The sequence below is a fragment of the Siphateles boraxobius genome, unplaced genomic scaffold, assembly GCF_051911475.1.
Source record: "Siphateles boraxobius isolate OS27281-9 unplaced genomic scaffold, OSU_SipBor_1 35, whole genome shotgun sequence".
Lineage (NCBI taxonomy): Eukaryota > Metazoa > Chordata > Actinopteri > Cypriniformes > Leuciscidae > Siphateles > Siphateles boraxobius.
Window position 1 is genome coordinate 14,895,275 of NW_027508975.1, and position 60,981 is coordinate 14,956,255.

General features: G+C 39.0%; 5 protein-coding genes across 7 annotated transcripts; 4 read left to right on the forward strand and 1 right to left on the reverse strand.

The window, feature by feature from the left end:
* The first annotated feature begins 1,656 nt into the window (after nt 1-1,656).
* On the forward strand, nt 1,657-3,520 carry LOC143702555 (perforin-1-like). The gene is made up of 2 exons (XM_077196521.1): nt 1,657-2,177; nt 2,302-3,520. Exons 1-2 carry the CDS (start codon nt 1,657-1,659, stop codon nt 3,506-3,508), a joined length of 1,728 nt encoding a protein of 575 aa, XP_077052636.1. The 3' UTR covers nt 3,509-3,520.
* A 1,293-nt stretch (nt 3,521-4,813) lies between these two features.
* On the forward strand, nt 4,814-17,854 carry thap7 (THAP domain containing 7). Of its 3 annotated transcripts, none has more exons than XM_077196518.1 (5): nt 4,830-4,880; nt 12,952-13,031; nt 13,498-13,653; nt 13,788-13,916; nt 16,097-17,854. In XM_077196518.1, the coding sequence occupies exons 2-5, from the start codon at nt 12,952-12,954 to the stop codon at nt 17,649-17,651; spliced, it is 1,920 nt and encodes a 639-aa protein (XP_077052633.1). In that variant the 5' UTR covers nt 4,830-4,880; the 3' UTR covers nt 17,652-17,854. The 3 variants fall into 3 exon arrangements, with proteins under 3 accessions (XP_077052634.1, XP_077052633.1, XP_077052632.1); XM_077196517.1 differs by lacking the exon at nt 4,830-4,880 and adding an exon at nt 12,091-12,189; XM_077196519.1 differs by lacking the exon at nt 12,952-13,031 and having other exon boundaries at nt 4,814-4,880.
* On the forward strand, nt 8,347-10,764 carry LOC143702554 (perforin-1-like). Its single transcript, XM_077196520.1, has 3 exons — nt 8,347-8,582; nt 8,758-9,278; nt 9,403-10,764. The coding sequence occupies exons 1-3, from the start codon at nt 8,580-8,582 to the stop codon at nt 10,607-10,609; spliced, it is 1,731 nt and encodes a 576-aa protein (XP_077052635.1). The 5' UTR covers nt 8,347-8,579; the 3' UTR covers nt 10,610-10,764.
* Nucleotides 17,855-19,856: 2,002 nt separating the features above from the next.
* Nucleotides 19,857-21,925, forward strand: LOC143702559 (ras-related and estrogen-regulated growth inhibitor-like protein). The gene is made up of 4 exons (XM_077196525.1): nt 19,857-20,034; nt 20,117-20,170; nt 20,273-20,349; nt 20,679-21,925. The coding sequence occupies exons 1-4, from the start codon at nt 19,920-19,922 to the stop codon at nt 21,093-21,095; spliced, it is 663 nt and encodes a 220-aa protein (XP_077052640.1). The 5' UTR covers nt 19,857-19,919; the 3' UTR covers nt 21,096-21,925.
* Nucleotides 21,926-54,221: 32,296 nt separating this feature from the next.
* Nucleotides 54,222-59,914, reverse strand: pex11b (peroxisomal biogenesis factor 11 beta). The gene is made up of 4 exons (XM_077196531.1): nt 59,639-59,914; nt 56,652-56,767; nt 55,580-55,781; nt 54,222-55,071 (listed from the first exon to the last, which is right to left on the reverse strand). The coding sequence occupies exons 1-4, from the start codon at nt 59,692-59,694 to the stop codon at nt 54,654-54,656; spliced, it is 792 nt and encodes a 263-aa protein (XP_077052646.1). The 5' UTR covers nt 59,695-59,914; the 3' UTR covers nt 54,222-54,653.
* Between the last annotated feature and the right edge of the window lie 1,067 nt (nt 59,915-60,981).

A 60,981-nucleotide genomic window follows, 5' to 3' on the forward strand; every position in this document is an offset into this window, starting at 1 on the left:
TTTCTATGGTTTTCTTTGCTGCTCCGAATTTGCAATCATATCTAAATATCGACACAACTATCCACCCTACAATTTCAGATTTACAGATCGTAGATAACGAAACGTTATCTTTCTTCATTAAACAAAGCAGAACAGATATTCCCGTCTCCCAGCCCCCTCCCGTTGGATGCTGCAAGAGCCCTCCTGGTCAAACGGTCAAGCTTGAAACTTTACAAATACCTTCTCGTGCCCTTCACTTTTTTGGGGGATTAATTTCACATAATTTTACGATTGCTGTCCTTCACAAATACCTTCTTTACAAATACCTTCTCGTGCCCTTCACTTTTTTGGGGGATTAATTTCACATAATTTTACGATTGCTGTAAAGTTTATTTGTAAAGCGCTTATCAGGCTTTTTTGGGGAATACTCTGGGTTTGGGCTGAATTCCGAGCTCGAAGCCCTCCCCCCGGACAGCACGCCAAACACACAAAATATCTCAGAGTCTTAACACAAGTCTGAATCTGATTCAGCATGAGCACACACCCCATTACAGTGGGAACTCTACATCATCTTCACTTCCAGAGTGTAACAGCCCTCTCTCCGATGCAGCGATTGACATCTATTCCTCCCCTGGTTGCCGTGACAACCCGAGCTGTCAGCCAGCAGCTCTACGGCACACGGCACGCTGAGCCTCAAGCCTTTGCGAGAAAGGTTTGAATAACATCTTGAAAAAGACAGTGTCAAACCGTGTATAGGACGATAGTGCAAGCCTGCTGTGAGCACTCACATTCTCATTGAAGTCGCAACATTCTGATCGGTGAAAACAGCTGTTTTGCTCTTTTTTTTTTTTACTGCTCGTGTGTCCCACTGTGTCATGAAAAAATGCCCGGTTCGCCCGTGACTAAAACCGCATTTTCTAAATGTATTCTGTTTTCTTTGCTTTTCTGTAAAATTTAAAATTCTAATAAAAATACTTTTTTTTATCGGTTGAGAAATGTAAACGTTATTGCAGATTTTGTCCAGAAAAACTCCCCATTTACTTGCATTTGTTTAAAGAGCGGCCTTGCCCGGATCAATATGATGGACTCCTTGATGTGTCACAGCAACGGTCCAAAGCGGCCAATGAGGCGTCTATGCTGTGGTCAAGCGGACATAATAAATAAGAAGGAAGATACACAAGAAACAGGTGAGCAGAATTAAAAACACAAGGCATAAAGGAGTGTAGCAAAGGGAAACAAGGAGGGGAGACAAGCAGAGCACTTATGGTCAACACAGAGGCCTTGCAGGGCGGAACCCTGAGACTCTGGGCATCACTGCATATTATTTACACTACAAAACTTTGACACCTACGACCTATGACACTATGACACCTACGACTACACAAGAATCATATAAAATGAGCAGTTAGAGAGACAACATATTTCAGATTCATTTGATCAGCTCACCCGTGAATTTAATGGTAAAGAAAACTGAAACATTTATCACATAAATAATATTACAATTTAGAAAAAAACAACATTATTATTGTTTTACATATGTTTTTGTAATTTGTTTATAATGTTAAATAATAGCGAAATTGATAATATGATCATTTTTATGAGGAAATTATCATTATGTAAAATTCGACACCAATATTGATTTGATAGAAATGTTGACATTTTTTTATTTCACTACAGATGATGGGACAGTTCCCGATTTGCCTTGTTGTTTTCTGGGCATTGCTTCTAATGACCATTTCTGGACAGGATGACAAAGGTGCATCAGAAGAGTGTGAGGATGCTCCCTTTGTTCCAGGGTACAATCTTGCTGGAGAGGGATTTGATGTTGTGACCATGGAGCGAAAAGGATCTTACGTGATTGACATGGAGAAATGGGATTTAGGAAACGGCACTTGTAAATTGCGCAAGAACAATTACATGAATGGAATAAAACAGAAGCTACCAGCTGCAGTTGTGTTCTGGAGGACCTTGCCAAAGTGTTCAATGAAAGTCTCCAGTCAGATCTTTGAATCAAGTGAAGCACTGGTCAATGATTCATCATCAGCACTCTCGGTCGGCTGGAAAGTTGGTTTAGATGTGAAGGCTGTTGGAGCTGCAGTTGGATTCACTCATTCCAGGGAAGCGAAATTTGGAATGAAAAAATCAAAAGAAGACAAATACAGTTTCACCAAACATGAAGTTTCATGCAGCTTTTACAGGTGAGAGAGCTGGGTTGATTTTCCTCATAGAATGACTTTGAAAAAAAAACAAAAAAACCTTTAATTGTAAATTGCTCCCTCTTTGATCCCACTGAATTCAAACATATTAACTGTTTCTTTACAGATATCGTCTAGGTAAAAAGCATCATCTTCATGCAGTGTTTCTTGAAGCAATCAAATCACTCCCTGCGTCCTACGATCCAGACGCCTACCACAACCTGATCACCACATATGGCACTCACTTTACAACAGGTGTCAAGTTAGGGGGGCAAATGAAAGCCATAACAGCCATCAAAACCTGTCAGGCAGCAGTGAGTGGGCTTACAGAAACTGCTGTGAAAGACTGTTTGGATGTTGAAGCCTCTGGTTCATACAAAAAAGCAACTGTGAAGGAAGAGAGACATTTTTGTAAAGAACTGAAAAAGAAGATGGGCACAAATCAAAAGTTTAGCAGCATGTTCAATGAGCGTCAGACAGAGATTATCGGAGGAAACATAAATGGAGAAGATCTGCTTTTTGCTGGTTCATCACACCCAAATTCCCTTAAGAACTGGCTTGAGTCTTTGAAGAGCCTCCCTGACATTGTGCACTACTCTCTGAAACCCCTCCATTTCTTACTGAGTACTAAACACCCTGCCAGGAAAGGACTGAAGAGAGCTGTTGAAGAATACATAATTAAAAATGCCCTCATGAAGGTTTGCTCAGAGCCTTGCAAGATTGGTAACAAGTGCAGTGCAAGAGACCGATGTGCTTGTGTTTGTGTAAGTAGTCGAATTATAAAGTCTAACTGCTGTCCATCTGAAAAAGGACTTGCCACCCTAAAAGTCTACAACCTCAGAGCCAAAGGTCTGTACGGAGATGTGAGTTCACAAACAGATGGTGCTGTATCAGTTAAATATGGCACACAATTCAAGCGCACTGAGACTATTGATAATAATGATAATCCACGTTGGCGAAAAAAAATTAAGTTTGGTCCTATTAAGATTAGCATGGCCAATAGACTAATCTTTGAAGTGTTTGATGCAGACAGCTACTGGAACAGCGACCTCCTTGGTAAATGCTCTTTTAAACTTAGAAGTGGAGTTGTGAGTGACGTTTGTGTTTTTAAATATGGCACCTTCTTTTTTACCTATGAAGTGAAATGTGCTCCCAGTTTAAATGGCCCACAGTGTAATGAACACAAACCTTCTCCAATGGCTGCCCCTCTGGCTGACATTTTCAGCTCAAGAAATGGTGTTCTGGTTAAAGACATGCCCAGGCTTGAATTACCTCGCAATAACTCAAATAAGTTCAACTTCAAGAGTACTTATGGGAAACTATTTATGCTGTGACCTGCTTTTGAATCCATCCTTTATGCATAAAAAAATTGTCTTAATAGCCTAACAGCACTCATCTGCGATAGAAAATAAGTGTATTAGTATCATTTGCTTAGTTCTTTTTCTATTGCTTGTCTTTCTTTTTTCTCTCTGTTTATGCAATAAAAATCATTTTTAAAGACAGATCTGTGTGTATGTGTTCTTTTGGGTTTATTATTATTAGACTTGCAAAATGTAATAGGAGCAGTGCACTTATTACAGACAGTGCTGGTCCTTCCCCCCAAATTTTTTTTTTAATACTTTGTACTACACAGTCATATTTTATTATCACGGTTCACATTTGCTGGCAGAGAGAAATATGTTGAGTGTGAATACAGCTCTTGAATATATCTCCAGCATACATCTCTTACTATTTGTGCCATATAAATATATGGGAGTTTGCTAGTATGCTATTTTGAATTCAGCCATAGACTTTTTTTCACTGTCGGTTGCAATAAGTTCTAATATACCTCAGTATGATCACTCACATGACACCTCAGGTGATGGCTCAAAAAATGTTGGAACTGTACATGCAAAGATGACAACTTTAAGCTTGTGTATGTCTATTGCTAACTATTATTGTTATGGAATTGAAATGCTAAATAGCTCTCTCCATATATTTTACATAAAGGCATGCAAGTTATACTTATTTATACTCATTAGTTACTGTAGTGTATATATACTCAACTAAAGTATATTTAGGATCTAAATTGTGCTTCTTTAATCACTAAACTTTAGCTTCATCCATCACATCTCTTATTCATCAAAAATGCACACAAAAAAACTGAAATACTATTCAATTAATATTTTTGCTTATGCCCATGTATTAAAACTGCAGGATTTCCTGTGTATTTCTAAGTAGGCCTATTGATGTGATACATTTAAGTGTCTGTGGTTTGTAAGTATGATTCTGAGCTTCGGCGTTTCACACATCAGCTGAGCTGAAGTGCTTTCAGTAACCTCTCTGTATCACCTCTCTGTATCACCTCTCTGTATCACACCACTTTAAGGGGGAGGGGGGATTTCAAACGGCATTTGTTTCAAAATTGTGACAGAAACACAAGGATTTATTCTTAATTGTTGTGGTTAATGCACGCATAGTTAGCCCATTTCTGTATTTCCTAAAGAATATTTTTTAAAAATTACAAATTAACATGCCAATAAGAAAATCACATAAATTGGTTTGTTTAGTGACTGACGTTATAATACCAGTATCAGCGTTGTCCCCTTCCAAAGGCAACGTCAGAGTAATACTTAGCTATGATTTGCTGCTGCAGAAAGGCGGGTCTAATCTACAGCGCCTAGGAAGAAGAAGACGGCCATCTGCGTGAGGTCACAGGCCTTTGTGGTGAATTTAAAGGATGATCTAAAAGACAGAAATTGCTGAGAATATTCTTTGCTAGAAAAGCAGACCGCATTTTTATTCAGTAGTCTGGGTTTATATTGTTTTCAAATGAGCAACATGTCAGCTGCTGACTTAAGTATCGGCTGTTTTAGCAGCATGCTATGTTATTACCTTAAGACGACACTGCAGTCTCAAACACATCACATACGTGAGCTGACATCAAGTCACATCGATACGGGCACCGATAGCCGGCTGCTTAAAAAACTACTACAACAGAATAGTTTACGATATGGGGCCTTTTACCACCATATGAACTGGCATGCAATTTTAAGTAATTCAAAACAGGAAAACGTGTTAATTCTGAAAATCTAAAAAAAATAACTGATGAATATGATGCATGCAGAATTGAATTTTTAATTTATGTAGTTTTTCCTTATTCATTCATTAATTATTATTATTATTATTATTATTATTATTGTTATTATTATTATTACTATTGTTGGTGTTATCTTTATTATTAAAATTATGTTCATTTCGTTTTATATTATTTTTAACTTGTATTCTGATTTTGTTTGTTTTATGTTTTTTCTCTCTTTCCATTTAACTGCATCTTATTGACAGGTGGTAGTAACATTTAAAAAGTTATATCTGATCTCATTTAATTAAATCTAATCTAATTTAATTAGATAATTTAAAGCCATTATGTAAATGTGTGTGATCTAAAAAAGTTAGATTTTTTTAGATCACAAACATTTGACTGCTCTGCTGTAGGTTGCAAGTCAAAAGACACAAAAGACGTCCGGAAATCTGGAATCACTTTTCACAGGTGCATAGAAATGTTCCAAATCAGCAGTGGCCATGTTGAAAAACTGACTTAGCCTATATGTATTATTTGCATTCAGACCTTTTTCTTACTGCTGTTCATTAATTTAACAGAACAGACCTGTGACCAAGTTGGGAACTTAGACTGTAAAAAAAGATGGACGACGCCCCTTCGCTCTCTTCCACTGGCGAGAAGTGAAGCCGCCATTGTCCCGATATGGCGCTGACATCTTGGGACTTGAGTCTGCGCAGTTGCGATTTCGGGACCAGACATGCGCAGTAGTGAGCAGGAAGTAAGCCGCGAAATCAACGTCCCGCCCTCACTCTCGCTGAATCAATCACAAGTACACGCCTCAGCTGCAGAACAACCCATTATGTCGGTGTGAAATAATTAATTACAGAAATTTAGATATTAAATTTAAAGCTCAATGTGCTCAGTCCTCCAAAGATCCCGAAAAAAAGTCTGTTGTTGCTTCAGTGACTACTTTGCTCAGAGAACCTGTCAATCACAGCTGTCAATCATGTACGCCACAGCGCTGTTTTTATATCATCAAATAACTAACTAAAAACAAACTTATTTTAAAAACGAAAACTTGAAATTACATCAGCGTGATAAAAACTACAGTAAATTCAAGAAACTATCTTTGGAAAAAAGATATGTGAAGTGTAATTTAATTGTTTAGTTGGTCTCACGTCCCATTGAATAACATGGGGAGGCGGGGTTTATGAGCTATACTAGGACCAGTCACCGGGGGGCGATCAAGATGCTTTGGCTTCACTTTTCAGGGCTTGTGCGGCACGCTTGGTTGGGAACCACTTAAAAATGACAATTAGAATAGAAAGTGTATGTGATCTACAGTGTAATAGTTTGAGAACTGCCATGCCCGAATCAAAATATGCAACACTTTGGTCAACTCAAGAGAAACTATATAATTAATATCTGCCTCCAAGTGATCAGTTCACTGAACTACATGGGATTGTTGATAATAATTTGCATGGTCTCAACTTATTGTCCATATTCTCTGCCCAGAATGTATGTCAGTCGAGTGTGGATTGCATCAATTTGCTTCTGATCTTCAAAGTACAACGGCACAGGCGCTGTCTTGGTGGAACACTTTTGGAAAAAGTGTCATGCCACTTTGATTTCTTTTGGCCACGGATGATGGACTGTGCAGAGAAAATTGAAAATTACATTAAAATCATGTATGTCTCTGTCGTTTATTTACTAGACAAGCTATTGGTTTGGAATGCAGGTAAAAAAAGAGATGGGTGTTTATAGTTTATACAAGTTTAGAGAGAGAGAGAGAGATTTTCATTTCCTAAAGTAGCTAAAGCAAACAAACACCCTTATGAGATGCAAGTTAAAGCGTCTGTAACTTGGTACAAAACTTGGTACAGACAGAGTATGATTAAAAAAAACACACACATTAAGTGCACATACCCAACATTTTAGTCCAGATCAGTAAGCTATTTTAAGATAAATGTATATTAAGATATAAATTAGATAATTAGATCATCTCATTTATAAGAAACAACTCAAACCAGAGTCTACAATCAAACCATATGGGAAAAGTTTTTAATATGGGTATTATCATGTATGACGTTGGAAATAATCAGAATATTTAAGTGAGTGTGCAGTTCAACTTTTACACACACACATATATATATATATATATATATATATATATATATATATATATATATATATATATATATATCCTATTATAAATGTGTATTTTGTGTGTTCACACCAAAACAAATCCAATATCTACTGTAACGTTGCCCCAGAAACCATGTGGAGTATGCTTTAATGTAAGGAGTAAACAGGTTCTTACCAGAAGAGGCCATCTCACGCAAGCTAAAGACAGGCAACAAAAGAAAATTAAAAAGAAGATAAATTTTGAAAGTGAGTAGAGAAGACTAGGGGCAGCTAAACATACACTTGGTTAGCTAAATTTGAGCCAGACAGAACATCAACCTGACAGTCAAGAACTTTTTGTCTCTCGAAATATATTATAGACCCATCCATTGATATATAGAAATGAATTGATATCTATCTACACTAGCTTTATCTAGCAAATCGTTTCTAAATAATAAATGTTCCATCATTGCTAAACAACAATAACTAAGATTATTTAACATAGGGCCTACCTCAATTCGTGTCGTTGTACAGCCTCCCCCTACTGGACGAATAAGGGACAACAGGGGCGTAAAACTGTCTGGGGCGTATATTTACCGGCTCCAGGTCTGCTCCTGTAGTTTGAAGACTCACGGCGAACTGCTGCGTACATAGCGCTGCACAGGAAACTCCGCCTACCACTTCATCTCCGCCAAATGCTTCCGCCCAAAAATGTTTTTAATTTATATATATATATATATATATATATATATATATATATATATATATATATATATATATATATATTGTATTATTATTGTAAATGGCAATAGTGTATAAGTGTATTGTTATCTATTATACTATTTATAATAATAAAAATTCTTCTAATTATTTACAATTATCAGAGAGGGGCACAATACATTTTGAGACAAAAGGGGCATGGGCTTGAGCCCCCCGGCCCCCATGTGCACGCCACTGCAACTATGTACATTATATGTATATAGTCAAGCCAACATAATAAATAAGAAGGAAGATACTCAAGGAACAGGTGAGTCCAATTACCAAAAGAAGGCATAAGGACTAAATAAGGAGTGTAGCAAAGGGAAAAAAGGAGGTGAGACAAGAAAAAGGAAAAGGCCTTCCAGGGCGGAACCTGCATATTATTTATAATACAAACCTTTGACACACAAGACCACAGGCATCATATAAAATGGGCTGACAACATATTTCAGATTCATTTGATCAGCTCACCTGTGAATTTAATGGTAAAGAAAACTGAAAACACATTATGATTTAAAAGAAAAAAAATATTATTGTTTTATATTTTTGTAATATGTTTTTTTTTTGTAATATGTATATGATACATTTTATGATGACATTATCATTATGTAAAATATACTAATTTGACAGAAATGTTGACATTTTCTTATCTCACTACAGATGATGGGGCAGTTCCAGATTTACCTTGTTGTTTTCTGGGCATTGCTTCTCATGACCATTTCTGGACAGGATGACAAAGGTGCATCAAAAGAGTGTGAGGATGCTCCCTTTGTTCCAGGGTACAATCTTGCTGGAGAGGGATTTGATGTTGTGACCATGGAGCGAAAAGGATCTTACGTGATTGACATGGAGAAATGGGATTTAGGAAACGGCACTTGTAAATTGCGCAAGAACAATTACATGAATGGAATAAAACAGAAGCTACCAGCTGCAGTTGTGTTCTGGAGGACCTTGCCAAAGTGTTCAATGAAAGTCTCCAGTCAGATCTTTGAATCAAGTGAAGCACTGGTCAATGATTCATCATCAGCACTCTCGGTCGGCTGGAAAGTTGGTTTAGATGTGAAGGCTGTTGGAGCTGCAGTTGGAAGCACTCATTCCAGGGAAGCGAAATTTGGAATGACAAAATCAAAAGAAGACAAATACAGTTTCACCAAACATGAAGTTTCATGCAGCTTTTACAGGTGAGAGAGCTGGGTTGATTTTCCTCTAAGAATGACTTTGACAAAAACAAAAAGAAACCTTTACTTGTAAATTGCTCCCTCTTTGATCCCAATGAATTCAAACATATTAACTGTTTCTTTACAGATATCGTCTAGGTAAAAAGCATCATCTTCATGCAGAGTTTCTTGAAGCAATCAAATCACTCCCTGCGTCCTACGATCCAGACGCCTACCACAACCTGATCACCACATATGGCACTCACTTTACCACAGGTGTCAAGTTAGGGGGGCAAATGAAAGCCATAACAGCCATCAAAACCTGTCAGGCAGCAGTGAGTGGGCTTACAGAAACTGCTGTGAAAGACTGTTTGGATGTTGAAGCCTCTGGTTCATACAGTGTAGTAACTGTGAAGGTAGAGAGCCATTTTTGTAAAGAACTGAAAAAGAAGATGGGCACAAATCAAAAGTTTAGCAGCATGTTCAATGAGCGTCAGACAGAGATTATCGGAGGAAACATAAATGGAGAAGATCTGCTTTTTGCTGGTTCATCACACCCAAATTCCCTTAAGAACTGGCTTGAGTCTTTGAAGAGCCTCCCTGACATTGTGCACTACTCTCTGAAACCCCTCCATTTCTTACTGAGTACTAAACACCCTGCCAGGAAAGGACTGAAGAGAGCTGTTGAAGAATACATAATTAAAAATGCCCTCATGAAGGTTTGCTCAGAGCCTTGCAAGATTGGTAACAAGTGTAGTGCAAGAGACCGATGTGCTTGTGTTTGTGAAAGTAGTAAAATTATCAAGTCTAACTGCTGTCCATCTGAAAAAGGACTTGCCACCCTAAAAGTCTACAACCTCAGAGCCAAAGGTCTGTATGGAGATGTGAGTTCTAAAACAGATGGTGCTGTATCAGTTAAATATGGCACACAATTCAAGCGCACTGAGCCTATTAATAATAATGATAATCCACGTTGGCCAGAAAATTTTGAGTTTGGTGCTATTAAGATTAGCATGGCCAATAGACTAATCTTTGAAGTGTTTGATGCAGACAGCTACTGGAACAGCGACCTCCTTGGTAAATGCTCTTTTAAACTTAGAAGTGGAGTTGTGAGTGACGTTTGTGTTTTTAAATATGGCACCTTCTTTTTTACTTATGAAGTGAAATGTGCTCCCAGTCTAAATGGCCCACAGTGTAATGAACACAAACCTTCTCCAATGGCTGCCCCTCTGGCTGACATTTTCAGCTCAAGGAATGGTGTTCTGGTTAAAGACATGCCCAGGCTTGAATTAGCTCGCAATAACTCAAATAAGTTCAACTTCAAGAGTACTTATGGGAAACTATTTATGCTATGACCTGAATCCATCCTTTATGCATAAAAAATAGTCTTAATAGCCTAACAGCACTCATCTGCGATAGAAAATAAGTGTATTAGTATCCTTTGCTTAGTTCTTTTTCTATTGCTTGTCTTTCTTTTTTCTCAGTGTTTTTGCATTAAAAATCATTTTTAAAGACAGATCTGTGTGTTTGTGTTCTTTTGGGTTCATTATTATTAGACTTGCAAAATGTAATAGGAACAGTGCACTTATTACAGACAGTGCTGGTCCTTCCCCCAATTTTTTTTAATACTTTGTACTACACAGTCATATTTTATTATCACGGTTCACATTTGTAGGCAGAGATAAATAGGTTGAATTTGAATGCAGCTCTTGAATATATCTCCAGCATACATCTCTTACTATTTGAGCATTCATCTCTTACTATTTGTGCCATATAAATATATGGGAGTTTGCTAGTATGCTATTTTGAATTCAGCCATAGACTTTTTTTCACTGTCGGTTGGGATAAGTTCTAATATACCTCAGTATGATCACTCACATGACACCTCAGGTAATGGCTCAAAAAATGTTGGAACTGTACATGCAAAGATGACAACTTTCAGCTTGTGTATGTCTATTGCTAACTATTATTGTGATGGAATTGAAATGCAAACAAATAGCTCTCTCCAGATATTTTACATATAGGCAACTGAACTAGAATACAAGTTATACTTATTAAATCTTCAGCCATTTGCAAAATGTTATATTTAAATAAATTAATCAAGGACAGTTATGTGGACTAGTCAGTAATGTGGAAGGGCTGGCGCCTTACATCAAGCAAATAATCTTCTGGATGCATGTGCTTTATGTTCTTCCTTTGGTTAACAATAATCACAAATATTAGTAATAAATTATGCTACACAATGAAGTTTAAGTCTCATCAGTTACTTTAGTGTATATACACTCAACTGAAGTATATTTAGGACCTAAATTGTGCTCCTTAAATCACTAAACGTTAGCTTCATCCATCAAATCTCTTATTCATCAACAATGCAAGAAAAACTGAAATACTATTCAATTAATATTTTTGCTTATTCCCATTTATTAAAACTGCCGGATTTCCTGTTTATTTCTAAGTAGGCCTGTTGATGTGATACATTTAAGTGTCTGTGGTTTGTAAGTATGATTCTGAGCTTCGGCGTTTCACACATCAGCTGAGCTGAAATGCTTTCAGTAACCTCTCTGTATCACCTCTCTGTATCACACCACTTTAAGGGGGAGGGGGGATTTCAAACGGCATTTGTTTCAAAATTGTGACAGAAACACAAGGATTTATTCTTAATTGTTGTTGTTGTTAATGCACGCACAGTTAGCCCATTTCTGTATTTCCTAAAGAATATTTTAAAACAATTCCAAATTAACATGCCAATAAGAAAATCACATAAATTGGTTTGTTTAGTGACTGACGTTATAATACCAGTATCAGCGTTGTCCCCTTCCAAAGGCAACGTCAGAGTAATACTTAGCTATGATTTGCTGCTGCAGAAAGGCGGGTCTAATCTACAGCGCCTAGGAAGAAGAAGACGGCCATCTGCGTGAGGTCACAGGCCTTTGGGGTGAGTTTAAAGGATGACCTTAAAGACAGAAATTGCTGAGAATATTCTTTGCTTGAAAAGCATGCCGCATTTTTATTCAGTAGTCTGGGTTTATATTGTTTTCAAATGAGCAACATGTCAGCTGCTGACTTAAGTATCGGCTGTTTTAGCAGCATGCTATGTTATTACCTTAAGACGACACTGCAGCCTCAAACACATCACATAACGTTACGTGAGCTGACATCAAGTCACATCGATACGGGCGATCGGTCGCCAATAGCCGGCTGCTTAAAAAACTACTACAACAGAATAGTTTACGATATGGGGCCTTTTACCACCTCATGAACTGGCATGCAATTTTAAGTAATTCAAAACAGGAAAACGTGTTAATTCTGAAAATCTAAAATAAATAACTGATGAATATGATGCATGCAGAATTGAAATTTTAATTTATGTAGTTTTTCCTTATTCATTCATTAATTTATTATTATTATTATTATTACTACTACTATTTTTGGTGTTATCTTTATTATTATAATTATGTTCATTACGTTTTATATTATTTTTAACTTGTATTCTGATTTTGTTTGTTTTATGTTTTTTCTCTCTTTCCATTTAACTGCATCTTATTGACAGGTGGTAGTAACATTTAAAAAGTTCTATCTGATCTCATTTAATTAAATCTAATCTAATTTAATGAGATAATTAAAAGCCATTATGTAAATGTGTGTGATTTAAAAAAAGTTAAAAGGAATAAATCATCGTTTTTTCATTGTTGCCCAGATGCCCAGACACTGCTCTGCTGTAGGTTGCAAGTCAAGAGACACAAAAGACGTCCGGAAATCTGGAATCACTTTTCACAGGTGCATAGAAATGTTCCAAATCAGTAGTGGCCATGTTGAAAAACTGACTTACCCTATATTTATTATTTGCATTCAGACCTTTTTCTTACTGCTGTTCATTAATCTAACAGAACAGATCTGTGACCAACAAGTTGGGAACCACTTAAAAATGACCATCAGAATAGAAAGTGTATGTGATCTACAGTGTAATAGTTTGAGAACTGCCATGCCGAATCAAAATATGCAACATTTTGGTCAGCTCAAGAGAAACTATAATGATTAATATCTGCCTCCTAGTGATCAGTTCACTGAACTACATGGGTTTGTTAATAACAATTTGCATTAGTCTCAACTTATTGTCCATATTCTTGTTTTGTCTGTTAAAAAAGAGTGTAAAAGAATATAATATGTCTCTGCTGCAGTTGCTCAATGGGGTAATTAAATTATCTTAACTTGTCAATATTATTTATGATGTTACATTTTCCAGGTTGCCAAAGAAGGGAAACCCTCGCCGCACAACTTGGATTAACAACTCTCATCGCAAAGGCCCTGAGGGAAAAGGCCAGTGGGACCCCCAGAGTGGTTTCATCTATTTCTGTTCTAAACACTTCTCCCCTGATAGCTTTGAACTCTCTGGAGTCAGGTCTGCTGCTTATCAGACTCGTAACTTTTCATAGAAGCAATGACCAAAAAAACTTTACGTTTAATTCTGCTGTTAAAATACAATATATTAGAAGATTAGAGAATAATGTTGATACCTCCTTTTTTTTTTTTTAGTGGCTATCGCCGACTGAAGGATGATGCGATTCCAACTGTATTTGAAATTCAGCCTCATGAAAGAGGAACTGCTGGGAAATGTGCAACAAAACGGAGAGGCAGACCTCGAAATGTGGATAAACATATCAGGTATCTTACCTAAAGCTGAAAAAAATCACCTCTTATTATTGTGCTATAGTTAACTCTGACCCTATGTATGACGTAGGATGTTGGATTAGCGTAAGCTTAGGTGAGAGTAGACGCCTCTCGGTTGTTCAAACAAATAGGGCTGTGCAACAAACTCAAGCTCTGACATTTCAGTTAAGAAATTCTCCTTTTAGATTTCTAATTCGTGACTGGTGTTTTGTTTTGTCGATACATCACACTACCGGAAGCCAGTGATTATAGTTTTTAAAGTTATAAATATGGATAATTTTTTTACAAAAAAGCAAGTTTTTAATATGTACTGCAATACAAGTACTTGATTTTAACTGTAATGTGTTATTCGATATTAAATGTACTAAATTGCAACTTCATCATTACAAACATGTAGTTAAAAAAAAACAGTAATATTGTTAAATATTATGACAAATTAAAATAACTGTTTTCTATTTTAATATTTTTTTAAATGTAATTTATTCCTTTGATCAAAGCTGAATTTTCAGCATCATTACTCCAGTCTTCAGTGTCACATGATCCTTCAGAAATCATTCTAATATGCGGATTTGATGCTCAGAAAACATTCATTATTATTATCAATGTTGAAAACAGTTTTCTTTTTTTTTCAGGATTCTTTGATGAATAGAAAGTTCACTAAGAGAATAGAAAGTTCAAAAGACAATAGAATTATCAAATTACATCTAAAGCTGTACTTAAAGGGATACTTCAGCTCTGGGAAGATGAATGTGTATTTAATAGTGATCATTTATATAGTAGAAATGTGAAATTATTTTTGAAATTGAAGCATTCTAGAGTGAGAAAAGGCAGAAAATGTATTTTTTACTCATGTGGCTGAAAGACAACAACTCCCAGAATGCACTTGCTTTGCTCCCTAACCACGCCTACCGGTTACAGGCGGCAGTATCCGAAAAAAAATTCCACACATTCTCTAGGCTAATACATACTCTAGTAACAGTAAAGGTTTATAAAAAGAACCACAACCAATGTGAGTTATAACTTTTAATTAAAAATATAAAGAATATTAACACTTTTACACTCAAAGCTCTTCCAGAGCTTCAGCTGTTTCCTTATTCACAATATTGCCCGTCAGGAGGCTGGATATGTTCGTCTTATATCCTGGACAACACAGGTGGACAAAACAAGACGATTGCCTTTACTATGTCCCTCGCCTTGCAGGACCCATTCCATAAAGTGACGGTAGGCTGTTAGGCGTCGGCGATATTTTCTACAAAACAGTAACGTTAAGCACAACGTTAGCAATCCGAACTATTTGCACATACAGTATGCTAGCATAGTAAATATAACAACAACAGCTCAGCTGACTACGCGTGAAGAACATTGTGATAATGCCGAGAGTCCAAACTCCAAAAGTCCAAACTCTGTTCATTACGTCTTAGTAAAAAAAAGAAAAACAAACCAAATACTCACTTTACACTAAGCCGTCCATTTGTCCCTGCGGGCTTTGGCTGGCGTTTCCAATTTCGTCCAGAAGAAAATGACATCACTGAAATTCGCGACAGCAATAGGACTCTCTATCTGTTTCCATAGGCGCACAGCGAGAGCACTGACACCACCAGTCCGCCCCAGCTGGAGTCTGGCCGGGCTCGAGTCAGGTCTTGCTCCCCTGCTGCAGCAGCTGCTCCGGCCGCCTCTTGTTCCTCCATCTCCCGAAACTGTTCGTCGCTGTATTGCGGCTCGTACAGGTAGCCGCGAGCATCAGATTCGCGCAACAGATCTTCGAAATCCCCTTCTGCTATTTCAACTTCAAAACTCGTAAATCGTGATTAGACTACTATACAAACTTTCTACACAGAGCAAGAGCCTGTTAGCTTAGCTTCAACAGAAAGATGGCTGACACTATCTTTACTTTCTGTGAGTGAGATCCCGCCCCATATGGGCTTGGTGAAAACATGCGGAACTAGCTACTAGTACTGGCTGTAGTTTTAAGCCTCTGGCCCAAAAATCCTCCGATGACGCAAAATGATGATTTTTGCGTCATCGGAGGATTTTTCCCAGACTAAAAATACATAAATCTCTCATATCAGGGGGATATGAGGGGGGGAAGCACGGTAATTCAAAAATACTACTGGTTTTCTACTGATGCAAAGCTTAATGCTAAATCCTGAAGTATCCCTTTAATTTTTTTTCAGTGTCAAGAACTCCAATGATAATGAAGGATCAGAAAGCCATGAGATCTTCAACAATGAGACTGTGGGGCAAAAAGTAGCAGATGATGAGTGTGAAAAAGGTGAAGGGGAGGATAAGCATGGGCAGCCTCCTTCTCAGCCTTCATCTGAAGCTCCTCAGACTTCTGAAGAGACATTATTAGATGAACAACCTCCTGACCCCTCTTCTGCTCAACCTTCTCCACGTCCACCTTCTCCATCCTGCTACATGAAGCGTCTCCCCCCGCCTCCTGGCTTTTACTTACCGAAAGAGCACAACTACGCTCAGTTGTGCCCTCTAGTGTGGCGAAAGCGCTACGACAAAGCAATCGACAGCTTGGAAAAAGCATTGCGTCTTCTGAGTGCCGCCCGCCGGCGGGAGAACCGCCTACGCCATGCACTGCTGCGCCACAGAGAGAACCGACTTAGGAGTACCCTGTCTCGCTCACGAGACGGGGTGAAAGGGAAGGAGGCCCGAGGAGGTAGGTTTTCAAGCTGGGCTGCTCAAAAGGGACAAGGGACGAAGGTGGAGAGAGGTTGCAATCTTGAGGGATTGGAGGAGAGTGCAAATGAAGGCGCAACTGATGAAATAGATCTTCTCGCCGAGGGATGGAACGGACAGGGACAGACGAGGGGGAAAGTCACAGCGGAAGAAGAAGAAGGGTGCTGTTTTTATTGCGGAAGGGACAATGAAGGAAACAAAATAAGTGGGTACAAAGATTCAACTGTAGGACCTGATGAGGTTCAAGGATCTCAGGCAAGACATAAACCTAAGAGAATCCAGGAAGTCAAAAGGAAAGCAAAGGTGCTTAAAGAAGAAATGTCAGAGAACTCTAGGACTGATGTGGCACCTGTGGAGCAACAGAGCTACTACTTATATTACTGTGAGAGTACAGAGAATGAGGACACAATGCAGATGGTCACCATGGAATTGCAACCGCATCAATTGAACACAGAAGAGGAAGCATCTCTTGAGCTCCACGATAATACAGAAGCGATCCAGGAACTCGCTCTACTTCATCCACAGACTGACATGCACACTGCGCCTAGACCTATTCAATACTCGGCAACAATACAGGAAACTTCTTCACCATTCCAGCTACAGCAAATCCAAGTGCTTCAGCCGCATCAACAACTGCTTCTCCCTGACCCCGGCACAAAGGATAAGAGCGAAACGGAAATCGAGCAGGGAGAGGGACAGCAGTTTTTCTGGGTACAGGAAAAGACTGATGATCATGTCCTACTGATGCCAGTTGTTACTGAAACAGGGGAAAGGAACAGAGTCGACATTGAGGCTGTGATTGAGACTGTGCAGCCTCAGGCCATATTGGATAGATTTCAGTCAAAGGCCAATGAAGAAAGGGATGGAGTGACTGTGAAGTGTGATTCCATGATACTGACATCTACGGGGTGGGAAAACGGACAGCTCACACACCAGTCGGACCTGAGGCACACAGCAGTGGGGGGAGATGTCAGAGAGAGACTGAAGGAACATTTAGAGGGGTTTCAGCTTCAGCTTAGCAGCGAGTATATTGACTGATACGTCTCTGTTGTTATATTACTATCTAATGGTTTTATTCTCCACTTACAGAACAGGCACAGACTGTTCAGTTGACTTTGGCTAAGATGTATGAGAGACATAAGAATCATTTTCATATTTTGTCAGAATATTGATTAATAGATATTTAATACATTGGTATTTTAATTGGAAAGTCATAATTCAATAAAAATCTTTCTCTTCTACAATGTGTATGTTGGGCAATGTTTAGTAATTGGATTCAATAATACAGATAAATAATTTTTTCCTGACATTAGCTAGACTGTGTTCAAAAAGGCCAAAATTACTGTTAAAAGCTAAAAGAACTTGGGAACTAATTTGAAGTTTGAAGTTTTCAAGTTTGAAACCTACTCCATTATTATTCCCTGTCAATAATGTATACATTCATACCCATGAACACCCATTATGTAGTAGGTTTTGAAACAATTGTTTGTTCCCTCAACTATAATGATCAAGTTTTGCTTTCATAAAGAATAGGAAAAATAAATGCAATTTTTTACTTTCTGTTTGTCAAAACATCCTGAAAAAAAATTATCCAAAAGCACCAAATCAGCAGCAAATTGGAATAATATTTCACAATATTAATGTTCTTTTTTTTGATAAATGCAGCATTGGTGAGCATGACAGACTTGAATCTTATCAACCCTAAACTTTTGAATGGTAATGTAAATATTTTTCATTGCCACTGTGACCTTTGGCCTATAATAAGACAGACTTCATTTTCAGGTTAGTGATTGAAGTAAAAAGCCTACAAAATTTTGTTCTTCAATTCACAAAGCAAGAGAGGGGCTGGTTTGACTTATGCAATTTAAAAAAAAATATCATTTTGTAACAACAGAAGATCCATTTACAATTTACAACCCTCTGCCAACATCAAGTCAACATCTCAGCACCCAGCTTTAAAATTGAAACACTCCATTATATTATTATCACCCCAGCAAAAAAATGCAGAAAATCTCAGTTAAACAGTATTAGGCTGTAGTCCAAACAATCTGATGACATATAATAGGCCTTTTTTTAGTTGAGTTGGTTGATGTGGAGTAGGCTTAATTCTGTTTTCTTCAGAATTCTGTGAATACTGTCCATCCACAGTTGCTGAATAAAGGAGATAAAGCATGTCTATTTCACTGAAGGCACATAGTGCATGAGGACATAGTGACCGTAAGGTCAATTTAAATGTAACAATGGACAATATTACCATAATGGCCCCTATTACCATAATGTGAATTTCCTCTCATCAAAACTCACTTGCAGTATAGGATACCTTCAATGTATTTTAGACCAATTTAGATTTAGTATGATCTTAAATTCATCCATTTGTTCTGCTGCAGCCATTTCTAAAATTTGCTTGATTCCATGTCATTTGTTAATGTGACCACCAGGAGGCCTACTATACCCAGTATCGTGCTTCTAACTGTAGTAGACATTTTCGCATATACCACTTGGCGTCGCTCTTTAATAATTATCAGAGTATGTTGTTAAATGGACAGAGTTTGCAGATAAACGATGACAGAATTCATAGTATGCTTACAGCAATGAGGTTAAGAGCAGGATCTGAACAATATAATTTAAAGAAAATCGTCATTTATCGGTTAATGAAGGCCATGGCAGCTGGACACTTCTCAAGGCAAGCATGGAGAACTGCTCATTGTCGTGAAAAAGCGTTTGCCATGGCAGATCAAAAAAGGCTATATGTCTGTGTTGTATTGCTAATTTAATGTAGTCGTAATTAGTTGCTAAAGATCATCTAATTTAGAAGCATTTGCAATTCATAGCCCTTCACTGGATTGGTGTCATGCCTTGACAAGCCTCCAGTGCTACTTACAATGTTGCTGAAATATGATGAACCCTGATTTCATAATAATCATTTATGTTATTCACCAATCAATGTAGCCTATTATTGTTTATATTAAAAAATAAAATAAAAATAAAAACTTGCTGTCCCCTTCATGCATATTTCATAGTTTTTTCATATTTTCACAATGGTACATTCGATAAAAATGTCTATTTGGCTTTTTATTTATCTTAAATACTGATATTATAAAAATAATGTTTTCCTGTGCGTAGAGAAAATGTATTCTACCAAATTATAGCCAAAAACAACAGACGCTCTTCGCTCTGATTGGTCAGTCAAGAGACGTAGCCCCGCCCAGGCATATTGAGCCTATTTAAACACGCTTTCTAGTGCGCTTCGTTACGCTCAACACCTGCACACTGTAGGACTCTATCGACTGCCTGTACTACCTACCAATGGTTGTTCAAGTGAAATCACGCATTCGCTACAGTAGCAAATCCATGGAAGGCAACCAGCAGAAAGTGGAGGCCAACATTTTGTTACTTGGAGCTGAGAACGTTGGAAAATCTGGTAAGTTCTGCAGCAACCTTGCCGTTCCTTAATTTACAGTCTGAATTACAGCTCTAACAACCGCTATGTTTATTCTTCACAGCCCTCACCGTGCGCTTTCTAACGAGGCGGTTCATTGGAGAATATGGAGATATAGGTAAACAGATTACTGATTATAACTCTCTTGTCTTGATCCCCATTGTAATTTGCTGTAAAACACTCTTCGTTTTGCTTAACTTTTTTTCTTTTCCTTTTACAGAATCAATATACAGCCATACTGACAAGATCGAAGGGCGTGATATTTGTTTCAACATATGGGACTCGCTTTGCAACCAGGTAAGCATCTTTTTGCCAATTCCAAAGAATGATTGAAAGTTTTTTGCACGGCAGTAGTATGGCAAGGCATTTTAACATTTTATTCCTTAAAAATATCTACTATACATCTGGTTATACATTTTATTAAATAAATCAATTGCAACTATCAGTTGGGATGTATGTGTACTAGCATCTAAAATAAAATTAGCCTAATAAATTACTAATTAGACTAGTCGCTTTTGGGCATAGTAACTAAGAAAGTAACTATTGAATAGTTGCTGGTAAAGCTGAAATCCATACCATCAACAATGATAAGTGATTAGAATTAATGGATAAAAATCTTGTTTCAGAATGGAGAGGAGTCAGGATACATTAGCGACAGACAGCTGCAGTGGACGGATGGCTATATCCTTGTTTACAGCATCTGTGACCGCGCCAGCTTCAATGTGGTGCGGCAACAAGTGCAGTGCATACGACAAGCCAAGCAAAAACTGGCCAGCACAGCTCAGATCATCATTGTGGGGAATAAGAGAGACCTCCAGCACCGACGTACAGTGTCAAGTGAAGAGGGCCGGCTGCTGGCACTCTCGGCGGACTGTGGGTTTTTTGAGGTCTCCGCTGCTGAGACGTACCACGGAGTGCTGATGGTGTTTCACGAACTGTTTGAGCTCATCCGAGAGGCAAGGGCACTCAAGAAGGGCACCGCAGGCTTCAAGGGTATCGTGAGGAGCATGTCGGCCGTATTTGGAAGGAAGCGGACTGAATAGTTTAACATTTCCCCTTTAAAGCGGTGGAAGAATCATGGATAATCCCTTTATGAAATCCATATTGGAACAAAGACTGATTATTGATCTCAACTGGATTTTTGCAAGTTGACAATCTTGGGGGCCGTTCACACTGTGTTCCGTCTGTGCTGTTTTTGGTTGGCCTATGTATGGACAGACATCTTTGGCCATTATGTTGCTGTTTTTTTGGGGGGGGGGTTTGTCACCTCACACCATGAGCATCACTTAAGGCGCATGTCAAGTTAAAAGTAGTTCAACACAAAAAATTCTCTAGACCCCTCATGTTTGTTTCGTTTTGTATTTGAATGAAGAAACGTGTCTTGTGTGAAAGGCCCCAAATTCCTGAATGTTCAAGTTAGATGAGATATAAGAATAGTATTAGGTCTCATTGCTCACTCTGGGTTTTTTATATATCTATATATATATGACAGTTCTCTCCTTGTATCGTTTTTACTGTAGCTAATAAGTGCAATTGTTGGCTCAATGCTTCTTAGCCCCTATGCAATTAAATGAGACGGGTTGTAAAATGTGGCCTCCATCACACGATACATAAATATTGTGACAATGTAGCTTTTTTGTGTTAATTTTTTTTTTACAGTCATATAAATTGAATGAAATATTTCAAAATGATGCCCACTTTTACCATGGTTTGATCCTTAACTGTTTTGAGTATAATGTATTTTTAAAGTCCTATCAGTTTCATTCAATGCATTGGTGTCGCTAACTGTCAAACAAACAGATGATTGCATACATTGCAAGTGTAAAACCATATGCTAATATTGTTTTATAATAAAACATGACAAATATTTGAATTATGTTGCGTTTTTTTGGTATAATTAAAACACAATGTGCTGTTTTCATTAAATAAGTATGTGATAATGCATCTTGCCAAATGTAATACCAATAGCAGTAATGCAGCCTTTAGAATCTGCAGTTTGCTTGTCTTAAACTGGCGATTATCCTCGTTGCTTCCAGCTAATAACTCTGATTCTAGTCACTATTCAGACTATTGACAATTACATCCTTAATATATTATTTCAAGATTGTGGTGCTAGACAATGTCTGTGCTCAATGGATAATCGGCACTTCACAAATATTTCAGATGTACCTGGATTCACTGGTATCCACAAAGTTGGCAAGCAAAAATCCTGGAAAAGGACCTTGTGATTGAAATGTGTTAAGAACCGAATTGTTAACAGGGAGCACTTAGTAGACTAAATAAGGACTGACACTCAATCTGTTTGCAAAGACCAGATAATATCAGTTTTATTCATATTAATTTTTACGCTTACTACAGCTGACCTTGTGTCCACTGTATTTTTCTCGCCAATTCTTTTGTAAGATCAAGATCATCACACATAAAATTAGGATTAAAGAAATTAAATTACAAAAATTAAATTACACTGAAAACTGAAATCGAACAACTCAACTGTTACCTCGCACCCTTTCAGTCTTAAAACCTAAACACGAATAAGTTACCATGCTCAGTCAATCTTAATCTTAGTTCTGTGAAGTCACTTCCTCTTGTCACCTTAGAACTTTTGTAAAACTACCAATTTTTCCCTTGTGTAAATAAAGAGGTAATCTTCCTGGCCCTATAATGGAAGTAAAGCTGTTGTGTCCCATGTTCAGACACCTGAGTATCACATGTTCATTCATTCACATGTAAGCAACCTCAGAGCAGATCATATCACATGAAGGCCCCTTGCTGGCAGTTATGTGGGAATCTGTACATGACTTTACTGTTACTACAAAAAATATGACTAATCAACACATGATACGCATTGGTAATGACACCAAAAATTGGTGCAATGAAAATGTGTATCATATATACCAGACTGTGGCCAATGTATTGACTCTTAAATGTGTGTGTGTGTGTGTGTGTGTGTGTGTGTGTGTGTGTGTGTGTGTGTGTGTGTGTGTGTGTGTGTGTGTGTGTGTGTGTGTGTGTGTGTGTGTGTGTGTGTGTGTGTGTGTGTGTGTGTGTGTGTGTGTGTGTGTGTGTGCCTAAAGCATACATTTTCCACATTTCAAAGGCTTCGAGGAGGCAAAAAGAACCAATTTGCATGTCCACGCTTAAGAAAAAACAATTTGTAAAAGTGAATGATAGTATGACTATATATCTATTGAAGAAAAGGCAAAAGAAAGAAAATGGAAAATAAAGGGATTGAGAAAGAGATAGGGCCAGCTGGGTCTTTCTGATATTGCCCCCCTCTAGCCATGTGGGCTCTTTGCGGGGGAGCTGACTGAGACTGTGAAAGCTGTTGCTATGAGCACCACAATAACCCGCGTCAGTGATAATGACATCACTAACACAGACGTGTCTCCGTCCATAGTACGCCTCAGTGACACACCAGCCTGAATTCCTCCTAAAACCATGTGTACGCTAACGTTTACACACAAGCATACGCATGAATATTCACACTGTGCCATGGGGCATCATTTTCTGGCATATTTTATCATGCTTTCACAGCAGAGGCAACAATAAGAGGGTCTTTCTCAGGAAATGTAGGCATTTTTTTACATTTCCTCATTTCATTTGAAAAGGTTACCCCTGAGGTTTCAGGAAATCACATTTTCCCACCTAAAGCAAAAGTGCCAGGGCTGTTAGCAACATAAACATTGGGAGTCCACATCTGGGGCTTTTTTTCCCATCAGCATTATTAAAATATTATATCTGATTCAACATACAGTATGTGGCAAGAAATTAAAATCCATCCTATCTTTAAATGCATATTATAGATTATTATATTATTATAAACAATTCATCCATGTATATGTTTCCTTTAATAAAAAAAAACCTTGTAATGTTTAATCAAAATGTCATTATGTCACCATGTCCCTGTGTTCGCAAACCTGGTCTCGAGAGTGAGCTAGAATCAGCCAGACGTCAAGATAGTTCAGGATGCAAACCCTGTGTTGCCGGAGTGGCACAAGGGCTGCCTTGACGACTTTCATGAAGACGCGAGGTGACATAGCTAATCCGAATGGGAGAACTGTGTACTGGTATGCCTGGCCCCCGAAAGCAAACCATAGAAACGGTCTGTATCGAGGAACTATGGAGACATGAAAGTTTGGTCCTTCAGGTCGATGAACAGTGGACGAACACGTTTGAAAATGTGTTTGGCTGTCAACATCTTGAATGGAAGTCTGTGAAGGGTTCGGTTCAAAACACCCAGGTCCAGGATTGGTCATAACCCACCGGTTTTCTTGGCTACAATGAAGTAGGGGCTGTAGAAGCCGGACTTCATTACGGCTGGAGGGGCGGTCTCGATCGCACCTTTCGCCAGTAGGGTGGCGACCTCTGCACGCATGACAGGGGTATTGCCACCCACCATGGTATAGCGGAATCCCCGGAAGCGGGGAGGAGACCGTGCGAACTGAATCACATAGCCGAGCTTGATGGTTCTCGAGAGCCAGCAGGACAGGTTGGGAAGCTCTAGCCAGGCTCCCAAGAACTGAACCAGCCGGGTCATGCGAACCACAGACATACCCTCGATGGGGCAGCGAGCAATGACCGGCACGGATGTGGGAGGTGGAGCGCCCCAGTGTGTGGGCACGGTCATATGCCACGTCCTGACAGAGCAGACCAGGGAAGGATGAGCGTTCCGCGGGGTTCTGCTCTGACAGGGGTCTGGCGACGGAGGGGGACGAGAGTGGCGAGGCGGAACGTTGCACACTGCCATCCGCGGCCTCTGGGAGCTCAGAGATGGGGGTGTCAGTTCTTTCTTAAACCACATTAGCGCGCTGCCGGCCATGAGACCAGCATCGTGGTAAGGAGAACAAAAGATTCACCCCCGGCCCGGGGGAAGGAGTGGCCCTGCTACCACCTCCTGGAAAGAACTGCAGCCCATCTCTGAGCAGGAGGGTGCCCTAGGCGGCGAGCAGACTGAGGCAGCTGAGCCAGCGGCTGGGTAGTGGCAGCAGGTTTCGCCAGAGCTGTCTCTACTGCACCACAGCTGTGGACATCACCTGACCCAGGGAATGTGCGGTCACCTTCGTCGCCCGGAGGGGGCGGCACGCAGCTCTTCCATTAACCCCGGATCAGCTCTACCCTTGTCCATGTCCCTGAGCATCCGGGCCAGGACGACCATGACATGCGGCTTGCCCCGCGGCTCTGTAAGATTTCGCCACCAGGGTAGACGAAAACCTACAGGCTTTGGAGGGGTGCATAGGATCACATGACAGGTAGAAGCGCTCTGAGGACACAACTGCATCACAACAGAGCGCTCCACCGGAGGGACCCCAGTGTACCCTTTAGCCTCGGCCACATCGAGGGAAGAGAAGGTGGAGGAGGCCACTGTACGATCACGGGAAGACAATGGTGATTTCCTGGACCTCGTGACTTCCTCATGCTCTTCCGGGAAGAAAGTTATTGGGGCTGTCAGCATTTGCCGCCCCCAAAAACCAATCATCCAGCTGCGAGCGCTCGGGCCAGAATGGAGGATTCCATTCCAGCCCGATGCTCGCGGCTGCCCGAGAAAGCATGGCTGTCAATTCCGGATCAGACTCGGGCAATGCTGGCACACCCGAAGGCGGCAGCACAGCCGAGTCTTCATCTCTGAAAGACTCCAGCCCACCTTGTGATGCGGCGATCGACATCATCTCATCATCTGGAGCACCAAATGAGTTGTGGAGCGGGTCCGAAGACCGGGTCCGAAGGTTTGTTCCACACCGTAACCCTCAGGTCACCCTGGCCACCAGTCAAAGTATCGCCTCTCGCGGAGGGGATAGAATGGGGTGTGGCAGAGGGGAATCCACTTCCACAGAGGTCATTGAGTCTTGACCGAAGCACCGCAATGGTCAGGTTCCCGCAATGAGAACATGAGTCATCCACAAACGCTGCCTTAGCGTGATCTAAGCCCAAACACGCATGGCAGCGATTGATCACACTCAGAAGTGCACGGGCGAGACATCTTTAAAAAGACGTGCCACTCGCAAGCTTTTTGAGAGAGGAAAAAGCTCAGCAGAGTTATGAAACGCCCAGGGAGAAGCACACACAGTGTTGGGAGATCACTGTACTGATCAGCAGAAGGCAATGTGATATCGCTGGAACGCGCTGTTGCACCAACACACTGGAGAGCCGCTGGTCTCATAGTATCGAAGATCTCAGATGGCTTGCAGAGGAGTGTGTAGAAGCTCTTGGTTCCAAAGCTCGTTTTTGTAGAACTCGAAGGTGATAGGCTTCTAAGCAAACCCCCCATTTTGTCAGTCACTGACGTAACTCGGAGTGACTGAACGAAAGGGAACACAATTATTTCAGCCTCATCCCAGTGTGTTTGGAATTCACATTCTTAGCATGAAAATACATAACAGAGTAAATGCTGATGGTATTAGCCTTTTAATAAATCACACATTATTGTAACCCATGAATTTTCTTATTCAAAACTTTTTTCGCCAACCGTCTTTCTACCACGAACAAGGACATGGAAGCAAGGATGCAAGTAAACTCTATTTATTATAAGGAACACTCCAAGTCAGAATACACAAGACAACTGGTGACGCAGGGACAAGATGATCAGGCGTCCGGATGAAGAGTGGTGAGGTGATGAGTGCAGAGTGGTGAAGTAATCCAAAGCCGGGTGGTAATCCAGTGAAACAAAGACAGGAACAGGACATGAACTGAAACGCCGACAGGACCGGGACCAACATACACGTGGGACATCACACAACGATCTGACAAGGAGTGGAGAATACGGTGAGATTAAATAGGCGAGTGAATGGGCTGCAGCTGGTGAGTAGAGTACGATCAGCTGGAGCGCTGATCAGCTGAATGGAGTGGCAACGCCCACTCACACACACCCACACAGATAACAACAGAAACACGAGACAAGAAGGAAACAGTGAATTCATAAACCGTGACACTTACAGTGTTTTGGAGTTGAATGTAATGGGGTTGAAGATCTAATAATAGACAAATTTCATCTTACTACACCATATTATTGACAGTCACGATTACTGTGCTTTATTCTAAGAACAATAATTTTCTGGAAAAAAAGTTCACTATGATGTTTTTTAATAAAATTATTGTTGAGCTCGATAAGACAAATTTATGTGAAAAACATTGTAAGAGAAATGTATGTCTAAAACATTGTTTTACTTTCATAGCCTGTGTTAATGTTTTGGCATTTAAACTGATAAAATCTCTGAAATCTCTCTCTCTAACGTAGAAAAGCCCTGATATCAAGGCCATGTCTGCATCCTCATTTCCCCGTATGCGAGATTACAACATCTCAAGGTTCCGGACCATGGAGGCAGGGGAACAATGAAGATGTCTCTTCAACTCTATCTGTCTGTCTCTCTCTCTCACTTTGTCCTTTTGATGCTCTCCCTAATTTCATTTTAAGAGATAAAGAGTGCCTTCTGGCTTTTGGTGGTCTAGTACCTCAGCGCACGGTGAAGTGTGTGAGGTGAGTCAGGGACAAGAGAGATTGCGGGAACAGACAGGCTCTGAACACAGCGTACATGTGGGATCCTGTACGTACGGATGAAGAACACAGAGTCAAGGGCTCTTCAGGAAGGAAGAGTGTTTGAATCAAGCACAACTGCTACTGTGTAATGTAGAGTAGGAGCTTGTCACCATTTATCTGAGGAAGATTCAGGGTGTGTACACACTTGTAGTTATCTTGGCTCTTTTGGTCCGGACCAAAAAGTGTATTATTAACACCAAACCTAAAGATACCTAACAAAAAAATCGTTTTTATGACATTTATTTTGCAACAGAATTTACCAAACATCCAAAACAATGCTGTGTGCTGGGCTAAATGCGCTTGTTGTTTGTGTGTAAATATGATAGTATGGCTTGTAAAATATGACTTATAAAATGTGTAAAGGAGTCAAAACAGCACTAGGAATTCCTCCGTTGCACAAACGAAGATCTGCTGCAAGAAGATGGCGCCTGTACCGAACTGTAATGAGCAACATCTATGACAAGATAAACCAGGTATTCTTGAGTATTCTGTCCTTTTTAGGGTCGCATCTTGTGACATCATGCTCTGTTGTTCGTTTTTTTAGATGTCTTCCCTCCGTGTTGCGTTCATATTTCAGTAAAACCGCACCAGAGTTTGCTTGGAAACTTACTAAGACCCCCTGAAAAGGTGGGACTCTGTCCGCTTGTTTAGTGTATGCCAGGGTTTAGATGACAGCGTTCACACTTATTCAAATGAACCGCACTAAGTGAGCAGTCGCAGCAGAGTGTGTTTTAATCGAACCAAACCTGTCATGTGAACACACCCTCAATCTGATCTTCATCATATGGAACGATCTGAATAAACATCATTGCATGAACATCTAAAATGCTAAATTAACAATAAATAAGCAATGCACAATGTACAATAGTTTATTTGTATAAATCGCATCAAACCTGTCCTGTATCTCTGACACAATAGGCAGAGATTATACTAAGATTATGATTTGGTAGTTTCAGGGAAGATGGGCTGAAACTGTCATGCTCATATTAACTACAACAGAAGGATGTAGAAAAGATGTGTGCAGTACATGTATTGGATTTGAAAGGTTTGATTTAATTAGAGGGATGAGATGGGAGAGTAATTTGGGTGATGGCATTACAATGAGGCCTGATTACCGCTGTAAAATGTCTTAACTAATGCTGATGTCAGCTCTCCATCTTATTCCACTCTTCGCTCCTTTCTTCTAATCAGACACTCCTGCAACCCATTTCAGCTCATCATGGACTATATAAACTCCTGTGCATTACAAATCTCACCATGGACTAGTGTGATTGCACTGCTCCCTTGTATTTTGTATTTTGTATTATTTACCTGAAGTGTATCCTACTTCGTGTGCTGTAGGAGCATAACCTGTGGATAACCTATGGATCTTACCAGTGCACTCCACTGTTCATCTGCATCTTTTGTTGTGTCTTTTTATCCATTGAAGCTTATGAAGCCATTGAAGCTTTATCCATTGAAGCTTTTTATCCATTTTGCTTAAACTTCTTAAACTGTTCTGCTGTGTTTTTTTCTTGTCCTGTGTCCATCTGCAATAAAGCTTCCAACAGTTGGGCCCTCCATCCTTCATTGTGGGTTGTGTCCATAAGAGCTGTAAAGAGGAAGACTAGTCTCTAGAAATGACGAGCGCATAATTTCCTTTATAGGCTAATGAATAAGCAAATTAGGATGTGTTTTAAATTTCAACCTGCCTGGAGGAGAGGTGAGGGGTAGGCATTCATTTAGCTTTTTGGGTGCTTCTAAGAAAAAGGTCTTACAGATTTGCTCTCTCAAAAAAATCATACCCTTGCAAGATTGCATGAACTAAGATTTTAAATATACAGTATATATTAAGTGTTATTAAGTATCAAGTATTAAGTGACATGTGAAGGGCAAGTATGGTAACCCATACTCAGGATTCGTTCTCTGCATTTAACCCATCCAAGTTAGGAGTTGTGAGTAGTGAACACACACACACCCGGAGCAGTGTGCAGCCATTTTGCTGTGGCGCCCTGGGAGCGATTGGTGGTTAGGTGCTCTGCTCAAGGGCAAGTATTGAGTAATATCTGCCGGTATCGAGGATTAAACCCGCAACCTTCAAGTTTCCGTTCTGACACTCTAACCATTAGGCCACGAATGCATATGTATATATATATATATATATATATATATATATATATATATATATAAATATATATTTCAAGGCATTGATCAAATTACTAAAGTATTGGCACAATTTTACCTGTAACATTGAAATTAAGCATATCTTTTGGTATCCACTTTGTAATAATATCAGTGTCACGGTCACCTGTTAGTCCCCGTTTTCACTACATGTCACATCATCCTCTCCGGCTCACACCTGCACCTACTTCACAATTACCTGCACCTTCCAGCGATCATCATCACTCAGCATGTTCAGCTGTTGTCACCTTGTCTTCCTATTTCATCTGTGTACTTAAGTTCCTCATGGTTCTCTGTTCAGGTCGGTTCTTGTCAACACTGACTTGTAGTTTTTGTACGTTTCTATTTATATTACATTCCTGTCGTCAGAGTCTGCTTCGACGTGCCTCACACAGCCAAAAGCGTGACAAAATAACTGACCAAAAAGAAAACAGAATGGGTGTTCTCCTCACCCTTTCTGATCCCTTCTCTCGGCTGGTGACCTGCTTTCAGGAGGGCCGCTAGATTGAGGAATATGTCGAGAGTTCCTGGAGATTTCTCATGGGGTAAGCTGGGCAGATGACGTCCTAAAAACTGTATTTTGGTGCGGATTGGAAGCGCATCTGTACCAGCAAGCTCCAGCTGTCAGTGTTTTGACGGTTATATCATGTTTTAGCCTCTAGAGGTCCTCATGGTGCTATCGTGCCCTGCTTATTCAATTTTTAATTAGTGTTATTAGGTTCACATGTGTGTCATTCAGATGTGTGTATTTAAGTCTCTCTGTCTCATAGCCTCTTTGCTTGGTGTTTAGTTGTGCTAAAGCCGGTTGCTCAAGTAAGTGTCCTCTAACTCTGAGACATTTAATTTATCTTGCCTGTGGATTGTTCCCTTCTCTGTTTTATTTTTTGTGGACTTTCTCCTCTGGAGTTTATGCTGAATACCTATGGGAACATTTTTTGAATATTCTTTGTGAAAGCCCCGTTGGACTGATTTTGTTTTTTGATGATTTCTTTTGATGATTTTTTGCTTCAGCTGTGGATTTCTGTTATTCGTATTAAAACTATTTCTGCATCTCATCTTCTTCTGAGTGCGTCTCACTGTTGGGTACCTGTCCCCCCAGAGGCCGCATCTTCTCCTTGTCTTCTCCCGAGCGTGCAGCTATGGACAATCACATTGAGGAGTCCCTCGCTGCAGGAATTATACGTCGGTCCACTTCCCCTGCTGGTGCTGTTTTTTTCTTTGTGGGTAAAAAGGATGGGGGCCTTCAACCCTGCATCGATTATCGAGGCCTCAATAAAATCACTGTCCGGAACCGTTACCCATTGCCGCTTATGGCCACAGCTTTTGAGATACAGCAGGTAGCTTCCATATTCACCAAACTCGACTTGCGCAATGCTTACCATCTTGTGCGCATTAGACAAGGGGATGAGTGGAAGACTGCATTCAACACTCCCACCGGGCACTATGAGTACCTAGTTATGTCATTCGGCCTCACCAATGCTCCTGCAGTTTTCCAGGATCTGATAAATGATGTACTTCGAGATATGCTCAATCAGTTTGTATTTGTCTACCTGGACGATATTCTAATTTTTTCAAGTTCCCTCAATGAACACATGGAGCATGTCAGGAAGGTTCTCAGATGCCTCCTCGATAATCACCTTTATGTTAAACCTGAAAAATGTGAATTCCATGTGACCCAAGTGCAATTTTTGGGATTCATCATTAAGCCCGGCCATATTCAAATGGATCCTCAGAAGGTTCAAGCAGTCACGGATTGGCCCACTCCTGGGTCTGTGAAGGAGGTGCAGTGGTTTCTTGGCTTTGCCAACTTTTACCGCAAGTTTATTTTGAAATTCAGCTCTGTGGCGGCTCCCCTTTCTGCTCTCACTAAAGGGAATAATGCTGGGTTTTGCTGGAGTCCTGAAGCTGAGCTGGCTTTTAATGAACTCAAACGCCGCTTTACTTCATACCCCATCCTCACTCTCCCAGACCCAGACAAACTCTTCGTTGTGGAGGTGGACGCTTCGGATGTGGGTGTTGGAGCAGTGCTTTCCCAGAGGGGGGAGGATAACAGACTTCGGCCATGTGCATTCCTTCCACACCGTCTTACACCAACAGAAAGGAATTACCATGTGGGAGACCGTGAGTTACTGGCTGTTAAACTGGCCCTCGAAGAATGGAGACATTGGCTTGAGGGGGCCAAACACCCATTCCAAGTACTCACTGATCACAAAAATCTAGGTACATTCAGCAGGCCAAGCGACTCAACCCTCGTCAGGCAAGCTGGTCTCTATTCTTCAACCGGTTTCAATTAATTTTATCCTACCGTCCCGGATCCAAAAATCTCAAGCCTGATGCTCTGTCTCGAGTATACTCTAGCAGCAACCAAGAAGATCCTGTCACACCCATTATCCCGAGCTCCAAGATTGTGCCCCCCGTAAGATGGGAACTTGAAAATACAGTAAGACAGGCCCAGGCCCAGGAATCAGACCCAGGAGGTGGGCCAACCAACCGCTTGTTCGTCCCTAAAGCTGTTCGCTCCCAGTTTCTCCAGTGGGGTAATGTCTCTCGTCTGACCTGCCATCCAGGCACTACTTGCACCCTTGAATTTCTCCAGAGACGGTTTTGGTGGCCGACCATCAAGGAGGATACAAAGTCCTTTGTAAGTGCCTGTTCCACATGCAGTCAGGGAGGGTCTCTCATCGCTTACCTCAGGGATTGCTCCACCCTCTCTCTATACCTCGAAGACCCTGGTCACACCTCTCCTTGGATTTCATTACCGGACTCCCACCATTTTATTACAAGGTAACACCACCATTATGGTCATTGTTGACAGATTTTCTAAGGCTGGCAGATTCATTCCCTTGCCCAAATTGCCCACTGCTAAAGGGACTGCGGAGTTGGTCATTAACCATGCTTTTCGAGTTTTTGGCATCCCACAGGACATTGTTTCTGATCGAGGTCCTCAGTTTTCCTCTCGATTCTGGCGGGCATTCTGTCAACTATTGGGGGCAACTGTGAGTCTATCTTCGGGATTCCACCCTGAGTCCAATGGCCAAACAGAGAGATTAAACCAGGATCTGGAGACTACACTGAGGTGCATAGCTGCCAATAACCCATCCTCCTGGTCATCTTTCATTATGTGGGCAGAATACGCTCACAACACTCTACGCTCCTCTGCGACAGGCATGTCTCCCTTCGAATGCCAGTTTGGTTATGCCCCTCCTCTGTTCCCTGACCAAGAAATTGAAGTAGGAGTTCCCTCAGCCCTGCAGTTCATCCGACGCTGTCATCTGACTTGGAGGAAGGTTCGACACAAGCTACTTAGAGTCTCTGAGCAGTACCAGCGACAGGCTAACCGTAGACGCAGACCTGCCCCCACCCTGCGTCCCGGACAGAGGGTTTGGCTCTCCACAAAGAACCTTGCCTTACGAGTAGAGTCCCGCAAGCTCTCCCAGCGATTCATTGGGCCTTTCAAAGTGGCAAGGAAAGTTAACCCTGTTACTTGCCGTTTATACTTGCCTAGGTCCTTAAAGATTAATCCCACATTCCATGTCTCCCTTCTAAAACCTGTCTTGTCTTCTCCTTTTGCTCTAGCAGGTAAACCTCCCCCTCCTCCTTGCATCATTGGAGGCCAACCAGCTTACACAGTCCACCGAATACTGGGTTCCGTCAGGTGCGAGGATCACTTCAGTATCTTGTGGACTGGGAAGGCTATGGCCCACAGGAACGCTCCTGGGTTCCTGCCAGAGATATCTTGGACCCCAAGTTAATTCGGGACTTCCATGTTCATAAACCTGATCGTCCTGGAAGGAAAGTCAGGATCCGTCCGTAGAGGAGGGGGGGGGGGGGGGTCCTGTCAGTGTTTTGGCTGTTATATCATGTTTTAGCCTCTAGAGGTCCTCATGGTGCTATCGTGCCCTGCTTATTCAATTTGTAATTAGTGTTATTAGGTTCACATGTGTGTCATTCAGATGTGTGTATTTAAGTCTCTCTGTCTCATAGCCTCCTTGCTTGGTGTTTAGTTGTGCTAAAGCCGGTTGCCCAAGTAAGTGTCCTCTAACTCTGAGACATTTAATTTATCTTGCCTGTGGATTGTTCCCTTCTCTGTTTTATTTTTTGTGGACTTTCTCCTCTGGAGTTTTTGCTGAATACCTATGGGAACATTTTTTGAATATTCTTTGTGAAAAGCCCCGTTGGACTGATTTTGTTTTTTGATGATTTCTTTTGATGATTTTTTGCTTCAGCTGTGGATTTCTGTTATTCGTATGAAAACTATTTCTGCATCTCATCTTCTTCTGAGTGCGTCTCACTGTTGGGTTCACCATCTCCAGTCGCTCAGGGATTGAGAGTCTGACTATCACGCCAGAGACCCGAGTTCTAGTCCCGGCTCTGACACCAGCGGCAGCTCTCCCAGGCACGTTTGCCTAATATCTGGACCACGTGCTATTGTTGAGCTGTTCAGCCTTCATCTTGGGTGAGGCTGATGGTGACATTGACACTCAAACACCATCATCAGCCATCTTCCACGCCACACCACCTGAATGTGTTCATGTCATGTCTGCCGAGCCAGAAACTGTTCACGTCAAGCCTGCTGAGCCAGAGACTGTTCACTCCAGGTCCGAATGAATTAAGAATTCTGACCTGGAATTAAGTGTACGATAAACATTGCATACAGTTCACACTTTAGTATATTGTTTTAAAGTCTATTATTTATGTTATAATTACTATTTTTAAAAGTATGCTATTTTCACAAGGGTAAGCTTTAATTAGGAGGGTAAAACCCATAATCCATAAATCAATAGTGATGATGGTATGCAATGGGAATTAGACCTGTACTCATTGCTGGCTACAGTCAAGTGTTTTTTCTACCATTCCTAAGGGTTTTTAGGGTCACTGCCCTGATGTAGACCTATGACCTTTGACAGACACATAACTTTGATGCTGGGTTTAACTTTGTGTTTTAAAAAGCTTTATTAGTGATTTCATGATTACATTAATATATTCAAGGCAACATACTCACAAAAATGAAGACTGCAGACCACATTTAAAATGTCAGCACCGTTTCTAAATTAGTGATATTTAGAAGTTATGTATGTTATCAAAATAAATGTTTGTGGAGTGGAAACCTGATCCTAGTTCTATAAGATGCTATGAGAATTTAGCCCTGACCTTTGACCCCAAGTGGGAGGCATATACGTTTAAACCTTTTTCACCTTGGCCTTATGGTCATCGTATCCCCTACATACATTGACTCACAGGAATGTGATAGGAATTTTGACAAAAGCTGACCAAATCAAAGGTTGTTCCTTTTATGAGTCACGTCATTGGAGTGCCATTAGCAGGGTGTACTTGGGCTTGGGTTTTTGCTTTGTAGTGGAAAATTACTGAAAACACTTCTGTGTAATTCATTAACATCCACCAGGGTAGTGTGCAATGGACTGGTATTGCTCAGGAAACCCTTGAAAACAATTTTGTAGGAAAAGAAAAACTTTTTAATTGGTAAAGTAAACTAAAAATAAGATTCTTGAATATAGAGATTTATGGCTGTTGTTGAACTGTAATTTTAACTGTTATCACGGCTTTCCTTTTTCAAGATTGCTATGCAGATCAATTCAAACCATGACTGAGGATGTAGATATAGACATGATCAGGAAATAGAAATATATTTAGGGTCCAATAATAAAGCTTCTGAAGTCTTCTGCTCAAAGCCATAGTAAATCACAGAAGTTCATTGTGTTAATGTTGATTCAGCTATAAATCTTGCCCTCCTGAGAGTGTAATGGACCTCAAGCAGCGTGAACTAATGATTAAACTCCATGCTAAATCCTTGGGAATGTAGCAGTCAATACGCAAATACAACACAATAACAAGGAAAAAGTTAGATTAATAAAATAAAACTTGAAGGTTGCGGGTTTAAAAATTAATAAAATAGAACCATCTAACATGCTGTTAAATATCCCTAGACATATTTTGACATCTTTTGGTTTATAAAAAGAAATGAAATCGCATTTACATTAATGCTATTGACAGAGCTTAACATCCATTGGACCTAGAACATTCTTTTAAGGTCTTAATTCATTAGTTGTGAAAAGGAGAAAGGCAATTATACCTTAAAGCAACACCAAGGAACTTTTCCTCTGCAGTCGCCCTACAGTTTGGAAGCGGAATTGTCCATTACCACTTACGTAAATAATTTAGCCTACCGCAGCCTACCGTCGCACGCGCACGCACATGCTCTCTGTTTATCCAGCACCGGCTTTGGAATCAACAATGGCCACAGACAAGGTAGAGTATGAAACATGATTTTATGAAAGTATGATGTATTGTGACATCACAAACAAACAATTGTAGCAATTGTAATGCTTGCCGTAAAGCAAGTCAAATAAGTAGTTTTCTTATGTCTCATTACAACTACAGAAACGCGACCCGATCTGGCAATCTTACATAGCATGGATATATCAGATAAAGGGCCGCAAAGCTGTGGCATAAGTGCATTTCACCATGTCACAACTTGATGAACCACTGAAACGATTTTGGAAACATTATTTTAAGGTAAAAAATCTTACTTAGTGTTGCTTTAATATCCACATTTATTTGCACATTCACATTTTAACAAATGTGGCTATGCAGAAAGAAATTACAGCATTGCTAAAGCCGCAGTGTCACCCAGGATATACAGTTGTGTCCTCAGAAGTCTCAAGGTTTCTATTTTACCCATCGTTTTTTATCATTGTGGTGTCCTTTCTTCAGGACTCCACTGAGAAATGAAGCAGGCCTGAATGAATAGAGGGATTTGGTTTCTTTATCTTTTAATATTAAATATACTCTCACATCTTTTCACCAGCATAGGGATCTCACTGATCTACTGCCAGCAACCTTGGGATCTCTGCCTCTGCCACAGCAATATTCACTGTAGAATCATTACAACTTCTACATTTTCGATTTGCTGTGTGGCATCCAGTTATCATATAAATAATAATAAAACAATTTTTTATTTAAGTTTGAGTAAAATGTTCTATTATTTTGGCAGTCTAATCAAATAATCAGTTAAGAATCAGATATTACAAACAGGGCATGGCATTCCTCAATGGAAGAACCAAAATCACATAGAGAACTTTGCAGCATGGGATACAGAATACAGTGCGATGTGCGATGTGTTCAAATTGACAAATTAAGAAGGTCCTCTAGGTTTTCTGTGCATACTGTGCAGATTGCAATATCATAAGTCTGTTGTATTTGTACAACTAACTAGTAATGTCAAACTCCAGACTTCATGAAAGAGCTGGTTTACAGCGACCTCTTAACCAATTCTCAGCATGTGAAGACTTCTATGAACTTGAGTTGTACTCATTTATTGGGGGAGGGGTACATTTCCATGCATTTATTATGTCTTTCTGTCCCATATTCAGCTTATTCATGGGTGCCCCCTTTTAAGTTGAACCAAATAGTCTCGTTTTCTTCCCAATAACACCTAAAGATGGCATTTGTTGTCTATGTTGTAGATAAGCTCCAGCTGACTGTTTATGTTTTTTGTAAATGAGTGACTCTTTTGGCGTCAGTGAGGTCATAATGATTTGACTTAAAATAGGAAGCATTCCATTCATTCCATGCTGTGCTGCAATTCTGACGAAATTCCAAAGCCTTTATCTTGCCTTTAAAGAAGATTCATATTAGCTGAGAACTGTTGCACTTTGCCCCCTGTCAAACTACGCAGGGGATCCAAACATTTCATGTTTAGAGTTTGACCAAGAAATGAATAACCAACCGAAAACAGATTCACCTCAACAGCCCTCTAACAAAGAATAACACCCTTAAAACTACAGTTACAACCACATTATCAACTTGAGCCTGCACAATGAAATCAAAGTTCACATCGAACCAGACCTCAGCTACGCTTCCTTGCAGAGAAATTAAGAAATCATGAGTATGACAAACGTTAAGGGCCTTAATCGTGACAAATTCAAAAGGCTCTCTTGTGAAAAAGAAGTGTGATTTAACATACTGAAGTGTATTTAAACAAAGCTACTGGCAAATAGTCCATTTGAAGTACATTTTAACATTTGACAGTTGAAGTACACTTTAACCATATTTCAAGGACAATAGAATTTATATTAGATGTACTTAGATCCTAAAAAGACACTAAAGTTAAGCTAAATGTATATAAATTTGAACTGTAATACATTTTCATTTAATTGCATGATACATTCAGTTCACACTTAAGTATTCTTTCAAGTATTTTATTTCTATAATAAGTACTGTAATAAAAAATGTACTTAAGTGTACTTCTTTTTCACAAGAGCGCCCATTCGAGGCAAATATCATAAATTGTATCTCATTATCTCAGTTGGTTCTCAAAGTCTAAATGGACATCAAATGAAAACATTGTCCTAAACTGTCATGCTTTTTTGGGGTTCTCAGAGACTGCAGTGTCATATAAAAATAGCAGAAAAGTATATTTATTTAGCTGGGATTGAAACAGAAGTTTCATGTTTCTTAACATGTTTTTAGTTGTAAGTCCATTACGTCTCCTGAGCCATTAAAGAGCATTCTCCTCTAGGCTGTGACCTCCACAGTGTCCGCCGAAACTGAGATGTAATTTTATTGCAAATAAAAACACACCTGAGGCCTACAGTATGTGTGCACACACTGAGGCACTGTAGGCAGGTGTGTGCTGAGATGGTATTTGAGACGGGCATTCCTGGCATTCCACCTCTTCCCCCTCCGATCCAAAATTCCATTCATTTCAGCCCAAATGCTGTACAGAGCGAGGCAGCGCAGCACAGCACAGAGCTGGCTTCTCACCAGTCCGTGCACCTGTTCAACATGACAGCTCACTCCTCGGTGCACCTGTGCTGCTGATCGCCACCGCTGATTGCTAAATTAAACTCACGTGCGAGATGTCCTCCTGCTGTCCGATTTTAATTTGATAAGAGAGTGACCTGTAACAGCTGAGTCTGGAGTAACTCATAAGCTGTTGGCCAATATCAGCCCCGTGGAGAGGTTGGTAAGTGAAGCTAAACGTTCATATGCTTCACTGATTCAACATATTAGAACACTGAGGCAGCGTAATGTCCAGCAAGTTATAGGCCTGCTTGTACATGGCAGAGCCACAAGCAAACTGTCTTTGAAGTCTATAGACTATAATGTTTTTGGACACTGTATAGCATGTTATTTGCAATTGAATAAAATTCATAGTTAGTTATTTCTTCAATTGCTTTTTTGACTCATTTAAGTAGATCTTATTTATGCATATTTTCATAATTACCCCTTCCCTTGAAATAAAGGCTAGTTAAAGTGTACTGCCGAACATACCGACAAGTAATTATGGTGAACTACAATGTACATTAATAACCTCCTTCAGACCTTCCTCAGACCCTAACCATATTGAACAGTAAAAGTATCCTTGAAGCAGGAGAGTTTCCCACGAGGAGGAAAGGGAGGCAGTGCCTCCTCAGAAAACTGGATGAGAAAATAAATCCATATTACAAGAATAAAACAATGCATATATTACAAAATGTGACTGTAGCAAAGTTCAGGGAAGAAGGAGGCGGGAACTGGCGAACAATCAAAAATACTTTATTTAAAATAAAACAAACAAACCAAAGAACCACCAGCAGCCCCGGACGACTGCTGGCTACCGAAAATAAAACAAAACACAACATAAAACACAGGCCTGTTCCTCTCTCGATCATTCACGTCGTCGCTCCTCCTTTATGCTTCCGCTCCTCCGTGAGAGATGCGAGACTGGTGTGCCTCACAGGTGTCGCTCATCAAAACTCGCACCACCGGCCTCGCACCGTTCTCTCACGTCCCTCGGCCTCGTCCTGCTCGCCATATACCCCCATTGCCCTTCACAGGCCGGGGGGTACCCACGAGACTGTGCCTACTCCCAACCCAAAAAATGATGGCTGCTGCTGAGGGACGTGGTGCCCCGGGAGCTTCGAGAAACCAAACGTCCAACCGGGAAGGTTTGGGACGTGGTGGAGGGTTCCATGCAAGCCCGACCTTCTCGGTGGCCTGGGAAAGCATAGCCACCCATTCTGGATCGGAACTCGGGCAACGCTACACTCCCCGAAGGGGGCAACGCAGCTGAATTCTCATCTCCAGAAGACTGAAGCTCCCCCTCTGATGCTGCGACCGACATCTGATTGTCAGGTGGAGCTCCAAATGACACGACTGGTTGTCCATGAGAAGGACCAGTACGCTCCTTTGAAGGCTCCAACGGCGGCAGCGCTTATGAGGCGTGAGGGGCCCATGGAGATTGCCTCGGCGGGAAAGCCCTCTCGGTGCTTCATTACATATGGAAGGGGGAAATCTCCTCAACTACCACCAATGTGCAGCATCCACTTGGATTTTGCGACAGCAGCCAATGTGTCAGAACACCCTGCAGTCACACACCAGCTCAAAAGCACATAGTGACCCACGTGTATTTGTGCTAAAGCAGCGTGAATAATGTCACCAACTCTAGCTGACCTGCATTTGGCCAGATGTGTCTCCGCATGTGTCTCCAGCTGAAACGTGATAGCAAAATCAATAAAGCAATGGCTGGCAGATTTAACATTGCATTTTCACTCCAGATTGCCACTATTGGTTTTTCTCAGCATGTCTTACACATGTCTTACACGTGCAAGATCAGAGCATTGTCCTCAGTCTGAAAAGCATTTCCGTTTCGTTCCTGCCTGTAGAGAGAAGTGTCGTACATGTGCTTGTTATGTTCACCAGATCATTCAGGAAATTTCTAAGCTGAACTCGGTAACATTTCTGTCTGAAATAAAACAATTTTATGTACAGATATCTTATTTAAATTGTTTTACCTTAACTCATTACCTTTATTTTTTCTAATATGTTAATTAAACTTATTTTGTGCAACAACAAAAAATATATATATATATATAAAATTTACTATACTAACATAACCCATGCAAAGTAAATTTTTAATACCAGCAAATTTCCACTGAAAATTAAACCTCCTGTTTCAACAGAATAATATAACCCAACCAGAAGTTTAATACCTTTTGATACCTTTTCCTCGAATCTGAGCCTTCTAATCCATCGTCTTATTGGTATACAGTTTAAGTGATTATCAAGTCCCTCGCGATTGTTTACCTTGTCTTCATTCTGTGGTGAACTAAATCTGACATGGCTAAGACTATAGTCCACAGAATAAAAGCTTCTAAAGTAGGGCTTTAATGCAGAACTTGAACATGGGACTAATGTCAACCAGTTTATGCTAAATCTTGTCTTTTTCCATACGATCCAAGACCATTCTGACTTGATTCAAATGAGGGGTCACATAAAGTGTCGACAAGACCACTCACGTGCTGCAATAAAAATAAAAAAGTTTACAGCAGGAATAAGTAGCCATAAGTAAATATTAAGGTAGGAACCAGATTAAAGGCATTCCTGCTGCTGTTAAATCCTGCAAAAGTTAAAGGGGTAAAGAAAGTCAAAAACCAGTAGTTTTTGTAATCCTCTTAGATGGTTAAGTGTTTCAGATATTAAACAGAATTAATAACTCTGCATGCTGAGGAGAGAAACGTGACTCTGATCTAAACATCACATTCATGGTCTTTTTTAACAGAGATTTTTTTTTATTTAATTACATTTAATTTTTTAAGAATAATTGAGTATATGTTGTAAAGCTGCCCATAGTGAAGATAAAATGGAAAAGCCAAAGGCTTCTGCAAACGGCATAATTTGTTCTCCATATCATGGAAGGCTATTTCTACCACCTAAAGAAATAAATTAGATAAAAAGTCAAACTTATGAGTTCCTAAGTCCTAAGTTCAAATGTTTAAATTATGACATATTAAGTCAAAATTATGAGATCAGTTAAAATTAAGACAAAAAGTCAAAAGGATGATATAAAAGTAATAATATCAGATAAAAATTCAAAATTAGGAGATAAAAAGGTCATACTTATGAGATAAAATAGTCAAAATACGTGATATGTCAGACGTTTAACATATACTGTCATAATTATGAGATACAACTCAAAATTATGGCATAAAAAGACAAACATACAAGATGTCTATTATGAGATTTAAAAAATTCAAATTATGAGCTATAATTATAAGATAAAATACTGAAATTATGCCTTAAAAAGTCACCAGGAGATTGCAAAAGGAAAATTGGGATAGGGATATACTACTATTATTGAAATTTGACAAATTGCTAAAATTTAAATATTTTCATAATTATGGCTTTTTATCTGACAATTAAAACTTAGTATGTAACAGTTTCAGTTTTCATATCATATTTATGATCCTTATTGTCATAATATAGACTTTATGTCATAATTTTAACTTTTTATATCAAAATTATATAAATTAAATCATTAAATTAAAACCTGAAATTTCTTCAAGAAGTCATTAAATAACTGTTTACTTGCTATTTCTTGAAAACAGTACCTGGGTTTTAATACATTCCAGCATTTTTTAGCAAAATTTTCAATTTAAAAATCAAATGGGAATTGAATGTATTGAGTCATTTCTGCTCCAGCATGCTAATGCTATGTGATTAGTGCATAGAAATCTTTCTAAAGAGGGCATAACCTCCATATTAACACCAGCTTCTTGGTGTCCTTTCAAAAATATTTCAAAGGGATTTCAAAATAAGAATTCTAATCACCTTAGTATCGGCACATGACCATATTATACAGTATATCCCACTGTCCAATCTCTCTCTCTCTCTCTCTCTCTCTCTCTCTCTCTCTCTCTCTCTCTCTCTCTCTCTGTCTCTCTCTCTCTCTCTCTCTCTCTCTCTCTCTCTCTGTGTCTCTCTCTCTCTCTCTCTCTCTCTCTCTCTCTCTCTCTCTCTCTCTGTCTCTCTCTCTCTCTCTCTCTCTCTGTCTCTCTCTCTCTCTCTCTCTCTCTCTCTGTCTCTCTCTCTGTCTCTCTCTCTTTCTCTCTCTCTCTCTCTCTCTCTCTCTGTCTCTCTCTCTCTCTCTCTCTCTCTCTCTCTCTCTCTCTGTCTCTCTCTCTCTCTCTCTCTCTCTCTCTCTCTCTCTCTCTCTCTCTCTCTCTCTCTCTCTCTCTCTCTCTGTCTCTCTCTCTTTCTCTCTCTCTCTCTCTCTCATACAGCCCGGAAAGTACTGCGTAATTAAAACGATTTTACAGTGTAACTTTCTGTAATTATAGTGTATCCATAAAGTACTTAGATGTAAGTATAAGGGAAAAACATGTCAAGTTTGGGGAATAAAGGGGTAACAACCAGGAGAATAAAAATATGTATACTGTAAGTATTATAGAACTAAGGGGTACTTATTCTACAATTATGATACAACAATCTTGCATTTAGGACCAATTTAGCAAGAACATACACTGCAAAATGTTTGTAATAATGGTGTACCAATACATACTGTATAGGCTTTTTAATAATTACTTACAGGGTACATATCTATGCATGTATACAGTAATCTTTCTAACAAAAGTGCACTGAAAACTAAAACGATTGCAATTTTTGCTTAAATATAGGGGAAAGATACTCTTGTTTCATGTAGTGGTGCTTGTTACCCTCTTGTTCCATGTAGTAACAGGGTAAGTATGAAATTGTGGGCCGTAAATGAAAGTGGAGCTTGTTACCCAGTGGCGTATCCAGGACATTTTTTGGGGGGTGGCCAAAATGCGACACAAAGCTAGTGTGGGGTGGCCATGGCATAGCAAAGTTAATGCGTATATGTACGCAGCCGACCATGGTTCGAATCCCGGTCCTTTGCTGCATGTCACATCCTCTCTCTCTCCCATGATTTCCTGTCTCATAACTGTCAAATAAAGATGACTATCCTGTTAAAAACAGTCCTAACCACCTATCACAGTCCCCAAGTATCTCTGGTTATTTTAACATGTCTATTTTTAATCAGTAATTATGGTCAGGATAGGGTAAACATTTTCTAAGAGCTATTTTCTTGTAGTGGATTAACTTGTCTCTGCATAAGTTAGATTAGAGTAGCAAAATAAACTGCTCTTAACTCATCCTATATAGAATAACATGCATCAGTCATCAACTCATCATCTGTGTCACCTGTATTGTTACCTGAGTTTGCTTTACTAATTGAGGCACCATCTTGTGGTTACATAAAAACACAGAAATCCAACAGGACAAACCAAAATGCTTAAAGATAGGACCTTACCTGTAAAAGCAAAAGAAAAACTAAGCTTGTAAGAAAAAAAACATAAATATTTGTTGTTCTTTACATGCTTAGTATATGTTATTATTTAGCTTAGATATAATTTGTTAGAGATACTGGAATTTGAATTTCTTAATTTGTTCTTTGCCAGGTGTGTTTTTATTTAACCACAAGAGGGGACTTAAACTAGTAAAGCAAACACGGGTAACAGGTAACACAGAGGATGGCCTGATGACTGAATAATATCATTAGGATGCCTTGTGATGTATGAAAATGTGCAAAAAGTGGTTTTCAACTAAGATAGTATTCATATCCAAGGCCCCGATGAAGGTATAAATTTAAACATTGGCTTTGATTCAGCATACATTAATAAGTTAATTTAAGTGAAGATGAGCTAACTGATACAAACAAAAACAGCCCTTAAATAACAGAGCAAATAAATAAGTCACAGCTTGTTCTTGTGTTATAACTTAAATCTAGACTGTCACACTATATTTCACACACGGGTTGGCCAAAAATATAACATTAGCTCTATTGAACACACACATCTAGAAAAATCGTCCTCCTGTTTCACGGAGCAGCAGCAGCCAGCGCGCTCATCTCATGGGTCACCTGACCTGCATGGCCAAACGTCCGCTGTGCAGAAATCAGCTCTAACAGCCTCAGTACGACCATTACGGTGTTAGTTAAAAATGTAAAACTGGCCCTAAATCAGTTGATCAGCTGTCATCATTGATTGACAGCATTTCTCTTGTTTCTTGTGTTGACGAACTTGACCAACTACCTATCAGATCTGGGGTGGCCACAGGGGTGGCCAATGAGCTTTCAGGGGTGGCCCTGACCCCCTAGAATCGCCACTTTTCCCCTCTTGTTCCATGCAGGGTAAGTGAGACATTGCGGGCCGTAAATGAAAGTGGTGCTTGTTACCCTCTTGTTCCATGTAGTTACAGGGTAAGTACAATAAAAATACATACACAATACAATATCACTGTCTCAGAAACCTTTATTTTAAAAAAACAACTTAATTCAAAACAGATTTACAACACTTCTTTTTTGTTTAAAACTGCTTTTTTTAATCAACAAATCATTTCAAATGCTTAAGTCTTGATATAAAGTAGCACATTTTGTCCTTCCTTTTTTCTCTTCCGCTTGTTCCTCTTCTTTTTATTTCTTTCCACTGATGAATCTGAATAAGAAATCATGTCTCTTGCTATTCTGTATTAAAAGAAAATGCAGTACACCCAATCCTCACCATTTACTCATCTTTTACCCTCATACCATCCAAGAGGTACAACTTTCCTGCATCAGATTAACACAATTGAAGGTTTTTAGAAAAATAAAAAATACATCTCTAGGAATACTTATCATGTAAGCTCATGTGTTCCTTAAAAGTTGGAGCATCAAACAGCACATACAGCAATAACTGCAGTAATCCATACGACCCCAATGGATGGATCAATGTCTTCTGAAGTGAAAAAATTACAATATTTTAAACTTTTTAAACTGTAGACTATCGCTTCAGACCAAATGTAATAAGTTGTTTTTCAAATAAAGTTTTCCTATTCAGTGATATTAGATTGTATGTATTTTTATTGTACACCCTGTAACTACATGAAACAAGAGGGTAACAAGAACCACTTTTAATACGGCCCGCGATGTCACACTTACCCTGTAACTACATGGAACAAAAGTATATTTCCCAGTATTTAAAAAAAATGCAATAGTTTTAGCTTTACTTGCCTTGAAAATTGTAAGCCCTAACTTAAATATCTGCACTTTTGCCATCAAAAATAAATGCATGTAGATATGTACCCTGTAATTTTTAAAAAGCCTATACACCTTTGTAAAAGGTACACAATGTTCTTGCTAAATTGCTCCCAAATGTAAGATTGTTGTATCATAATAGTAGAATAATACCCCTCAGTTCTATAATACTTACAGTAAACATATTTTTTAATTCTCCTGGTTGTTACCCCTTTATTCCCAAACTTTACATATTGTTCCCTTATACTTGCAAGTACTTCATAGGTACACTATAATTACCGAAAGTTACGCTGTAAATTCGTCTTAATTACGCAGTACTTTCCAGGCTGTAATATAAAGCTTTACCAAACATTCCATGATAATTTGGCATTGTATTTACAAATGGGGTCTGGTAGGGTAACATCAGCTGGTTCAGGGTGGCTGGATCATGGGAAAGGAACAGTTTGTGTGAGGTCACCCTTTGGTGTGATCAGAGACCAGAATTACACTAGCTCTTAAAATATACATAGGTTAAGGTTTGAGTAACCTATGTATAGGTTTGGGTGAAACTGGGTCTGGAACAGTGCAAAAAGGCACCTCATTCCCAGGAAACAGAAATACTTCCTTGCTAAATATAATGGAGATGTGCGTGATGTTTGTGTACTATGAAGTACGTGCACTCTGCCACTGTGCTGCCAGCGGATATGAGCTGTTATTGGAAAGAATGTTGAACAAGGATGTTTTAAAAATATGTACATACAAAGTCAAACTATAATTGCATGGACAAAAAAACAATTGAAACATTGAAAAAATAAGGTTTGCAATGACATGAGGCTGAAGGTAAATGATGACAGAACTTTCATTTTTGGATGAACTGTTTTTTAAGACAGAGGCCTTAGTTTGAATGGCCACCATAGCTGGACCACCCTCAGCTGAGCAGTGCTGTATAATGTAATCACTGATACTCATTAGAGGCACCAGCCTCCTGACCTGCATCTCTTGGCTGCTTTTCATAGTTTTCATTACTGCTCCCAGGTGTCCAGTGGCTGCCGTCCTTGTTTTCTATGAGCTGAGCTCAGGAAAACGAGACAATAATGGCTTTTTCTGTGTCCCTGTGTAACATGGAGAACAGCAGACAACAGCACATTCTCAGATTGCATGAGATCTTTGATTTGTGTGTGTGTGTGTGTGTGTGTGTGTGTGTGTGTGTGTGTGTGTGTGTGTGTGTGTGTGTGTGTGTGTGTGTGTGTGTGTGTGTGTGTGTGTGTGTGTGTGTGTGTGTGTGTGTGTGTGTGTGTGTGTGTGTGTGTGTTGTTTGTGTATGATCCAGACCTCTTTGCTGTTGGTCCTTTTAGGGCTTTCTGCCCAGCCATGCCAAAGTATCTGTGCATTCAGGGGTGGTGAGGCTGAACCGTGTGGAGCTGAGTTAAGCAGACAAGAAAAACGGCTATGAAACAAGGGATGAGGAACAGAAAATGAGAGAGAATGAAATATACTGTTTGTGGAAGTCCACGGTGTTATGCAGCTTTACATCAATTCATTAAATGGTCAAATAAAGCTAAAACCATCAAATCTCATGGTTTTTACAGGACTGTGTTTTTTTTCCATTTTTGTCTGTGAGCTTCACTAAAATTGTTAGTCAATGTTTGTTTTTTTCCAACAACCACAGTCATATTTTAGTTTTTGCATGACGATTTTCCACCCACTCTTTGCCCTGAGGTTAAAATGAGCCATTTTTTTGCTGCTGTGTCTTCACACTATTGTATAAACATTCTACACATGTGAAATGAATGAAAACTCTTACTCATGGGTTGTAGGTTTGCTCTCTCTCTGAAAACCTTTGAGAACAAGGAGTGCACTTGATTGTACAGAATGTGCAGTTGTCTTGTAGTGTCCTCCAAATCATAAGTTATATTTTATTAAACTCTACTTGCACGTAATATTAATGAAATAAAAGGCCATTTAAATGGAGTTTACTTTCTACGTTTCTTAACACACTTACTGTAAGTACACTTTTTTAAATAATGCACTTTGTAATGTATATAAAGATGTATTTAATACAAATTAAAACTGTAATATGTCTGTAAAAAGTATAACTAAGCGCCTGCAATCTTTAGTCCTTGTTAGCATGCCCGCCTCCCATGCCATCGACTCGGGTACGAATCCCGCTTAGTGCAGGTCGTGTTGGACCGGTTACATTTGGTGCCGTGACCCTGATGGGAGTTAGGCTTAGGGGGGTGAGTGTAACGTACGTAGGCCAGTAAGAGCTGTGTGTGTAAACCTCACTCCTCTGACCTCAAGATGCATCTGTTTTCTTTAGCGTCCTTGTTAGCGCACCCGCCTCCCATGCCGGTGACCCGAGTTAGAATCCTGCGTGGAGCGGGTTGAGTACCAGTTACTCTAGGCTACATCCTCAGTATTTGAGATTGTTTATTTAGTTGTCTTTGCTCTAATATGGACATCTACTATATTGCACTGCATGTATATTTTCCAAGTATGATCCAGAGAGTTATGAGGTTTAAGATTTGCAAATGTGTAAATGTAAAATGAATATGAACAGTATAGCACTTAGCTGATGTTAGATCAAGTCATTAAGCATCTATACAGAGTTTCAGCTCAGTGGCACCATTGCCAACAGCAGTCAGAGTGTTATTGGCAGTCCGTCTGTTATCTCCACGTTTCTCCTCTCCTGCTTTATCTCTGAGTCTTTGTTCGACAGCGCTGAACCTCATACCTCACGTAGGCAAAGCCAGGTTTTCATATCAAGCAGTATATCATTCTTCACCCTCACACAGACCTCAAAGAAGGCTAAGTTGTTTATCAAGATTAGTGACAAAGGCCAGCTGGATGCACAGAACACCAGAACATCCTTTGAAAAATAAAGTCTTTATTAAATTCTGCAGTGAAGCACATGGAAAATTAGATATTTATATTTTGTATTCTGCTCTGTTTGTCATACCAAACTATTATGTATAAACTCTTAATATTTATGTAAAAAAATACACAAATTAATATCAATTATTTTAATAAATTATTTAATTTTAAATTAATTAACCCCTTAAAACTCATACCTCATGTCTTTAATGACACGTATGTCAATGACAATTATGTCATTCACTACCGTCCTCATTAATTTTTTAAAGTTAGACATTAATTTTTTAAATATTCTTCAATCAATTCATTATAAACTAAATAACAAGAAAAAACTATAAAATTATAAAATAATTGTTTTCCCATTCATTTGTATTGGGTCACTAACGACCCGAGGTGTGTAACAGTGTAAGTAATTTTTAGTTTTTCTAAGTTTTTCATTTAGTTACATTGTATATTTATTTTGCTTTGCTGATTTCCATGAGAGTTTATGTCCCATACTTTGCCCTACGAAGTGCAGACACTACATCCAGCCATACACAGACTCTCCCAGAGGATTCTTGGACACGCTGCATTGGAGAATGAGGCTCGGCGGGCAGCACGTAGCTGCAGTATTTTTACTCCCCAGTGACAGAAGGACAAGCAGGGTTGGGCATATTTGGTCTTCACTCCCCTTCTTCAGTCCCAGAGGGATATCTACTGCCGGGCCAGGCCCACACAAGGACCTGAGGGTATTTCGTAAGACTCATACCAAACAGCTGCCCTTGTAAACCCACGGCCCACAACAGCATTGTTAGTATTTGAATGTTTCAGCCGCAGTTCATTTCCCCATGTGGGAAATAAGGAAATTAAAATATTCAGCATGTGATTTTGATGTAGTCCAGGAAATGAATGAAACACTTGTTATGGTGATAAAAGCAGTGGTTTATACCATTAGCCATTGAATTCGTTCAAATAGGAAAGAGCTTAAGCACTTCGTCTTGTTTCAGTCTAAACATGTCACCCTGCATGTTTGGCAATTCAAATGTGACCCCAAAATTTTATTTGGAACACGTAGCATGTTTTGATTGCAGATGCAACTTGGTTTGATATTTTACCTAATAAAACAGATTACTGGAGTATGTTTTACAAGAAAATACTATTTCAGTCTTTCTACTTCAAAATCTCACATTTAATTTAATGTGTTTAATTACTTGCCCTTTGTTTGTAATTATTTGTGAAATTTATAGCAATTTTTTACTGTAATTTGTTTCGAAGTAAATCCTACACCAATTTTTTTTTTCACTGATGCTGCTGCTTTATGAAAAACACAGAGCAGAAAAGAAGAGGAAGAAAACGAAAAACCCCTGACAAACATGATGCAGCTCTAGTACATGTTTAGAAACATGTCATAAGTTACTGTGACAGTACCATGGTACAGTTAGGGTTTCAGACAATATTACTTTGATATACATACCATTCAAAAGTTTGGGAACGGAAAGATTTTTTAATCTCTCTGTCAAAAGACAGAAATCACTTGTGCTCACCAAAGTTATATTTATTTGATCAAAAATATAGTAAAACAGTAATATTGTGAATTAATATTACTCTATAAAGTAAGTGTTTTCTATTGTAATCTATTTTACAAATGTAATTTATTCCTGTGATGTCAAAGCTGAATTATCAGCATCATAACTCCAGTATTCAGTGTTACATGCTCCTTCAGTAATCATTCTAATATGTTGATTTGCTGCTCAAGAAACATTTCATATTAATATCAATGTTAAAACCAGTCATGCTGCTTGATAATATTCTGGAAAGCGATATTTTTTTAAAAGATTCCTTGATTAATAGAAAGTCCAAACGAACAGCAATTTAAATCTTTATAAACATTACAAAAGTTATTAATATATTGCCACTCTAGCCAATTTAATGCGCCCTTGCTGAATAAAAGTATTAATTTCTTTCAAAAACAACAAATCCTACTGAACCCAAACATTTGAACGATAATGAACCTTGCACACTATAATCTTGTGTATATAATGAATGACTTATAATGGACTATAAAGTGTATAAAATAGATATGCCCTATTTGAACTGCACAAACTATATTATATAAACCATAAACAATGTTGACCTTTCCAGGATGGTAATACTGTTGATGTATCTAGATCAGCTGAATGTGGCAGGTATTCATATCACTTCACCTGACGTCCCCTTTGTCATACAGAGTTTTGCACAATGGCGTCCTGATAATGCCACAGCGCTGTGATTATCTTCTGCATTGAGATGACAGAATTTCAAGCACGACCCGTTCCCTCCCCTGTATTCCACTCATCCCTGCAGCACGTATCCGGTTCATATGCAATCACAGGACATGCGGGCTGATCTGAATCATCTCACACATCTGATAGGATTGTGTGCACAATAAAGACACATGATCCGTCCATTGAAACACTTTCTGTATGAATCAGCTCTCGACAAAAGATAAACCATAGACCTCAGGGCTGATTATTGTTCAGGACGGATAGATAATATGACCTTATAGTACAATATACAGTGTGTGGTGGGGAAATCCAGTCAAAGAAGTGTATCATAAAATGATCTGTGTAGGGAATACTCATGGGAAGGACAGTGACTCCGAAATTCTTTCCAGAAAAGTTAGTTAAACAATATTTAGGGTTCTCGAATGGATGGATGGATGGATTGATGGATCAATTCCTGATTAAATAAGTTAGATTTTTTTATGATTTCCATGATTTTTTTAAATAAGGATCTTAAAATTAATTTGGTAAGTCCATGGTTCTGGATTTCTAACCACTGTCAACACATCTTTTTAATGCCCATTTGCTACAGACAGTATTTTGGGGGGATAGACCACCTTGGTTGGCGATAATGTGATTGGTTTAAGAGGTCAAACTTGAGCTTATGTAAGGAGTTCACAGACAATCATTTGTCTATTAACACAGTATTAAGCTCTTGGCACAGATTCATGAAGACTTGCACTGTTGGGACGAGCCAAACATTACTCATCCTCTCTCTCATCATCTTTATCAGAAATGCTGTGTGTCCTGGTTTAATGTTACTGTCTGCGGCACTGTGTGTGTCCAGATCTTTTCCTGGCGAGGTGCAAATGTCTGAGACTCAGACCTGGACCTCACTGGAAGTCGTTGTGCTTATCTCAATCACATTCAGTGTCTCTATGACTACCACATTTTGGGAGCCTATAAAACGATAATAGTTTATGTGGTCCAATGTCTTTAACTACGATGTACTTGAGTTAAAAAAAATTGTTTGGTACGATGTATTATTGTGTGCATGTTGTATACAATAAGTAGGTGAGGTGAGAGGCCTCGGAAGAGAAGGTTAGTGACAGGTTTTGTGGCATGCTTAGGTTTAAGAGGGTTTAATGGCTGGGTTAAAGGGAAGGGTCAACAGTGTGATACTCTTAAACATAATGGTTCTTTATTGGCATCTATGATTCCAAGAACCTTTCAAATCCATGGAACCTTTTATTTCCTCAAAAGGTTATCTATAGTGGAAACAGGTTCTTTTATAAGGGTTAGTTAGTTCACCCAAAGATGAAAATTATCCCATAATTTACTCACCCTCAAGCCATCCTAGGTGTATATGACTTTCTTCTTTCAGTCAAACACAATCGGAGTTATATTAAAAATATCCTGGATTTTCCAAGCTGTATAATGGGAGTGAATAGTAACTGAGATTTAGAGCTCCAAAAAGTGTATCCATCCATAATAAAAGGAGTCCATACAGGGTGTCAATAAATGCCGTCTGTAGTGAAGCAATGCATTTGTGTAAGAAAAAATATCCATATGTATAACATTTTAAACTATAATCACTGTCTCCCGGTAACGGGCGTACACAAGTCTATAGTTCTTCTATGGCATCACTGTGTATTAAAAAAAAACTTTTTGAACCTTTTTGTGGATGTAATAACATGCAGGTATTTTTAAGCACAAGTTCAACATAAAAACAAGCATGTACACAATAAGTGTACATCATATCACACTATATCATATGATTAATTTAAATGTGCATACGAGTTAAAGACACTTCATATAAAGAGGGTCCGTTTATGTACCAGGTAAAAGAGTATAGCCTGATTAGCAAGGATGTAGAATGAGATATAAACAGAAACCTATGAAAGAGAGCATCTGTTGTGGGTGATTGTGGGTGGTTTTGATGACCACTCTTGGCCCCTTCACATCCTGGTCATCATTTATGTCATAGCTTCCTACTGAAAACACTCAAAATGTTACCAAAAAATCAAGACTCGTGTACCTAGCATTTCATATAACTGTTCCACCAACACCCTCTCTTGAGAATCTGCATGCTGCCCAGTATAGAAAACATGTAGGCTTCTGGATTATTAAAAGTGATTTTGATCCTGATAGAGAGAACGAGAGGGTTGGGGGGTAATGCAAAAATGCAGCCATGTGGGAGTGACACAGCATCTGAATCAGTGTGATGTAACTAAAGAGAGAGTAGGAGGAGGACAGACCCCCACCGCAGCTTTCACAGCAGGAGGGAATGTGCTTTCTGCCATCAAACACATCAATAACAAACTTCCATAAGGACAATGCTTAAGCATGTGATCAACATTAAACACTATGGCAGTTTTAAACTCAGTTTACATTGTTTTAGTGTGGACATTTTTATGCAAATCATGAATTTATATTTTCACACTTAGCAATGTTTATCTTAATCATTTCACATCAACAAAACCATCTAAGTGTTCTCAGACAAAAAGGTTTTTGAGTACTGGTTTATTTATCTTATTTTCTTGCCAGAAACCTGCTGCCTACTGAAATGATTTCATGTTTCCGGTAGTAAATGTTGTGTTATGTTTTCCTCTACTGGTGAGATGCTGCATAGCAAGAAAGGGCAATGCAGTGATTCAACACAACAGATTAATCATTGATGAGCTTCAAATAGCAGCTTTGACTCTAGCTAGAAAGTTCAAGGAACTTTGATTCGATAAAATGTTTAAAATGGTTGAGATTTAATGCACAAGGAAAACTAGGGGAAAGTCAGAGTAGAGAAGAATAAAATTCAAGGCGTTATTTATTTCAAAAGTTAGATTCACAGCTCCATCATGTCGACATTCAGTGGTGCATAGTATTAACATTTAGGAAGTTTCAAAATATTGTTCAGTTTAAAAGAAAATAGTCACATATACATATGCTCCTGGCTCAAGGCTCACAATTTAAAAAAACAACAACTAAATAACAGCACAATGTGAGTTATGTAGTTTTTATTCATTAAGAATAAATAAAAATAATCATTTTTAATTTGTTTTTTGGTTGATATTTCATTAATCACAGCAAAAAAAAAAAAAAAAAAGTAGTAAACTAGTAAAATAGTTTTGAAATGAGTTTGGTAACAAAATGCCGAGATTCACAACTACAGGAAGTGAAAAGCAAGAAACAGCTTCAAACAGATACAATATATATATATATATATATAAATATTTTTAACCGTAACCGTTTTATCATTGTACAATAATGTTTGGTAAGTTTTTGACACTAAAGGATTTGAAAATGTTTTAAGCTCTGTAATTTAGAGTGAATTTCATGAGATCTGTATAAACAAATTTTTTTTTAATAAATTCACAAATCTAAAGGGGAAAAAAACTTGGGAATGAACACTTAAGATAAGTCTTAATCAAGGTTAATCCTTTTTTTTTTGCTTTACATTTGTAAAGGTCATGATAGTATTTATTGTACTAGATTTAATTTATAAAACTTTTATAAATTTTTCATTTCATCAAAAACATTTTTCATTTTGGGATGAAACATGACCTTGACATTTCTTCAATGATTCACCCTTAAGAGAAAGGTATGATTCTGAATAGTAAGTATAGTAAGCGTACCATTTGTAGTTCTGTGCTTTTACTACACTAGAACTGAAAACTACACCATTATATGGTGACAGACTAGGACATTTTCAGACTTGCATTCCTTTAAACAGACTTTAATAACTGTTTAACAAAGCTTTTTTTGCTTGTTTTAATCAGATTAGGCCAGATCTTGTTTTTAGTTTTTCCACACAGAGAAAAAAAGGTTTTGAATGTGCAATTAAACTGGGTATAAAGGAGCAAACATTCTTCTTTCCATTATCAACACAACCTCAAGAGAGGTTCTCTTTAGAAACAAAGCAACAGGATATGTAGTTATGATGTGTCACTCAGGGCTTGAGTTTGAGCCAGGGGTGAACTATAGTGAGAATGGACAGGATAGAGGACGTGAGGCCGCAGGCTCCCACAAAGCCCGACCCCGTGGGGTACAAACCCAGCCGGTCCAGCGGTATAAACACGTCACACAGGTTCTTCAGGAGGTCCAGGAGCAGCGGAGGGTTGTTGCGCAGCACAGTGATCAAGAGACAGAACTGCTTGTTGAGCCCGGCTGTGAACATCGGGACGGGAGACATCGCTGAGGAAGGAGACGGGGTTAAAGGGAACTCTCCGTTCTCTGGGGTCGGCGTGAGGGAAGACGGACTGGAGTTAAAGCTTTTAGCTGAATTGCTGCGGGACTCTCTCTCCATCAGAAGACGGATTTCATACGCGTCTCGGGTTAAATTGAGGATGAGTGCGAACAAATAGTATCTGTTTACAGGAAGTGAGAGAAAGACAGGTTATTAAATTAAACAATAAAAAAAAAACATTTTGCACTGTGCTCAAAATATTTAAATATCCAGCCATCACCATAGACTTTAGTAAAACAGGGTGATGCAAATTCAAGTCAAGGTGATGCAAGTTAATAACATTTTCTTGTGTGTGTGTGTGTGTGTGTGTGTGTGTGTGTGTGTGTGTGTGTGTGTGTGTGTGTGTGTGTGTGTGTGTGTGTGTGTGTGTGTGTGTGTGTGTGTGTGTGTGTGTGTGTTGTAATAATCATTATTATCGTTAAATTAAACTAAAAGCATTAAACATTTTCGTAAATTTATATAAAATAAACTTTTACCAGAAAAAAAGAAAAGAAAAAAAAAACACTAAAATTACACACACGTACATATACAGTATATATATATATATATATATATATATATATATATTTTAATAGGAAATAGTTTAAAAAGTTAATTTCGCAAAGAAAACAAATGAAACTAGCACTCACCTAAACGACCTCTGGCTCCATTTGTTTTGGTCCAGTTCGGGCAGTAGTCCTGTTTTGCCAGCCCACAGTACATTATCACAGGCAAAATACATAGCTCTGTTGAGATGGGCCACTGTGACGCAGAGACGGAGCACGCAGTCGGACAGATGCACAGTGCGTTTCGCTGCTTCCAGAGCTTCAGCGGAGTTCCCTAACCGCATCACTGAGACAAACACATGGACAGACAGCATCAATCAAACACTGAGCCATATTAACATAACTAGATTCTGTGAGTGAAAAGAGATTAGCCAACAGGGGCCACTTTATAGAACTACTTAGAGAAATTAGTGTTCCTTATTAGTATCGGTATTAGTAGGGATAATAAGTCTAAATCAACCCTTAGAGACCCTTTAATATCTTTAGGAAGATATTAGCAATATTTCATTTAGGCAAAAATTACATTGTGGTTTAACGTAAAAATGTAAAAATAGCAATGCTGGGCATTTAGGGTTGTAAAATGTCATTGATACATTGATACACACATACATACATACAGTATATACACACATGCATACATACATAAAAGCATGCATACACACAAGCATACATACCACACACACACACATGCATGCATGCATATATACATACACGCATACATACATATGTATACATATGATGTCAGTTACTTTTTTTCTATTGCAAATAGATACATTTTATAATGGCAGTTACTGTAATATGAAAACCATTGTGATAAGTGTCAGCTACTGTTATGTGTAGTTTTTACCCATATTTAATAAAAAATTGGGTATTATTTAAATGCTTTTTACAAATGCTGCCATTCTGCTATGCTGTGTCTCTCACGGTTAACTAAGCTATTAATTCTATTTTACAGCAAACTTGCATTGGACTTTCTCTTATGAAAACTTGTGATTGAGCTGAATTTCTTTAAATCGCAATTCAGTAAATTCCACCTCTGCCATTCCAATCCAGCATCCTGTCAATTCAAATTCTCTTATCAAAACCCAAAGAGAGCCAGTTGTGCCCAACCCCCATTCTACTGACCACTGCTTCTGGCAGAAGAGCTCAAACGTACATTTTCTGGTCAGGCTCATGTGGGCTTCCAGCTGTTTAATGGTGCTGAGCAGCTCTGCTCTGGCTCCTCCTCTCTGCAGCGTGTAACCCAGCAGTGTGCAGGCGTACTGGGCAGCCCTGTTCAAACACAATCAGTTATTGAAAATGAGCATTTACACTGCACCAACATTCATTTGGACAGTTACATCCTTACTAATGTCTGAATGTCTTTGCATTAGATCAGGGGTTTTCAAACTTTTTGATGCAACGGACCCCTAAAAATGATTTTCCCTTTGAGAGGGAAGGATACAAATACAGTTCTGCTCATAAGTTTACATGGCTACCCTTGCATAATCTATATATTTGTTTTGTGATAGTTGTTCATGAGTCCCTTGTTTTTCCTGAGCAGTTAAACTGAGCACCGTTCTATAGAAAAATCCTTCAGGTCCCGCACATTCATTGGTTTTCTACCATCTTTCCCATAAGTGACTGTATGATTGCTAGATCCATCTTTGCACACTGAGGACAATTGAGGGATTCATACATAACTATTAAAAAGGTGAAAACATTGACTGATGCTCAGGACGGCAAGATGATGCATAGGGGACCTATCATGCAAATTCACTTTTGAGTATAAATGTGCGTTGGCAGTCTGTGTACACAAACACCCAATAATGATAAAAAATACACTTCTTTTTTTAAATCCCCATAAATCATAAGCAGTGTCTCAGAACAAGCCGTTTGCAGATTCTGTACAAAGGGAAGTCACTTTGTACAGGCCCCGCCCACGACTGTTGACGGACTCTGCATAGACCCCGTGCTGAGTGAGCTGAACACTGTCCGCCATTTTCTCCAGACCGGAGCAGCTGTAGCGAAGGGACTGTGCCCCAATATAGCTAAATTTGTTTATATCTGAGCGAATCATTTTACACCAGACTGTTCGTAAATGAGGGTCAATACAAAACTATACAAAAAATTTTTACTCAAGGATGGATCAGTACCAACTGTTCGTGATCCAGCTTACAGTCTCCGGAGCGATACTGTTCACGGCAGTAATGGAAGGGAGCGCACGCACTTTATTACAGTTCATAGGAGTTGTTTTACAGATATAAAGTTTACCAGTTTGTTAAGCACCCCCCAAAAAGACATACGGTCTGTATATTTGTTTACTGTTAGTTGTAACGAGTGTTTTGTGTACTTCGCTGTGTATGTTGATAATGAAATGGGGAGAGAGAGTTTATGGATAAGACTTTAATGCGCACTTCTTGATCTCTGTTTATTCAGCTCTTACGGTGATTTTCTGGAGTGAAACAGACGCTTGATCTTTTGTGTGAAGTACAATAAACTTTGAAAGTTTCTGCCATCATTTGGACGAGGTCCGCTACAACAGGCTTGTACTAGTGGATAAATGCAAAATGACAGCTTAAGTTATCACTGTAATTAATTTAAACTATACCTGTTCTATCTTCATACAGCATATCTCTGGCTCTGTATGCATTATTGTCCGACTCCGGTTCGAACTGAACACAGCTACTGAGAGTTTCTGACATTTTCAGTGCACGAGATTGTCCTGTTTTGTTGCCGGTGTGGTGAGGTGTTGGGTCCCACTGAAGTATTGGGTCCCAGCTTAGGACCCAAGCAATCCGATTGGTTCAAAGGAAGTTTTCACTGTGCCTGGTTACAAATCAGACACAATCACTTTATTATAGAAGATGTTTGAACCACGTTATAACGAGTCATTAATGTCTTTTAACTTATATGTTTCATATACTATTATATAACCGAAGCTATAGAATATAGATTGTGAATTTAAACATTTCTCGTTCTTAGTGTTTTTTAGTTGGCTTACATAGTAACATAGCATGCAGCTATCCGATGAGCGTGCTAGTCCTTTAAGAGCTGGGGGGAGGGGGGGATATTTTTCTTATTTTGTTTAAAGATTTATTTATTTATTCCATTTAATACTGCCCTTCAGAAACTACCTAATGTTTCCCAGAAGACAAAATTTGTATAATTTACCCTGATGTTCCAATTCAAAAAGTGTTGTGTCTTCATGCATATTCTGCAAGGGGTATGTAAACATATGAGCAGAACTGTACATTTATTTATAAAAACAAAATGCTAGAAATATACGTAAAATATTGTATGGGAAAATACTTTCTTTTCTTAAATTAATTAAAAGTGACACTGTATCCTTTTTTACCCACCAGAAATATAAACCTGAAGAGAAACATAACATATAATAAACTAAAGAGCCATTCATCTCAGCATTAAAAAAAAAACAGTCATTAGAAATCCGAATAATGTCCTTCTGTAACTGTTTATTTTGTAATAATTATTTAGTTTTAGGTAACACTTTATTTTACAATGTCCTCCTTGTAATATATGTTACACATACTTATACATAATTACATGCAACTAACCCTAAACCAAACCCAATCGTAAGTACATGTTTTTAATTAAGATTACTCAGTACTTCAATCTATAATTGCACTGCAAGGACATCTATAATATATTTTTTATTATTATCAGTTTTTGTATACAATTTTTTACTACAACTTTGTATGTGGACCCCCTGGGGGCCGAGACCCCGGTTTAAAAACCCCATGCATTAGGAACCATAACAAGTGGCATCTGCGCTCAAATGCCTGGTTGCTTGGGGATATTTTTGTTCTTTTTTTTTTGTAAACAATGCTTTTATAGTATAATTACAGTACACATGAAAGTAATTTTGAACTGAATGAGTTTTATATTCACATACCATATTTACATGGACCTTTACCCAAAGACACAATACCATAACCAAAAACATGTGAATGCCACTGTGCTTTGTTGTTAGTTTTACTAATTGTTAGGTAACGTAGATGGAGGGGAAAAGTATAGACTCTTCCAATGCAGCACTTTCAAGTATCTAAACAGACTACAAAGTTCACGCAGTCAAGGAAACATGTAGTACATGTAACGTTAGTGGTAGTGCTGTAAGGATGCATGCAGTGAGTGTTTGTGTACCTGAACACGCGTTCTTTGGCTTGACTCTGCGAGCTGAATCTCACCCATGACTCCATCGTACACACACTGGGCCCGTGCGTGCTTCACGCGCGTATTCACTGATAATCACGGCGCCAGATACAGGTTAACCAAGCTGACCGTAGAAATCCTTGATGTTTTCAGACAATAGGTACTTTTGAGAGCAGTCTGGTGCTAGAAGTATGTTGCATACTTGGTCTGTTGCGCTTGATGTTTTTGTCGCTTTGACAGTTCGTCCGTGAACGGCAGCTGAAGAGGGACACGCCGTTCGCGTTTGGATTGAAATCGCATCATGCACTTGTCCTTGAATAACACGGTGAGTCGCATTTTGACAAATGGGGTTGAAATGTCAGAGAGCAGAGAGGGCAAGAAATTAACCGGTAAACTGTCTATTTATTTTGTATTAAAAACTAGATAACTTTAATATTTAACGACAAGTTAAGCTTTAATATGCAACAACAAAAGCTTTATGAATTTACTGTCAGTTTATGGCGACTAGCCACCAGGGGTCGCCAAAATTAAAAGGTATAGATTTAATATTACAGATCACAACTAACAAGAAGAAATAATACTAATAATAATAATCAGACTATTTAATAGATTGGTAAAGTGATTTTTATTCGAGAATCTCAGATGACAATAAATAAAGTAAAATATAGTAAAAAAAAACATTCTGGTTAAAATTTAAATCTAATAATCACAAAAAAGTAATAACATGAATTTTCCATGAAATGCCAAAACGAACAGACATAACATTCAAATTTGATGCGTAGTAAGTGCAGAGCATGTGAACGAGGATATCCAGATAAGGACTCACCTTCTTAGGCCACATTAAGGTGTTTCATTTCCGACATTGACTACAAAAACCACTGGAATAAACCCTGTGTAAAAAGGTAACAATTTTCCTTTCCATCGTAATCAAGTTAGTAATTCTGTTAATGTCCTTAAAGGTGGACCTGAATTTTGCTCGGCAAGATTTCACAAAATCATTCATACAGTGTATTTTGCAGCTACATCATACAGCTCAGTTTCCATCAAAGGCACTGAATCTCACAGAACCTTCGAGAGCATGTCCAAGTCATATTTCAGATAATAAATTATATTTTGATTCAAGATTATGGCTTTTTAGGAGCATTTTTGCATTGTGACATTATTTTCATGACAATAAAGCAATTCCCCCTTTTAATTTTGCATTACCCATAATGCAAATAAAAAAGAATTCTCGTTGCTGTAATATGAATGAAATCTATATATTTAAATTGAACAATATTACTGTATTACAGTAACGAGAATCTAATAAGAATTTCCACTTATAATAATGAGGA

Coding starts and splice junctions, on each gene's coding strand:
- thap7 (XM_077196518.1), top strand. CDS start 12,952: ATGCCCAGACACTGCTCTGCTGTAGGTTGCAAGTCAAGAGACACAAAA. Junction 13,032..13,497: donor TCTGGAATCACTTTTCACAG/GTGCATAGAAAT, acceptor TACATTTTCCAG/GTTGCCAAAGAAGGGAAACC. Junction 13,654..13,787: donor TTTGAACTCTCTGGAGTCAG/GTCTGCTGCTTA, acceptor TTTTTTTTTTAG/TGGCTATCGCCGACTGAAGG.
- LOC143702559 (XM_077196525.1), top strand. CDS start 19,920: ATGGTTGTTCAAGTGAAATCACGCATTCGCTACAGTAGCAAATCCATG. Junction 20,035..20,116: donor TGAGAACGTTGGAAAATCTG/GTAAGTTCTGCA, acceptor TATTCTTCACAG/CCCTCACCGTGCGCTTTCTA. Junction 20,350..20,678: donor GGGACTCGCTTTGCAACCAG/GTAAGCATCTTT, acceptor ATCTTGTTTCAG/AATGGAGAGGAGTCAGGATA.
- LOC143702555 (XM_077196521.1), top strand. CDS start 1,657: ATGATGGGACAGTTCCCGATTTGCCTTGTTGTTTTCTGGGCATTGCTT. Junction 2,178..2,301: donor GTTTCATGCAGCTTTTACAG/GTGAGAGAGCTG, acceptor GTTTCTTTACAG/ATATCGTCTAGGTAAAAAGC.
- LOC143702554 (XM_077196520.1), top strand. Junction 9,279..9,402: donor GTTTCATGCAGCTTTTACAG/GTGAGAGAGCTG, acceptor GTTTCTTTACAG/ATATCGTCTAGGTAAAAAGC.
- pex11b (XM_077196531.1), bottom strand. CDS start 59,694: ATGGAGTCATGGGTGAGATTCAGCTCGCAGAGTCAAGCCAAAGAACGC. Junction 56,768..59,638: donor GCCAAAGAACGCGTGTTCAG/GTACACAAACAC, acceptor GTGTTTGAACAG/GGCTGCCCAGTACGCCTGCA. Junction 55,072..55,579: donor TGGAGCCAGAGGTCGTTTAG/GTGAGTGCTAGT, acceptor TCCTGTAAACAG/ATACTATTTGTTCGCACTCA.